Source organism: Triticum urartu, chromosome 3A (assembly GCF_056163025.1).
Source record: "Triticum urartu cultivar PI428250 chromosome 3A, HENAU_Tu73, whole genome shotgun sequence".
NCBI classification, from domain to species: Eukaryota; Viridiplantae; Streptophyta; class Magnoliopsida; order Poales; family Poaceae; genus Triticum; species Triticum urartu.
In genome coordinates, this window is record NC_141875.1 from 325,480,129 (window position 1) to 325,552,217 (window position 72,089).

Genomic DNA, 72,089 nt, shown 5'->3' on the forward strand with positions numbered 1-72,089 from the left:
TGTAAATAAATAGAAGTGTGATGATCATCATTTTCTAGAGCATTGTCCCAAGTGAGGGAAAAAAATAAAAGAAGGAAAAGTCCATAAAAAAGAGAAGGCCATAAAAAATAAGAGAAAAAGAGAGAAGGGACAATGTTACTATCCTTTGCCACACTTGTGCTTCAAAGTAGCACCATAATCTTCATGATAGAGAGTCTCTTGTTTTGTCACTTTCATATACTAGTGGGAATTTTTCATTATAGAACTTGGCTTGTATATTCCAACAATGGGCCTCCTCAAGTGCCCTAGGTCTTTGTGAGCAAGCAAGTTGGATGCACACCCACTAGTTTCTTTTGTTGAGCTTTCATACATTTATAGCTCTAGTGCATCCGTTGCATGGCAATCCCTACACCTTGCATTAACATCAATCGGTGGGCATCTCCATAGCCCATTGATTAGCCTCGTTGATGTGAGACTATCTCCTTTTTTGTCTTCTCCACATAACCCCCCTCATTATATTCTATTCCACCCATAGTGCTATGTCCATGGCTCGCGCTCATATATTGCGTGAAAGTTTATAGGTTTGAGATTACTAACGTATGAAACAATTGCTTGGCTTGTCATCAGGGTTGTGCATGATGAGAGCATTCTTGTGTGATGAAAATGAAACATGACTAAACCATATGATTTTGTAGGGATGAACTTTCTTTGGCCAAGTTATTCTGAGAAGACATAATTGCTTTGTTAGTATGCTTGAAGTATTATTATTATTACTATTATTATTATTATGTCAATATGAACTTTTGTCTTGAATCTTTCGGATCTGAATATTCATACCACAATTAAGAAGAATTATATTAAAATTATGCCAAGTAGCACTCCGCATCAAAAATTCTGTTTTTATCATTTACCTACTCGAGGATGAGCAGGAATTAAGCTTGGGGATGCTTGATACGTCTCCAATGTATCTATAATTTTTGATTGCTCCATGCTATATTATCTACTGTTTTGGACATTATTGGGCTTTATTATCCACTTTTATATTATTTTTGGGACTAACCTATTAACCAGAGGCCCAACCCAGAATTGCTGCTTTTTTTGCCTGTTTTTTAGGGTTTTGAAGAAAAGGAATATCAAACGGACTCCAAATGGAATGAAACCTTCGGGAACGTGATTTTCTCATCAGATAAGACCCGGGAGACTTGGACCCTACGCCAAGGCATGTAACAGGAGGCCACGAGGTAGGGGGCGCGCCCTACCCTACCAGGCGTGCCCCCCACCCTCGTGGGCCCCCTATTGCTCCACTGATGTACTTCTTCCTCCTATATATATCCACGTACCCCCAAACGATCAGAGCAGGAGCCAAAACCCTAATTCCACCGCCGTAACTTTCTGTATCCACGAGATCCTATCTTGGGGCCTGTTCCGGAGCTCCGCCGGAGGGGGCATCGATCACGAAGGGCTTCTACATCAACACCATAGCCCCTCCGATGAAGTGTGAGTAGTTTACCTCAGACCTACGGGTCCATAGTTAGTAGGTAGATGGCTTCTTCTCTCTTTTTGGATCTCAATACAATGTTCTCCCCCTCTCTTGTGGAGATCTATTCGATGTAATCTTCTTTTTGCGGTGTGTTTGTTGAGACCGATGAATTGTGGATTTATGATCAAGTCTATCTATGAACAATATTTGAATCTTCTTTGAATTCTTTGATGTATGATTGCTTATCTTTGCAAGTCTCTTTGAATTATCAGTTTGGTTTAGCCTATTAGATTGATCTTTCTTGCAATGGGAGAAGTGCTTAGCTTTGGGTTCAGTCTTGCGGTGTCCTTTCCCAGTGACAGTAAGGGCAGCAAGGCACGTATTGTATTGTTGCCATCGAGGATAACAAGATGGGGTTTTCTTCATATTTCATGAGTCTATCCCTCTACATCATGTCATCTTGCTTAAGGCGTTACTCTGTTTTTAACTTAATACTATAGATGCATGCTGGATAGCGGTAGATGAGTGGAGTAATAGTAGTAGATGCAGGCAGGAGTCCGTCTACTTGTCTCAGACGTGATGCCTATATACATGATCATGCCTAGATATTCTCATAATTATGCTCAATTTTGTCAATTGCTCAACAGTAATTTGCTCACCCACCGTAGAATACTTATGCTCTCGAGAGGAGCCACTAGTGAAACCTATGGCCCCCGAGTCTATCTTTATCATATTGTTCTCCTACTACTTTGCTACTTACTTTGCCTTTATTTTACTTTGCATCTTTATCACAAAAATACCAAAAATATTATCTTTATCATATCTATCAGATCTCACTCTCGTAAGTGGCCTTATAGGGATTAACAACCCCTATTTGCGTTGGTTGCGAGGATTTATTTGTTTTGTGCAGGTACAAGGGACTCACGCGTAGCCTCCTACTGGATTGATACCTTGGTTCTCAAAAACTGAGGGAAATACTTAGGCTACTTTGCTGCATCATCCCATCCTCTTCGGGGAAAACCAACGCAGTGCTCAAGAGGTAGCAGATGTCCGGGCTGGAGCGGCTGGCTTTGTTGCTCTCGGATTCGGAGGGGTCCAGATTTCCGGGTTGGAGGCCGGATATCCTGGAGCTCGGGAAGGGCCGGATGTCTGGGTTGGTGGTGTCAGATGTCCGGGGCCTTTAGATGCTTGGTGGCTGTGCAGCTAGTGATGGACGACGCTCTAGGGGCCGGACGTCCGGGGTCGTGGCCGGATGTCCGGGGCCTGGAAGATGTTCTTGTCTCCTTCTGTTGGTTCTCTTCTTTCGTGGACTTGCGGACTTGTCCATCTTCACGTGCATCTTTGGGAGGGTCCTGTTGGTACCTAATCATGCACAACGTCTCGGACTTAGGTAGTAGCCATGTCTTGAGAGGATCATATGTAATATCACTAAGGAGAGAAGTCACCTCGGTCTCGAGGGCTCTTGCTCTAGCTCGAGTCATGGGTCCTCTTGGCTCTTGTTGAGGCGATGGTAGGTCCATGGGGATGACCGTAGGATGCTCCACATCAAACATACTCTACGTGATGCAACCAAAAACGTGCAAGAACGCAACTGCCAAGTACATCTACAAGAAGAGGCCTTGAAACGTGAGTGATACGTCACCAACGTGTCTATAATATTTGATTGTTCCATGCTATTATAATATCAATCTTGGATGTTTTATATGTCATTATATGCAATTATATATTTTTTTGGGAGTAACCTGTTAACTTAGTGCCCAATGCTAGTTGCTGTTTTTTGCCCGTTTTTGGCTTTTCAGGAAACCAATATCAAACGAAGTCCAAACGGAGAAAAAACTTTGGATTAATCTTTTTTTGACTAGAAGAGACCCTAGAAGGGTCGGGAGAAGGCCAGACGAGCCACGAGGGAGCGACAAGCCCAGAGGGCGCACCCCAGGGAGTTGGGCGCCCCCAAGCTTGTGGACCCCTCATGGCATCTCCAACCCTAATTCCACCTCTATAAATTCTCAAATATTCCCGTGACATCAGAGATCCACCGGCAATACTTTTTGCGCCGCCGCAAGTTCTAGAACCACGAGATCCCATCTGGAGGCCTTTCCCGGTACTCTGCCGGAGGGGGATTGATCATGAATGGGATCTACATCAACCTTGCTGCCCTTCTGATGATGCGTGAGTAGTTTACCACAGACCTATGGGTCCATAGCTAGTAGCTAGATGTCTTCTTCTCTCTCTTTGATCTTCAATACAATGTTCTCCTGGATGTTCTTGGAGATTTATTTGACGTAATGACTTTTTGCGGTGTGTTTGTCGGGATCTGATGTATTATGAGTTTATGATCAGACCTATCCATGAATATTATTTGAGTTTTCTCTGAACTCTTTTATGCATCATTGTTATAGCTTCCTATTTCTCATCGATCTATTGATTTGGTTTGGCCAACTACATTGATTTATCTTGCAATGGGAGATGTGCTTTGTAATGGGTTCGATCTTGTGGTGCTCAATCCCAGTGACAGAAAGGGACATGACACATATTTCATAGTTGCTATTAAGGGTAAAAATATGGGGTTTATTCATACCAGAGTTTACTTTGTCTACATCATGTCATCTTGCTTAAGGCGCTACTCCGTTCTTTATGAACTTAATAGTCTAGATGCATGCTGGATAGAGTTTTTTTTACTATAAACTGTAGGGAAAGCCCCCTACAACATTTCAACTTTGTTGCCAAGAGAAGGTTACAAGTTACATGGATTACAAGTGGTAATCAGACTACCAAAAAGGAAAAAGGAAGAAACTAGCTAACCACATGACATGACCTCAAGGAGGTAGAAAAGAAATCCATCTCAGTAACTCATCTCTAAAAATATGTTTGACTCTATGCTACATGAGAGTGATATCATGGATGAAGGCATTTCTCCATTTATTAAAGCTATGCCTTTTGATGCAAAGCATCCTACGGTCATCCCCATGGACCTACCTACATCTCCCATGACACCACTGGGACCAATGACAAGAGATCGAGCAAAGGCTATCGAAGATAAGGTGAACTCGCTCCTCTCCGAACTACCACTTTCTACATGTGAGACATGGCTACTACCTCAAGCAGAAACACTATGTGTGATCAGGTACCTAGAAGATATCCATGGAGAAACTACACCCAACAGCCAAGACGGCGAGGACACCATGTACAAGGAACGAGAGGAGGAGCTGCCAGAAAATCTCCAGCCACCGGACGACCGAGACATGTCGGACATCCGATGCCTGAAGCTCCAGCCAGCCCAAGTCTGAGCCGGCGAAGCCTACAATGGCTAGACGTCCGATGCTCATCGGATGATCGACGACCTACAGCGACCGGACGTCCGACCCCCACAGGAAATCCGATACCTACGGGTCAAAGCCAAAACGTCAGAAGTCCGAGCTCGTCCGGACGACCAGCGCCCCGAACGTCCAACCCCGACCAGAAATCTGATGCCCCTTGATCAGATCCCAAACGCCGGACATCTGACACACACCGGATGACCGGACCCTCGCGAGCCACTGGACGTCCGGTAACTGTCGGACGTCCGACATCTATGCGTGCATTGCTTGTTGTGCCGAGGCCCATCTATCCTTTCATCCACTTAGACTATATATATACTCCTCCTCCTCCCTCTTTCCAGGGTTAGCAAAGGATTAGCTCATTTGAGAGATAGAGCTTTGCTCATCCACTTAATACCTTCTCCATCGGAGACCACGACCTCTAAGGAGAAGATCCCCCAAGTGGATTCAAGACCCCTCACGGGAAGACCCCTCAAGACCTGCTCACGGAGAAGAACTACCGCCTCTTGTATCGTTCGTTGTTGCATTTGGATCTTGTATCACCCTTTATGTTCATGGATCTCGCATATGTGTGATTGTTCTCGTTGATTTGAGTGTCTTTCCCCTCGTGTTTCCCCTCGTGTTCTTCGTAGGATCCTCTCCATTTCGTGAAAGATCGTCCCTAGGGTATCGACCGTACATCATCTTGGTATCACGAGCCTTGGTTGATCATGAATTTGGAGCCCCTGGCCTTGTTTTGTTGATATTTGTCCCAATTTAAAAAAATTGCACACCAGAAATAGCCCCAATTTTTTTGTGATTTATTGGTGTGATGAAGTTTTGTTGGATTTGATCCATGGATTTTGTCTGTAGCTGGTAGATCTAGTATTCCCCCATCATTTGCCCCCTTTCCATCCACAAATTCATCCAATTTTGCACAAAATTTTCCCCTACACCACGAACCCTAGAAGTTCATTCCGTGCCCGAAATCACCCAGGCATAGGACGTCGGACAGTCTACGGACGTCCGTCAACCACCGGTCGTCCGACCACCACCGAATGTCCGACGAACCCTGACAAAACTAAATTTCGTTTAGTCCCACCGGCCCATTTCCTCTTCTGCATACGCAACCCCGATTCCACTACCACTTCCGCATATGCACTTGCATACCACCACCGCTTTCCGCAACCACCATCGCTCACCCTCTACCAACTCCAAAAATTTTGACTCGTTTTGTATTGAGAATTTTAGTTGCGGTTACCGCTTCCTATTGCGTTTCGGCTACATAGGGACTGTTTGACATCACCATCACTGCCACTCATCTTCGCCATGGACTCGTCATCAACAACAACCACTCCACCATTTTGACACCTTCAACCATAAGCAAGGACGGTAACTTCGACAACACATTTGTGTACTCCCTTGACATTGCATTGATAACCCCATAGCCCATTTTTGTGTAACTTTCCTATTGAGACTAGCCATTGAGTATTGCCAACAATGTTACTTGTGCACATTAGTGATCATAGCTCCTATTGCATACATACCATATCATCTTGGTACATATCTTGTGTCACAAGGTTGTCATCGCATATACACAATTGCTATCTCGGTTCGTGAAGTTTTGCATAAGAGGCCAAAGAAAGAGCTCAAAAGAGAAAGAGCCAAACAAGCTTTTAAGCAAAAGGAAAAGATAAGAAAAGAGCTTTTAAGCAAGAACCATAGCATCATACTACATTAAGATTTTCATACTCGATCATCATGGATCATATCATTGGAACACCATACATATAGCATGCTTGGGATAGAAGTCGTTGCATTTTGCTTAGTAGGTTGTGCACAAGTCTCGTATCCACCTATTGTGCAATCAAGATAGCATCTCTCTAGCATTGTGCAACAAGAGCATTTTCATGGACTCCACATTTTGGCTCATTCCTTGGTTGCGCGACCCCATCTATCTATTCGTGTGCCATATCTTGCTATTGGTCTACTTGTTGCATTTGTAAATTTGCGAATCTTTTCCAACATTATTGATTCTTGCTAACATTCGCACAAAATTTTATGCCACCATCCTAACCAAGCTCCTCCAAAGGCTTTATTTGTGTACGTGTGAGAGATTGACGAGATACAGTACCAATAGTGCTATTTCCTTTTTACATCATTGAGTGATCTTTGATCCATTCTCAACATTGGTCAAGGTACATTTGGTATTGTTCTTCGTTTCTTCCACTCTCACATTTGCTTGAATGAGGGATAGGCCAACTACCTCTACCGACCTAGTCTTCATCAAGCAAGACGAGGACCCGAACACCTATGTCACCAAGAACCACCTCTTTGGTGCACAAAGAGCATTGCATCAAAAACAACAAGCATTGAGCGACCGCATCGACAATCTCGCCACCGACTTGCGACACTCCGAGCAATGTACAAGGGACTACTTCGACAACAAGCTCGATGAACAAAAACAAGAGAACAATGCAAGAATGGACGAGATTCGTGCATTGTTGGTCAACCGCTCTTCTACCAATTTGTCATATTCAAGACAGAGCCACTCAATTTGAAATTCCGATGACACCATCTCTGGCTCAAGTACACCGACATCGAACACTCTACATCGAGCCGTGCACCACGACCGTCAAGCATGTCGTAATCCTCTTGACGACACCGATCCTCAAGAGCAACTTCTTGCACAAGAACATTGGCGTCGCCAAAATCAAGCTACCTTTGCGCAAGCAGAAGAACGACAACACCAACGCCAAAAAGAGGAAGAGCGAGCACGCCAACACCAAGACGAGCAAGATGCCAAAGCTCTCCGCCAACAACAACGGCGTGAAGCTCTAGAACTTGAGTTTCAATGTGCCCTCCGAGACACAAGTCATGCCATCGCCGCAAACAACCGGCATACTCGTGAGCAAGAAGAAGCAGCTTGCGGCGAAGTTCAAGAGAGGAACTATCAAGCATGATTGCACCGACAAGTTCCACAAGCTCCTCCACAAGATCGATAAGAACCACAAGTTCGCCAAGAGCAACAAGACAATCGGAATCCTCCACGCCAAGAGCAAGTTAAGGGCGACAATCCTCCTCGTCAAGGACATCATCAACCTCGGCCCCAGCACAATGAAGAGAAATGCTATGGCAAACTCAAGTTCACCATGCCCAAGTTCACCGGAAGCAATGATCCCAAAGAGTACCTTTTATGGGCATTGAAGGTTTACAAGATCTTCCGTTTGCACAACTATGAGGAAGAGAAGAAGATTGCTATGGCATCCCTTGAGTTCCAAGACCATGTCCTCATTTGGTGGGAGCAAGTCATCGAGCGCCGAGAAGCAAGAGGTGAAGCACCAATCACAACTTGAGATCAAATGAAGGATGTCATGCGAGCGCGTTTTGTGCCAACATACTATAACCATGACCTCTTCAAGTGACTACAACTGCTCAAGCAGGGAACAAAGAGAGTTGAAGAACGCTACAAGGAAATGGAGATCGCCATGATACGAGCTAATGTCACGAAAGATGATGAGCAAACTATGGCACGCTTCTTGAATGGACTCAATCACCCGATCAAGAAGATCGCCGACTTCCAACCGTACTCAAACCTCATCAAGCTAGTGCATCAAGCCACCAAGGGGGAGCGACAAGTGCAAGATGACTTCAAGTATGCCAAGTACTCTTCCAAGACATATGGTTCATACAATCAAGCTTCAACGACTCCAACACCTTCTACCTCGACCAAACGTTCTACAAGCAATGGCAACAAGTCAAGTTACAAGAAAACTTCGACAACCTCAAGTCGTCCTCCTAATACAAGCAACTTCAAATCGAGAGCTTCATCATGTACAACTCCACCGGATGAGGCCACAAGTGCTTCGAGTGTACCAAAAAGCGTACCATGATTCTCAACAACGACGGTACATAAGACTCCATGAGTGAAGGAGAAATGGAAGCCCTTGAACATGTGGCTATGCACCGGCAAGCAAATGAAAATGAAGATGGCCAATTCTTTTGTGACGAAGATTCAAGCCCCGCTCTCGTTGTCTCCAAGGTCTTGACTCTTCAACATCAACAAGGCGAAGACCAAAGATGCCATATATTCCACACTAAGGCAGGCATCAATGGAAGATCCGTCAAGGTCATCATCGATGAAAGAAGTTGCCATAACTTGGCAAGTGAAGAACTATGCTCCAAGCTCCAATTGGTCAAGATGAAGCACCCTCATCTCTACAAGGTCTAATGTCTTAGCGACTCCGGCACAATTCAAGTGGACCACATGGTTCAAGTCTCCTTCAAGATCGGAGCATACGAAGACTCCTTAGAGTGTGATGTTGTTCCTATGTCCATTTGCCACCTCCTACTTGGACGACCATGGAAATTTGACCGCGGCGTCATCCACAATGGGAAAACAAACCACTATAGCTTCAAGATGAAAGGAAAGGAGTACGTGCTATGACCTATGTCTGCAAGCCAAGTGATCGCCGACAAGCAAGCTACCAACCATCATGGAGAAAATAGTGAGAGAGCGAACCACCAAAGAGAGAATGAGTGCCACAAGCCCAAATTGAGTGCCTCCATGATGAGTGACAAGAAAAACCTTGTGCTATTCACTACCAAAAGTGTGATGAGAGAAATGTGTGAGAACCCATCAAGTGTTATGCACTATGTCCTATTGTGCAAGGACGAGGCACCTAAAACTAACACCTCTCACCATTTACCTCTAGTGTTGTCTTCTCTATTGCAGGAATTCCAAGATGTATTCCCTAATGAGCTACCCTCGGGACTACCTCCACTACGAGGCATTGAACACCGAATCGACCTCATCCCCGGAGTACCTCTTCCTAACAAGGACCGCTTCCGCATCAACCCCAAGGAAACCAAGGAGATCCAATAGCAAGTACAACAACTCATCGAGAATGGCCATGTACGAGAAATGTGTCGTACCGGTAATCCTTGTTCCCAAGAAAGATGGTACATATCTCATGTGTTCTGATTGTCCTCCCATCAATGCTTTCACCGTTCGTTATCGCTACGTCATTCCACGCCTTGATGATATGCTAGATGAGGTCAGCGGAGCCACCATTTTCTATAAAATTGATCTTAAAAGTGGCTACTATTAAATACGTATCCAAGAATGTGATGCATGGAAAATCGCTTTCAGAACCTAGTTTGGCTTGTATGAATGGTTGGTCATGCCAATGGGTTTATCCGAAGCACCCGTAACCTTTATGCATGTGATGCACTTTGTTCTTCGCCCATACATTGGAGTATTTGTTGTGGTCTATTTTGATGATACTCTTGTGTTTAGCAAATCTCCAAAAGATCATGTCACCCATCATAGAACCGTGTTGAAAACTCTTAGAAAAGACCTCCTTTATGCTAAAATGGACAAATGCCTTTTTGGTATTGATAAGCTTGATTTCTTCGGTTTCATTGTGTCTTCAAAGGGTGTTCATGTAGATGAATCTAAGATCAATGCTATTAAAACTTCCCCACAGCTAACTAACTTGCAATAAGTGCGACGTTTCCTTGGCCTAGCCAGCTTCTATCATAGATTCATTAAGGACTTTAGCACTATTGCATCCCCTTTGCATTCTTTGAGTAAGAAAAATGCACCATTTGTTTGGGGACCATCCCAAGATACCGCATTCAATGAGCTTAAGAATTTCCTTACACATGCTCCTTTGCTTGCATTACCCAACTTTGATAAGCCATTTGAAATACATTGCAATGCTAGAAGTTATGGAATAGGAGGTGTGTTGATGCAAGAGAAGCGCCCCATAGCCTACTTTAGTGAAAAACTTTCCGGAGCGCAACTTAACTACCCCATCTATGACAAAGAGCTATATGCTTTAGTGGGAGTCTTGCATGTTTGGGAGCATTATGTCCGCCCTCATGAGTTCATTCTTCACACAGATCATGAAACACTTAAATATGTTAAGGGTCAAACTAATTTGAACAAGTGTCATGCTAAGTGGAGTGAATTAATTGAGTCTTTTCCTTATGTCATCAAGAACATTAAAGGTAAGGAAAACATTATGGCGGATGCTCTTTCCCGTAGATTCATGCTTGTTTCCCAACTTTAATTGAATGTCATTGGCTTTGAGCACATAAAAGACTTGTATGCGTATGATCCTACTTTTTCTATTCCTTATGCCAAATGTTTGATGCATATGTGTTGGGAACGCTATTACATCAAAGATGATTATCTTATGAGAGTTAGCAAACTACGTATCCTCGAGTTTTCTCTTTGTTTGATACTTTTCCAAGACTCTCATGGAGGAGGACTTATGGGACACTTTGGACATGACAAGACATTTGCTACGCTCTCCAAGAACTACTTTTAGCACAAGATGTTCCGTGATGTCTCACGCTTCACCAACCGATGCTTTACATGTCACAAAGTTAAGTCTAAAGCTCAATCCCATCGTCTGTATATGCCACTTCCTATTCCTTATCACCCATGGGAAGATATTAGTATGGAGTTTGTGCTTGGTTTGCCTAGAACCCGAAATGGCAAAGATTCCGTGTTTGTTGTTGTGGACCAATTCTCTAAGATGGCTCATTTCATCCCATGCAACAAGATAGACGATGCTTCACATGTTGCAAATCTTTTTTGTAGGAAATCTTGCACCTACATGGAGTGCCAAAGAGGATTGTCTCGGACCGCGACGTCAAGTTCCTAAGCTACTTTTGGAAGACTCTATGCACCAAGCTTGGAATCAAGCTTTTGTTCTCTTCGGCATACCATCCTCAAACCATCGACCAAATAGAGGTCACGAACTAGACGCTATCTACCCTCCTATGCGTGTTGATCAAGAAGAACAACAAGGACTGGGAAGAGTGTTTACCCATCGCTGAGTATGCCTACAATCGAGCACGACACTCTACTACCGGCAAGTCCCCCTTCGAGGTCGTCTACGTCTTCAACCCGTTGTCCCCATTGGAAATTCTACTTCTTCCACTACAAGAGTGCATCAACATGGATGCAAATCCACAAGTGAGCTACCTCAAGAAGATGCATGAATATACAAGGCACACCATCGAGCGCCAAGTACAACGACTCGCGACCAAGCTCAACATCAACAAGCGACCCATGATATTCAACATTTGAGATATTGTATGGCTACACCTTCGCGAGGATTGCTTCCCCAACGGACGCAAGTCCAAGCTTCGACCGCGAGCCAACGGACCCTTCAAGGTGCTCGAGCGCTACAACAACAATGCGCACAAGTTTGACTTACCACGCGACAAGTACTCTGTGAGCGATATCTTCAATGCCCAAGATCTCTCACGCTACCATGGAAATGAGGATTTCGATCCAAGGTCGGATCATTCCCAAGGGTGGGGGGAGATGATGCGGAGCATCCTACGGTCATCCCATGGACCTACCTACGTCTCCCGCGACACTACTTGGACCAATGACAAGAGCTCGAGTAAAGGCTATCGAAGATAAGGTGAACTAGCTCCTGTCCAAACTACCACTTTCTACATGTGATACATGGGTACTACCTCAAGTGGAAACACTATGTGTGATCAGGTACCTAGAGGATAGCCACGGAGCAACTACACCCAACAGCCAAGACGGTGAGGACACCAAGTACAAGGAACAACAAGAAGAGCTTCCATAAAATCTCTAGCCACCGGACGACCGAGACATGTCAGACGTCCGACGCATGAAGCTCCAGCCAACCCAAGTCCCAGCCAGTGAAGTCTACAGCGGCCAGATGCCCAACACTCACCGGACGATCAACGACCTACAACAACCGGACGTCCGACTGCCACCGGAAATCCGACACATCAAGGTCAAAGCCAAAATGTCAGAACTCCGAGCTTGTCCAGACGACCAACGCCCCGGACGTCCGACCCCGATCGGAAATCCGATGCCCCTTGATCAGAGCCAAAACACCGGACGTCTGACACACACCGGACAACCGGACCCTCGCGAGCCACCAGACGTCTGGTATCTGTCGGACGTCCGACACCTGTGCGTGCATCGCGTGTTGAGCCGAGGCCCATGTACCCTTTCGTCCACTTAGACTATATATATACTCCTCCTCCTCCCTCTTTCTAGGGTTAGCAATGGATTAGCTCATTTGAGAGATAGAGCTTTGCTCATCCACTTGATACCTTCTCCACCAGAGACCACAACCTCTACAGAGAAGATCCCCCAAGTGGATTCAAGACCCTTCACGGGAAGACCCCTCAAGACCTCCTCATGCAGAAGAAGTACCGCCTCTTGTATCGTCCTTTGTTGCATTTGGATCTTTTATCACCCTTTATGTTCATGGATCTAGCACATGTGTGATTGTTCTCATTGATTTGAGTGTCTTTCCCCTCATGTTTTCCCCTCATGTTCTTCGTATTCTACGTAGGATCCTCTCCATTTCATGAAATATCGGCCCTAGGGTATCCACCCTACATCACCTTTCATGCCTAACTTTTGCATTTCTGACTATCCAAATGTTCCAGCAGGTAACGAAAACCACTTCAGTGAAGAACGGTTTTGCAAAATCTCATTAAGCTTGCATCATAATGTTGCTCATATCATCTCCTTGAGGCCAGTAAATTTGATGATAATTCCAAACTCTCATACTGAAGTTACAGTGGAAGAATAGATGATCCATGGTCTCCTTTGTCAACAGAGGATGGAGAACACGATTCGCCCCATCATCCAAATGCCAATGCCTTCTATCAACCATATCTTTAGTGTTGAGCCTGTCCATGATCAACATCCAGGCAAACACTTTAATTTTCATTGCGCAGGATGATTTCCAGACCCGTAGTAGCAGTGGATAAAAAGACAAGGTGGAATGCATGAAGGAATAGAATAGTTTGAGTTTAAAAGCATTGCATGTCCCTTGACAATAGCAGATATGTTTTGCATCCAACTCTCTGCTGTGAGTGGTCATGAATGTCTAAATTGTCATATATTCATGATATGCCTATTCCGACAAAGGCAGGTGGAACATCTTAGAAATATTCTATGCTTGAAAAGCCTCAGACACTGTTATCCAGGGATCTCTCACCTATGAAAATAACCTTGTAAACCTTGATTGCAAGGTGGCCACAGAATCACCAATCTTCCATCTGTTAGACCAAAACAGAGCTAAATCTCCAGAGTTAACTTGCACCCATGTTGTGTTCCTGAAATGATCTAGCAGTTTTCATATATGATGTAGGGTGGAAACCCTCGGGCTGATCTTTCATGAAATGGAGTGGATCCTATGAAGAACACGGAGAACACGAGGGGAAAACATGAGAGAAAGGCACTCAAATCAATGAGAACAATCACACATGTGCTAGATCCATGAACATAAAGAGTGATACAAGATCCAAACGCAACAAAGGACGATACAAGAGGTGGCAGTTCTTCTCCGTGAGGAGGTTTGAGGGGTCTTCCCATGAGGGGTCTTGAATCCACTTGGGGGATCTTCTCCATAGAGGTTGTGAACTCCGATAGAGAAGGTATCAAGTGGATGAGCAAAGTTGTATATCTCAAATGAGCTAATCCTTTGCTAACCCTAGAAAGAGAGAGGAGGACGAGTATATATAGTCTAAGTGGGAGAATGGGTACATGGGCCTTGGCCTTTCACTGTGCATAGATAGGAGAGCTAGACGCCTGAGCCTTCACGAAGTGCCGGATGTCCGAGCGGGCGCTGGATGTTCGAGCGGTCGGGGCCGGTCTCGGTGCTCTCTGGATAGGTGGGGTCCGGATTTCCGGGCTGAAGGCTGGATGTCTGGCGGCTCAAGACGGGCTGGATTTCCGGGTCCTGGGACAGATTTCCGGGATGACTTGGCCGATTTGGTTGCTCTCTAGATAGGAGGAGCCAGAGTTCCGGGTGTCGGGCCGGATGTCCGGGCCGGGCTGAATGTCCGGGATTGGGCCAGATGTCTGGGCCATGTAGCCTTGGCTGGAGGGCGGCGGCTGTGGATGATGCTCCAGGGGCCGGATGTCCGGGCTTGTGGCTGGATGTCTTGGTCCTGGGGACTTCTTCGGTTCCTTCCGTCGTTCGTCTTCATCCTTGTACTTGGGGACTTGTTTGTCTTCACATGCATGTTTGAGGGGGCCTTCTTGGTACCTGATCATGCACAACATTCCAGACTTAGGTAGTAACCATGTCTTGAGTGGATCATATGGAATATTACTTAGGAAAGATGTCACCTCGATCTAGAGGGCTCTAGCTAGTGCTCATGTCATTGGTCCTCTTGGCACTTGATGAGACGATGGTAGGTCCATGGGGATGACCATAGGATGCTCCACATTATCTCCCCCCTTGGGGAAGATACGACCTCGGGATCCAAATCCTCATCACCATGGTAGGGAGAGAGATCTTTGATGTTGAAGATATCGTTCACAGAGTACTTGTCACGTGGTAAGTCGATCTTGTACGCATTGTTGTTGTAGTGCTCGAGCACCTTGAAGGGTCTGTCGGCTCTCTGGTCATAGCTTGGATTTGCGTTTGTTGGGGAGGCGTTCCTTGCGAAGGTGTAGCCATATAAGATCTCCAATGTTGAATATCATGGGTTGATTGTTGATGTTGAGCTTGGTCGCAAGTCATTGTACTTGGCGCTCGATGGTGTGCCTTGTATCTTCATGCATCTTCTGGAGGTAGTTCACTCGTGCACTCGCATCCATGTGATGCACTCTTGTAGTGGTAGAGGAAGAATGTCCAATGGGAACAACAGTTGAACCGTAGATGACCTCGAAGGGGGACTTGCCGGTAGTCGAATGTCTTGCACGGTTGTAGGTGTACTCAGCAATTGGTAGACACTCCCCCCACTCGTTGATGCTATTCTTGATCAATACGCATAGTAGAGTGGAGAGCGTCTAGTTCGTGACCTTCATTTGGCCGTTGGTTTGAGGATGGTATGCTGAAGAGAACAAGAGCTTGATTCCGAGCTTGGCGCATAGAGTCTTCCAAAAGTAGCTTAGGAACTTGAAATCGCGGTCCGAGACAATCGTCTTTGGCACTCCATGGAGGCGCAAGATTTCCCTACAAAAAAGATTTGCAACATGTGAATCATTGTCTATCTTGTTGCATGGGATGAAATGAGTCATCTTAGAGAATCGGTCCACAACAACAAACACAAAATCTTTACCATCTTTTGTTCTAGGCAAACCAAGCACAAAGTCCATACTAATATCTTCGCATGGGTGATAGAGACCATGGGATTGAACTTTAGACTTAGCTCTGCGACATGTAGAGCATCGGTTGGTGAAACATGAGACGTCGCAGAACATCTTGGGCCAAAAGTAGTTCTTGGAGAGTGTGGAGAATGTCTTGTCATGTCCAAAGTGTCCCATAAGTTCTCCATGAGATTCTTGCAAAAGTAACAAACGAAGAGAAGACTCGGGAATACATAGTTTGTTAGCTCTCATAAGATAATCATCTTTGGTGTAATAGAGTTCCCAAGACGCGTGCGTCAAAATTTGGCATAAGGAATAACAAAAGTAGGATCATGCGCATACTAGTCTTTTATGTTATCAAAGCCAATGACATTCAATTCAAGTTGGGTAACAAGCATGCATCTACGGGAAAGCACATCTGGCACAACATTTTCCTTACAGTTGATGTATTTGATGACATAAGGAAATGACTCAATAAATTCACTCCACTTAGCATGACGCTTGTTCAACTTAGTTTGACCCTTCGGATTCTTAAGTGTTTCATGATCGCTGTGGAGAATGAACTCATGAGGACGGAGATAATGCTCCCAAACATGCAAGACTCTCACTAAAGCATATAAATCTTTGTCATATATGGGGTAATTGAGTTGCGCTCCGGATTTTTTTCCACTAAAGTAAGCTATGGTACGCTTCTCTTGCATTAACACACCTCCTATGCGATAACCTCTAGCATTGCAATGTATCTCAAATGGTTTATCAAAGTTGGGTAATGCAAGCAAAGGGGCATGTGTAAGCAAATTCTTAAGCTCATTGAATGCAGTATCTTGGGATGGTCCCAAAACAAATGGTGCATTTTCTTACTCAAAGCATGTAAAGGTAAAGCAATGGTGCTAACATCCTTCACTAATCTACGATAGAAACCGACTAAGCCAAGGAAACTTCGCACTTGTTGCAAGTTTGTTGGTTGGGGCCAAGTTTTAATAGCATTGATCTTAGATTCATCTACATGAACACCCTTGGAAGACACAACAAAACCCAAGAAAACAAGCTTATCAACACCAAAAAGGCATATATCCATATTATCATAAAGGTGCTATTTTCTAAGGGTTTGCAAAATGGTTCGAAGATGGGTGACATGATCTTTGAGAGATTTGCTAAAAACAATAATATCATCAAAATAGACCACAACAAATACGCCAATGTATGGGCGAAGAACAAAATGCATGACTCGCATGAAAGTACCGGGTGGTTCGGATAAGCCCATTGGCATAACAAGCCATTCATATAAGCCAAATTTGGTCTTAAATGCGGTTTTGCATTCATCACCTTCTTGGATGCGTATTTCATAGTAGCCACTTTTAAGATCAATTTTTGAGAAATTGTGGCTCCACTAAGCTCATCTAGCATGTCATCTAAGTGTGGAATGGGGTAGCGATACCGTAATAGCATTTATACGATGACAATCGGAACACATGCGATATGTACCATCTTTCTTGGGAACAAGGATTACCGGCATGGCACATGGGCTCAAGCTTTCTCGTACATGGCCATTGTTAATGAGTTGTTTTACTTGCGGTTGGATCTCCTTGGTTTCCTCAGGGTTGACGCAGAAGGGAGTTTTGTTAGGAAGAGGTGGTCGATGCGGTGTTCAATGCCTCATAGTGGGGGTAGTCCCGGAGGTAGCTCGTCGGGAAATACATCTTGGATTTCTTGCAATAGAGAAGACAACACTAACGGTAGATTGTGAGAGGTGTTACGTTTTTGGTGTGTCGTCATTGCACAATAGGACATAGTGCATAGCACTTGATGGGTTCTCACACACTTCTCTCATCTCACTTTTGGCAGCGAATAGCACTAGGTTTTTCTTGTCGCTCATCGTGGAGACACTCAATTTTGGCTTGTGTCGCTCACTCTCTTTTTGGTGGTTCGCTCTCTCACTATTTTCTCCATGATGGTTGTTAGCTTGCTTGTCGGCAATCACTTGGCTTGGAGACATCGGTCGTATCACGTACTGCTTCCCTTTCATCTTGAAGCTATAGTGATTGGTTCACCCGTTGTGGATGACACCACGGTCAAATTGCCATGGTCGTCCAAGCAGGAGGTGGCAAACAGACATAGGAACAACATCACACTCCAAGGTGTCTTCGTATGCTGTGATCTTGAAGTAGACTTGGACCATGTGTTCCTCTTGAATTGTGCCGGAGTCGCTAAGCCATTGGACCTTCTAGGGATGCGGGTGCTTCATCTTGACCAATTGGAGCTTGGAGCATCGTTCTTCACTTGCCAAGTTATGGCAACTTCCTCCGTCGATGATGACCTTCATGGACCTTCCATTGCTGCCCACCTTGGTGTGGAAGATATGGCATCTTTGGTCTTCGTCTTGTTGATGTTGAAGAGTCAAGAGCTTGGAGACAACAAGAGTGGGGCTCGAATCTTCGTCGCAAAAGACTTGGTCATCTTCATCTTCACTGACTTGCCGGTGCATAGCCACATTCTCAAGGTCTTCCATTTCTCCTTCACTCATGGAGTCGTATGTACCGTCATTATTGAGGATCATGGTGTGCTTGTTGGTACACACGAAGGACTTGTGGCCTCGGCCGCCGCATGTGAAGCATTTGATGGAACTTGTCTTGATTGGCTCATCCGGTGGAGTTGTAGATGATGAAGCGCTCGGCTTGAAGTTGCTTGTGGTAGGATGACAACTTGAGGTTTCCGAAGTTTTCTTGCAACTTGACTAGTCGCCATTGCTTGTAGAAGGTTTGGGTGAGGTAGAAGGTGTTGTAGTCATTGAAGCTTGATTGTACGAGCCATATGTCTTGGAAGAGTACGTGGCATACTTAAAGTCATCTTGTACTTGTTGTTCCACTTTGGTATCTTGATGCACTAGCTCGATGTGGTTTGGGTATGGTTGGAAGTCGGCGATTTTCTTGATAGGATGATTGAGTCCATTCAAGAAGCGTGCCATTATTTGCTCATCATCTTCCGTGAAATTATCACGTATCATGGCAATTTCCATATCCTTGTAGTACTCTTCAATGCTCTTTGCTCCTTGCTTGAGGAGTTGTAATTTCTTGAAGAGGTCGCGGTTATAGTATGTTGGTACAAAGCGCGCTCTCATGAAATCCTTCATTTGCGCCCAAATTGTGATGGGTGGTTCACCTCTTGCCTCACGACGCTCAAGGACTTGTTCCCACCAAATGGGGACATAGTCTTGGAACTCAAGGGATGCCATGGCGATCTTCTTCTCTTCCTCATTGTTGTGCAAATGAAAGATCTTGTCGACCTTCAATCCCATGAAAGGTACTCTTCGGGATCATTGCTTCCAGAAAATTTGGGCATGGTGAACTTGAGTTTGCCATAGCATTGGTCTTCATTGTGTTGGGGTCGAGGGTGATGACGTCCTTGACATGGAGGATTGTTGCCCTCAACTTGCTCTTGCCGCGGAGGATTCTCATTGTCTTGTAGCTCTTGGCGAACTTGTTGTTCTTGTCTAGCTTGTGGAGGAGCTTGTGAAACTTGTCGGTGCAATCATGCTTGATAGTTCTTTTCTTGAACTTCGTCATGAAATGCTTATTCTTGCTCGCGAGTATGTCGGTTGCATGCGGTGATAGCACGACTTGTGTCTCAGAGGGCACGTTGCGCCTCAAATTCTTGAGCTTCACGCCATTCTTGTTGTTGATAGAGAGCTTCGACGTCTAGCTCGTCTTGGTGTTAGCATGCTCACTCTTCCTCTTGTTCGCATACGCATTGCCTTTCCTGTGGTTGCACAAAGGTAGCTTGATTTTGGCGATGTCGACGTTCTTGCGCTAGAAGTTGTTCTTGATGATCGGTGTCATGTAGAGGGTTGCGGTTTGCTTGACGGTCTTGGCGTGTGGCTCAGCGAAGAGTCTTCGATGTCGGTGTACTTGAGCCGGAGATGGTGTTGTCGGATTGTCTACTCGAGCGGCTCTGTCTTGAATATGACGAAGTGGTAGAAGAGTAGTTGACCAACAAGGCACAAATCTCGTCCATTCTTGCATTGTTCTCTTATTTTTGTTCGTCGAGCTTGTTGTCAAAGTAGTCTCTTGTACGTTGCTCGGAATGTCGCAAGTAGGTGGCGAGATTGTCGATGTGGTCGCTCAATGCTTGTTGTTCTTGATGCAATGCTCTTTGTGCACCGAAGAGGTGGTTCTCAGTGACGTAGGTGTTCGGGTCCTCGTCTTGCTCGATGAAGAGTTGGTTAGTAGAAGTAGTTGGATTATCGATCGTATCAAGTAAATGTATGAGTGGAAGAAAAGAAGAACAATACCAAATGTATCTTGACCGATGTTGAGAATGGGTCAAAGATCACTCAATGATGTAACAAGGAAATATCACAATTGTTGTCGTATCTCATCAATCTCTCACACCTACACAAAGAAAGCTTTTGGTGGAGCTCGGTTAGGATGGTGGCACCAAATTTCTGCAATTGTTAGTGAGAATCAATGATGTTGAAAAAGATACGCAAAATTGCAAATGCAACAAGTAGACTAATAGCAAGATAAGGTACACGAAGACACACACATGACTAGATAGATGGGGTTGTGCAACCAAGGAATGAGCCAAAATGTGGAATCCACAAAATGCTCTTGTTGCACAATGCTAGAGAGACGCTAGCTCGATTGCACAATAGGCGGATACGAGACTTGTGCAAAACCTACTAAGCAAAATGCAATGAATTCTATCCCAAGTATGGTATATGTATGGTGTTTCGATGATATGATCCAAGACGATCGAGTATGACAATCTTAATGTAGTATGATGCTATGGTTCTTGCTTACAAGCTCTTTGCTTATCTTTTCCTTTTGCTTAAAAGCTTGTTTAGCTCTTTCTTTGGCCACTTATGCTAAACTTCATGAACCAAGATAGCAATTGTGTATATGCGATGACAACCCTGGGACACAAAAGATGATATCAAGATATGTACCAAGATGATATGGTATGTATTCAATGGGAACTATGATCACTAATGTGCACAAGTAACGTTGCCCGCAATACTCAAAGGCTAGTCTAGATAGGAAAGGCACGCAAAATGGTCTATGGGGTTATCAATGCAATGGCAAGGAGTAGACAAAGATGCCCTCGAGGTTACCGTCCTTGCTTATGGTTGAGGGTGTCAAAATGGTGGAGCGGTTGTTGTCGATGAAGAGTTCGTGGCGAAGATGAGTGGCGGTGATGTTGTTGTCGAACCGTCCCTAAGTTGCCGAAACGCATTAGGAAACATAAACCACAACTCAAATTCTCAAAAAAAAATGTGTCAAAATTGTCAGAGTTTGGTAGCGTGTAAGAAGTGGTGGTTACGGAAAGCGGTGGTGGTATGCAGAAGTGATGGTGGTATGGCCGGTCAAAATTCGCGAGAGTTAGGCGGGAAACAGATAGGTAGATGGAAGTGGTGCTGCAGGAGGACCGATGTCCAGGCGGTCGGGCCGGATGTCCGGGGGCACGGGCCGGATGTCCGGGCCTCCAAATCCGAGATGAACTTGATGAACTCGCGAGGAAAATGGCAATTTTGGGGAAAAATTCAAGAGATTTCGTGGATGGAAATTGGGGAAAAGATGGGGAAAAGCTAGATCTACCTGCTACACACAAAAATCCACGGATCAAATCCAAGAAAACTTCATCACATCAACAAATAAAAATAATAATTTGGGAGGGCTATTTTTGTGGGGATTTTCGGTTTTGGGATAAAATCAACAAAACAATGCTAGAAAACAAGGGTAGGGGCTCCAAATTCGTGATCAACCAAGGCTCATGATACTAAGATGATATAGGGTGGAAACCCTTAGGAGATCTTTCACGAAATGGAGTCGGTCCTATGAAGAACATGAAAAACGCGAGGGGAAAACACGAGAGCAAGGGACTCAAATCAACGAGAACAATCACACATGTGCTTGATCCATGAACATAAAGAGTGATACAAGATCCAAAAGCAACAAAGAACGATACAAGAGGTGGTAATTCTTCTCTGTGAGGAGGTCTTGAGGGGTCTTTCCGTGAGGGGTCTTGAATCCACTTGGGGGGTCTTCTCTGTAGACATTGTGAACTCCAATGGAGAAGGTATCAAGAGGATGAGCAAAGCTATATCTCTCAAATGCGCTAATGCTTTGCTAACCCTAGAAAGAGGGAGGAGGAGGAGTATATATAGTCTAAGTGGGCAAATGGGTACATAGGCCTCGACCCTTTACTATGCACGGATAGGGGAGTCGGATGTCCGGGCCTTCACGAAGTGCTAGATGTACAGGCTGGCGTCGGATGTCCGGGCGATTGGGGCCGTTCTTGGTGCTTTGTGGATAGGCGTGGTCTGGATTCCCGGGTTGGAGGCTGGATGTCCGGCGGCTCGGGACGGGCCAGATGTCCGGCTCCTGGAACGAATGTCTAGGATGAATTGGCACATTTGGTTGCTCTCTGGATCGGAGGAGCCAGATTTTCGGGTGTCGGGCTGGATGTCCAGGCCCTGTAGCCTTGGCTGGAGGGCGGCGGCTATGGATGATGCTCCACGGGCCGGATGTCCGGGGCTTGTGGCCGGATGTCCGGGTCTTGGGGACTTCTTCGGTTCCTTCCGTTGTTCCTCTTCATCTTTGTACATGGGGACTTGTCCGTCACGTGCGTTTTCGAGGGGGCCTTCTTGGTACCTGATCATGCACAACATTTGGGACTTAGGTAGTAACCATGTCTCGAGTGGATCATATGGAATATCACTAAGGAAAGATGTCACCTTGATCTCGAGGGATCTAGCTCGTGCTCATGTCATTTGTCCTCTTGACACTTGATGAGACGATGATAGGTCCATGGGGATGACCATAGGATGCTCCACAACAATATATTTTTCCACCAAAAAGAGCCACAACTGGCTGTACCCTATGGTACCCTTCCATGATGCTCCCTCCATCCGGTGAAGAGTGTACATCTAGAGATTTTAGGAAAAATTAAGGAGTGAAGTAAAAATGCATTGGAAAAGTGGAAGCCACCATCTCTCTCCTCTTTAATTAACCAACCCCCAATGAGCTAAGTGCCTATAGAAATTAAGAAGACCATGTGTAGACTGTTATTGGTCTTGATTACCGTATGATGAGAGAGATCTATTTTTTCTACTTTAAAGTGCATGGAGAAGATATAAGCACACTCTTTTGTGGACAAATTTTGAAGCCAAACGTACACTCTTTACCGGACTGGGGGAGTAATATGTATTTCAAATAAGAGAGACCCATGGCAAATCCATCCTATTCAAAAACTTGTGCATATGTTTAAGCAACAAAGCAAAATTCTGAACACCCAAATTCAAAATGCCTAGCCCCCTTTGCTTTTAAGCCTACAGATTAGGTCCTATGCAGCTAGGGATGGAGAGGTCTCATCTCTATGCTTTCTCCATAAGCATTGTCTCTGGATTCTCTCCAGCTACTTTAAAATTCCAAGGGGAACTAACAAACTGCCAAGATAAAAAATGGACATAGAGGATAGAGCAGAGTTAAGGAACTGTATTCTTTCACCCTGATTGAGAAAGGAGGAACTTGCTGTCATTCTTCCCTCCATGCAATCAACCAATGACATGAAGTCAATCATTTTTGGCCTGGTTCTACCCACAAGCACTCCCAAGTATGTGAAGGGCATTTTTCCCACTTGACATCCAAAGGCAACAGCCAAACTAGTGGTTGTATCCTCATCAACATTAATAGGAACCATGGAAGATTTGTGATAGTTAACCACTAAACATGTGGAAGTGGAAAAAACCCGAAGCATATCTTTTAGGGCAAGCAATTGTGCCTTATTAGTTGGCAGAATTATCATGGTATCATCAGCATATTGCACTATTGGATAATCTTGGTCATGACATGGTATAGGCAGTTTCAGAATGCCCTTTATGAACATATCATTTACTATTGATTGCAATAAGTCAGTGGCAATAACAAAGAGCAAGGGGAGAGGCAACCTTCCTGCCGCACACCATTTTTGCAAAGAAATTGTGTACCTGGCACTCCATTCAAAAGAACTGAAGATGTTCTAGTAGAAAGCAACTACTTGAGCCAAGAAATCCATTTCTCATTAAAGCCTTTGTATTTCAAAATCTGCAAAATAGCCTCATGTTCAATGGAATCAAAAGCCTTCTCATAGTCCAATTTAAGAATACCAATTGGTGTTTTTGACTGATTACATTGATGCAAGTACTCAAGGGACCAACCAATACAGTGCTGGATTGTTCTGATTTTATAAATCCGTAGTGATTTTTATGAATACATTTCCTAATTATTCTTTGAAACCTATTAGCAGCCATCTTGGATAAAAACTTAAGTCCCATCCCAGTCAAACAAATTGGTCTATAGTCACCCACCACCTCAGGGCCAACTTCTTTGGTATGAGAGTGATATATGAGCCATTAATGTTTTATAGAGCTGTAGTACCATTATGAAAAGCCTCAGCAAGCTCGTAAAAATCCTCACTACAGGAGTCAAGCACTTTGCCATCTGCCATGGCTGACGGCAAAGGCATGCCTGACGGACGGCAAAGGCCTTTGCCGTCTGCCAGCAGATGGCAACAGGTCCTCCTGAATAGGCTATGGCGAAGGGCTCTTTGTCGTCTACTGGCGGACGACAAAGATGAAATGGTCTTTGTCGTCCTCCAGCAGACGGCAAAGAGCCTGGATGACACACGTGGCAGGTTAGGTCCGTTAGGGGGTTAATAGTGTGCTTTGCTGTCTGCTGGCTAACGACAAAGACCATTGCACCTTTGCCGTCTACTAGCGGACGGGAAAGTAACCAAATAGGCCAGCCCCCAGGTGCTGCCACGTGTCATGCTATGCCGTCCGCTGGCGGATGGCAAAGGTGCAACGGTCTTTGTCATCCGCCAGCAGACGGCAAAGTAACCAAATAGGCTAGCTAGTGCCTCCAGGTTGCACAGGTAGCTGCCACATGGTAGCTTTGCCATCTGCTAGCTGATGGCCAAGCTCTTTGCCGTCCGCCAGCTGACGGCAAAGAGCCTGTATAGCCCTTGTTTTTCTGTTTTTTTTCTTAAATTCATTCAGTTTCAACACACAAATTTCACAGCAGACATATGAGATATCGAACACACAAGTTTCATCATACATACATAACCAACACATTGTTCCATCCATACATATTACAATAGTTTCACATTGTTCATCCAACACCTATCCATCCATGCATATAACAAGTTCCACATTGTTCATCGATACGAAAGAAAAGCAGAAAGGGAAAAGAAGCACTCCATCCATGCAAGCTTCCGTGAAGTAAATGAAATCTGCAAAATGGGAAACAAGAAAGTTAGAAGAGGAAGACTAGAAGAAGGAGAAGAAGTAAGCAAACTTAGGTAAAATGGAGCTAACCTAGCTAATTATGCCATTCTGGAGTGAACTAAGCATATTATGCCATTTTTGATATAAAGTAGCTAAGTATAGGTCATTATTGAGCTAACCTAGGTAACTAAGCATATTAGAGCTAACTTAGGTCATTTTGGAGAAGAAGACTAGAAGAAGAAGAATAAGACTAGAAGAAGAAGAAGACTAGAATAAGAAGAAGAAGGTTTTTACCCCTTTCCTTCTCATTCTTCTTCTTCTATTCTTTCTTTTTCTTCTCTTTCTTCTTCTATACTTTCTTTTTCCCCCCTTCCTTGTTTTTCTTCTTATTCCTTATTAGTGTCATTTTAGAGCTTACATAGGTAATTATGCCATTTTAGCTAACTAAGATTATTATGTCAATTTGGAGGAAAATAAGGTAAGTATTGGTCATTTTTGTGCTAACATAAGTAATTATGCCATTTTTGAGTTAACCTAGCTAAAATGGATCATTTCGGAGTTAACCTAGGTAAACTTGGTCATTTTGGACCTAACCTAGGTAAAATGGATCATATTGGATCTAACGTACGTAAAATGGGTCATTTTGGAGCTAACTTAACTAATTATGCCATTTTTCAGTTAACTAAGCATATTATGCATCTTATGCCATTTTGATAGAAGTAAGCTAAGTATAAGTCTTTATTGAGCAAACCTAGGTAACTAAGCATATTAGAGATAACTTAGGATATTAGAGCTAACTTAGGTCATTTCAGAGGAAACAAAGCTAAGTATAGATCATTTTGGAGATCTGACATACCTAACATAGTTCACTCCTCCTTCTTCTCCTTCTCCTTCATCATCTGATGCGCTTAGAGCGGCGAGGAAATGGGATGTACTCTTCTACCACAATTGGCATGGTCATGTCGCCCGGTTGTGGGATCGTCGGTGCCACCACCATCGCGAGGTAATTGTCAGGAACCACCGCCATCGCGAGGCCATCTTCAGGCAACACCATCGCTAGGTCATCCTCAGCCATCGCCATCGCTTGCCCGTCGTCAGCCACCACCATCGCTTTGCCATCATTAGCCACCACCATCGCGAGGTCATCGTCAGACAGAATAGGCCGCACCTCCTCATCCCCACTCTGCTCCTCTTCTTCCCCACTCCATTTCGGATCATCCTCGCAGCTGCTTTCGCTGTAGCCAGACCCACTGCTGCTTTTACCGTAGCCAGAGTCGCTGCCACTGCTCCGATTGCCTAACCAAATGCAACAAAGTTTTTTTAACAATCAGTGTCCGACAAAACCAAATGGAGAGGAAGAAGAGGCAGGGCGTACCGGCATCGTCATCGTCCTGGTAGCGCATGCGGCACATAGTCGTGTTGAACACCTTCACGGTGAGCATGGCGTTGCCGTCGTACCTGAAGACAAGGAAGTACCCGTGCCTCAGGTCGTAGGCACGGAGGAACTACTCCCAGCCACGACACAGGTACATGTGGTCGTTCCTGATCACCACCTCCACATCCCAAAGCCTGCGAAGCCCATTGCCGGCCTGTCGCAGCTTCACATTCTTTGGCCGATGGCCGTCCATCATCTCCATAAAAGTGTCAGGCAGCCTCTGCAACATGGGTCAAGGAGTGATGTAGCAAACAGCAGATTTATGATAAAGAGATGGGTGAAGGGGAGATCTCTCCTTTTATATAACTGCCTCTCGGAGGAATTCTCAAGTATGATCATGAAGAACTCGAAACCTTCCAACCGATGTGGCAGAGCGTAGCCTGCGGTGGCGGACTCCCCCCATCTCTGATAAGCAGCAGAAGATAATCAACTACAATTAATTAATTTGGCAGGTTCGTTGGCAATAGTTGGAACAAAGCCAAGTTTTTAGACATGAAAGAAAATTGAGAAAAAAGCAATGCACTTGTGCTCAACAACATCAACAACAATTAATTAATTTCTTAGGTTAGTTGGAAATGGCAATTGGCACCCTTCAAAACTAGGGATTTTTTAGACATGAAAGAAAATTGAAAATGTTTAAAAATAGAGCATAGTAATCTAAAAAACATAGCATATTTTAGGTGGCTCTAGGTTGACATACTAGAGCTGAGCACAAGATTTATTGCCATTGCACTAAATTACAAGAAATTTTAATTGAAGTGATCGACAGAAAAAAACTTGATGCCAATAGCAAGCCGACATCGAGTTTCTCTTGGGTAAGATTGCATTTTGCATGGTTATGGTAAGATTGATAAAGGTTGGTGTCTACATTCGATAGGAGCAAATGCTGAAGAGGGGCTTCGCATGATATTCCAAATTTATGACAATTTATTTGAACTTAGGCAAGTACAAAATTTGCCCCCTCAAAACTCGAACTTGTATTTAATTAAGACAAGTGTTATATAACAGCTCCATTTCCAAACTTACAGGCTATCTAATGCCACCAGTGGCCAATTAAATTGTAACCGTATAGTTTATGGTTTAATTATACTTAAAATATGACTAACTGCATGTGCAGTGGAAGGAGGAAGCGAGAGCTGCGTGCCAAGGCCTTTAGCTGTCGTATAATCCTAAGAAGCCATGGGTATGGAAGCAAGACCACCCACGCAACGCCGAAAAACAAGATATTGTAGAGAAAATGCCTTGGAAGGCCCAACCTATATTGGAGGCTCAGGTAAAAACAATATCGTCCAGCACTCTGGTACCTAAACTAAAGTACCAAAAACAAACCCTAGACCTAATGTCTTTATATAATGTGATCTGTGAAACTCTATCAAGGATGATAAAGGAGGAGAATAATGCTGAGGAAAAAGCTAGGGAGTGCAAACGGGAACTGGATAGTGTTGTAGCTGAAAACTGTATGCTAAATGGTCACCTTTAGAAGTCGAATGAGGCACTTCGAAATGAGAAGAAGCATGTAAGCGCATCAAACAAAGGGCTATTTGGGTTGGCATGTCTATACTTATTGTTGGTATTGCAGTGTTGTGCAGCAAATAGAAAACAACTCCTACGAAGAATAGTGTTGCTCAGATAATCAGATGTATCATTATGTCAAGATTATGATTTAGTAACTGATAGATATGCCACGTAGATGAAAACAATGCAACCAAATCTTGTGGTAATAAGTGGTAACATAATTTATATGTACTTTTGTACCCTTTGTTATAACATCTGGGTTTATTAGAGCACATAATAGTTGAGAATTTATCACAGCGTGGTCTCAGCATCAGGGTGTTATAACAATTGCGTCTACTACAACAAACTTTAGCTAAGCTCTAACGCGCACTGCTGCGATAAATTCCCTTTCAAGTAATCTATCCATCCTGGAAACACAAGCTAAATGATTTGATTGATGAGATTATGAGCTCCTGCCAGCGGCAAACGACCTGTATTAATTCCTCTTTAATATTATCGAGCACACATTACTAGTTGGCTGCAGTTTGAGATTTAACAAGGAAACTGCAAAGGGACCCAACTAATGTTTTCTTCAGTTATTGATCATAATTGAGTATCTATATGTGCAGCTAAGGCTACATGAAACAGAAAGTAAACTTAAACTAACTTTGAAGTTTTCATCTTCTTCTTCTTCCTCCTATCGGCTAAACCTAAACAAGCAGAAAGTAAACCTAAACCTAAACAGAGAGAGAGAGAGAAGAGGAAGCAAAGAGGGAGCGGTGGCACACCTCAGTGTTGGGGATGGCCGGAGTCGGGGTCGGAGGCAACGGGGGTTGGGTATCCTTCTCGGGGGAGGGGCCGGGCCGGAGGGTTGACAGTGATGGTGTCGGGGTCTGGTGCGGCGTCGGAGGGGCCGGAGCTCGGGGCGGCGGTGGTCGACGACGGGACGACGACATCGCGATGAGGTGGCCGCGTTCGGCGATGGTGTCGGCGAGGCAAGGCAGAGGCCTCAGGCGGTGACGTGCCTGGGCGAAGGAGGGGCGAGGAGGCAACGGGTGAGGCAAGGAGGAGGTGAGGGCTTGGGTGGGGGCGACGGCGGGGGCGGCGGTGCGGGTGAGATGAGGGCTTGGAGAGAGAGAGAGAGAGGTGGGGCGTCGACACTTAGTAGGGTGGGGCTTTGGTGAAACAGCCAGTTTCTTTGCTGTCTGCTGGCTGACGACAAAGAATCTTTGCCGTCCTCTAGCAAACGGCAAAGAAACTGGCTGTTAGGTCATCCTTACTGTCCGCCACCCACCATCTTTGCTGCCCGCTAGCAGATGGCAAAGATTCTATGTCGTCAGCTAGTAGACGGCAAAGAGCAGGCTGACGGCAAACAACTTCTTTGCCGCCAGCTATATTTAAGCTCGTGGCAAAGACCTTCTTTGTCGTCAGCTAGCAGACGGCAAAGAGCTGGCTGACGGCAAAGATCCTGATTCCATTAGTGCCTGACAAATAATGGGCCAGCATTTTTTGAAGAACAAACCATTAAAACCATCTGGCCCAGAGCTTTATTAATTGGCATGTGTTTAACAGTGTCATCCATTTCTTCTTTACTGAAAGGTTTTGTTAGAAAATCTAAACCATCAATAGGTGTTAGCAAAGCACTTAGGTCAAAATCCATTATAGTTCCAGTAGAAACCCCCCTTCTATTCTTGAAGCAGTTCCATATGATACCCTCCATCTGTGAATGTTCTGAAAACATAGAACCATCCACCGTCTTCAGGCTAGCAATAGAGTTCCTCCAATGCCTCTTAGTGGCCATGGCATGAATTTTTTGTGTATTCTCCCCACCACTTTTATGTATCTGAATGTACATCTCTTTTTCAAGTATAAAAATTGAAGGCGCAACAGTTTTTCCACATGCAACTTAACATCCTTCCTGAAGTTAAATTCAGGTCTATACAATGGCCTGTGCTCCTCCAAACCATCTAGGTACAAGACCACCTAATTACATTTTGTGTGACAGCCTGGTTTTTGCCCCCTCTTCCTTTTCTGATTTTTTTGGTTTTGATTTGAATTTGGGGTTTTTGAATCTCTTTAGTTGGACTCAAACACTTGGGCACCACCTTGACTTTCACCCAAGTGACTCATTTCTCTCTCTATCTCTAGCCATCATTTATTCTCTGATCAACCTCAAATTAATATTATGAATATTTTCTTAAATGAAAAATATTCATTTTCCCCTCTAAAACCCTAACCAGCCACTTGTGCTCCAAAGCAACCCCAATTTTTCTTGCCCACAAAACTCTGAGAAAATTCCCAAATATTCTTTAAACCCTTGGGAACCTTCCTCAGCAAAAATATTGCATCACTTTTTGGAATATTTTTGCTACAGAAAATATTTTCTGTTCTGGACAGAAATGGTAGTTTCTACAGCAACTACCATTTTACTTGCTCGAATGCTGCTGAATTTTCTTGTGCATCACTACCTTCCTTGATGATTGCTAACCTCCAAAGCTCAGCTCCCAACTCTTAGTAAATTGACCACAGTTAACTCTCAAAGTTACTGTCCAGAAACTTACCTTGTAGTGGAACTCCAACTTACTGCACCTGAGCTCGACTCAAAGCCTTGGCTCAACCCAAAATACTAAGGACTACACGCCAGACATGAAATTGGGGCCAGCCGTGGCTCTATGCCGAAGTGCACGCGGTGACCAGGCGTGTGTATGGTGCCAACCCGCTAGTCGTCGCGCTTTCAGTGCCGCCGAGCGCTCTGTTCGGCACGTGCTCGCTTCCCTGCCTGCCGCACCTCGCCAAACCTTGCCACCATCCCTGTCTCTACTCCCTTAACTCCCTCCTGGCGCTCGCCGATGCCAGAGCCCGTCGCAGCGAGCATGAGCACTGTCCGACCAACCCAATTGTGCGCCACGCACTGTGTTCGTCGCCATGCCCCGCGTTCCTGTGCTCGTCTCCACCCGTTCACAGTGCCCACGTGAGCTGCGTCGCCTTCCCCTTGCTCACTGACCCCGTTCGTCGTCAGGCGCTGTGTCCAGGTGTCCTCCGGCGGAGCCCGAACCCCTCACCTCGCTCGTCTATAAATACAGCCCCCCCACTCTCTCGAGCATCACCAGCTCCTCTCACACACTCCACAAGCCAGTAGGAAGCCGTAGCTCGACCGGGAAGGCCTCGGGCCGCCGTCCCCGAGCTCGAGCTCGCCGGCGAACCCCTCGGATCCTCTCCACAGCTCCAGCCCCTCCCAAGTTCGGGCCACTCTTCTAGAGCCTCCGCCGTGCTTCAGTGGTGCCTTCCGACCCAGTTGGAGCCACTGGTGCAGCCTCTGGTCACCATCGTCCCCATCTCCGGCGATGTCCGCTCTCTTTCGCCGCTGTAGAGGCCCGTTCTGACGCCGTTCGACCACCCCTAGCTAATCTTCGAGTACGAGAAGGTGCGCCTCCATCTTCTCCTTCGATCTATCCCTCTAGCTTGGTCCAAGATGCCCTCCTCATCGGCGTGTGCTCCGGCGCAGCTCCGCCTTGCTCTGTTTCACTCTCCCCCTCCCTCTCACCTAACTAGCGGGGCCCGCTATCAGCCACTCTGGCCGCGCTCGAAGCGGTACGAGTGGAGGCACCCAGCGGGATTTACGCCTTCGACGTCACCCCCCATTTCTGTTTTATTTAAATCAAATTCAAATTATTCCAGAGAGCTTCAAATAGCCACAACTTTTTAACCATAAGTCCAAATGAATTGATTCTTTTTGCATTGTGTTCTTAATGAAAAGATCTAGAAGCTCACAAAAATGAGATTTTTCTCTGCTGTCTAGATTTTCTGGTGAATTTCAGAGTGGTTCTTGATGTTTTCTTTTTATGTTTATAATTGTTTTCAGAAGGTGAAGCTTGTCTTGAGGATCACCAGGAGGAGTGTGACCATCATCTGCACTAAGGCAAGCCACAGCATCATTTTCATGGGGTCATTCCAATATTTGTGATTTTTAACTTGAACAAATGATTTAATCCATGCATTTAAATCACTTAAATAAATATATGTATGCTGATGCATGCTTGTTTAAGTTGATATGTTTAGTTTACAGAAGTTTAAAACTAACTTAGTTAGTTTAAGTCATTAGAAGTAATATTTGATTATGAAGAAGTAATATGTTTATGAAAAAAGAATTAGTTGGCTTAATATTTTCTTGAGTGAGAAAAGAATTATGCTAAGATATTGTCATGGTTAATTTGCTAAATAAACATAACCAGAGAGGTGTTGTGAGTTATTGAGATCTATGCTTAGTATTTGATGAAGTTGACCCAGTTATTTCCGATGATATGTGGTGCATATATATTAGTGTTGCATTTTCATGGCATATCATGACACCGGTTACTTTCACTTTAGGTTGAACCTGATAATAATTCAACTTGAATATATCAGTGATCGGGTCATGGTGCCACTGAATCGAGATTTCCCCCAGTGCAACCACATTTGCCTTTGTGGGAAGGCCTTTATTCGGTCTGTTGTCATGCCTCTGGTCGGAGCCTCCAATGAGGGAAGGTTATGGGCGTGCGTTACCCTGGCTCGGTAAGCAGACATAACCTTGTGTGCCCGTTGTTGTTATGGTACCTTGTCCCCATATGGGACCATTTATGTTTTGCCACGACAGTGGCCGCTGGTGTCTTTGGTAGGCACGGGGCCACCCATGACTTAGCCCGGTGGGGAGTGAGTCGGAGTGGACTGGAGAGTGTCATGGCAATGGAGGGGTTCTGTCGAAATGCCGTTGGTCCACCCGAATGGGAGTGCGAGGCCATGGGTTCCATGGTGTGGGTGCAGTGCGCTACCTCTGCAGAGTGTATTAAATCTATCGATAGGTGAGTCCACGGTTACGGACAAGCTTAAAAGTAGGTCACACCATGGATCAATGTTTAAATAATTTTGCACACTAAGATAATAACTTTGCACTGTTGGAGAGAGGATGGTTGAGAAATCATCTTGATGCTGGAGGCCAAGTTGTTGGTCAGTTTGTGATCCAAGTAAGATCACCGTTTGGTTACGAGGTAACCAGATTAAAGACCAAGATGCTGGTCTCTTTGTGATCCCAGAGCGATCACCGTTTGGTAAGCAAGTCCGAGGGACTTAAGTCACGAGATCATGATCACTGCATTCCTAATATGATTCTGCATTAATGATTCAATTGGTTAATTATCATGATATTGTTGTGAGCTTGCAAGTACATTCAATGTACTGACCTGGCATGTCATGCCAGCTTTCATGAAAGTCTCATTGGAAAGGAGTGCTATCCAAGTCTAGACCGTGTCCACATCGGTGTCCCTGTGCTATGGTGTCCCACTTCGTCATCGTTCCGCTGCAGCGTAGTTGTCATGATCGAAGCCCCTTTATGTTCACTAAACAATGTACATATTGTTCACCCGCATCGTGTGTGCCGCTTGGCCTCGCAACTCGTTGTAATATGAACCATGATCCGCTAGTATCAATAAAGCAGTTGTATTATGTACCAAGATGTTGTGTGTTGCCAGAAGACATGGTCTCTGGGCTGGCAATACAAGGTAAACCGGTTGCTCTGAGCCGGGTTGCCACATTTAGTGATCAAGGCCTTTAGCTTTGAAACATTTTCCATCTTTAAAGCCACTCTCAAAGCCGTAAACTTGTGTGCAACTATAGCAGTATTGTGGGACTTTCTAGATGGTTGTTGCCATGACTGTTTAACACAATCCATAAAACCATCAAGCTCCACCTAGTAATTTTCAAATCTGAAAAGGTTTGAATTGGGGATGGATGTTTTAATAGTCAACACACAGGGTACATGATCAGAGGTAGTCCTTGCTAAAGGAAGGACTTCAGTTATGGGATAGTATGATATCCAATGAGCAAATGTAAAAAATCAATCAAGTTGCTTCAAAAGAGGATTATCTTGCATGTTGGACCAAGTATATTCCCTCCCCTTTCTGAGGCAATTCAAGCAGACCAAGGTGTGCAATAACTTCATTGAAAATAAAGATATCATTCAAATCCCCACCAGGCAGGTTTCTATACCAGTTGATCTGATGAAATTAAAGTCCCCAACAACAAGCCAGTTCTCACCCATAGGGATTTGTAAATTACATAACCAACTGACAAAAATGTCTCTGCTTCACCTTGATAGGGCCCATAAATAGAAACTAAGGTCCCTTGCTCATTATTTTGCTTGGATATGAACTGCACCATCACAACATGATGATGAACTTCAAATAGGCTGCACCAAAAAATAGATGAATTCCATACAATTAAAATGCCTCCAGAAGCACCCACAAAAGGAGAATAAGAAAAACTATCAAATCATTTGGGGCAAAAAGACTTGATAGATCTGAAATCAAAAGAGGAGCATTTTGTCTCTTGAAAACATGCTATAGCACACCGACTCTCATGCAGTTTCTGCCTGACTGCTCTCCGCCTCGCATCAGATTTCCAGCCCCTCACATACCAACATAACACATTCCAGTTCTTATAGACACTACTCATTATAAGAATTATGAGTAAAGAACATAATATGATGACACATAGTGTCCCATAAAACATAAAGACCAAAGTTGTTCACATGGGTTACATCTAGATTATTACAGGGTAAAATGAAAGACATATTGAATAACGCTGTCTTAAATAAAGCAAAAGATAAAGCTTGCCACACCCAATAAGCCAGCTGACACTAATCATCAGAAGTGGTGTTGGCAGTAGCAAGGTGATTAGCGATAAGCTTTTCCACATATAGTAGACTCTCATCAATTCCTAGTTCCTGCCCAATCTGCTGAAGCTTCTTAATAGGTGTTGGAGGAGGCAAGTCAATTACAGGTACATCCTCATACAAGTCCTCAGACATTACAACATAAAAAGGTTTTGCCTTCAGTTTCTTCCTCTTTGATTGCATAGGTAGCTCATGGAAAGATGATTTGAAACCATCCCTCTATTGAGAACCACGAGTACACCTCCTAACCAAACTGATGATTCTGCTGCTCCACGAAATCAGACTTCTTAGGCTGATCAATGACCATAGATTCCTGTTCAAGCACCTGCTCTTCATGGTGATCATGAGCAGCTTCCCAAACCGCATTGCCCCAATTGTTCTCACCGATGTCCGGCTGATCAGCAGGTGGAGGTGGCGGCGAAGGGATGTCATTCCAGCCTAGGGCGGGATATGGAGGCAGTATGAACCGAGGGAGCTTTGGAAAAGGCACATTGGGCAAAGGGTGAGGATTTCCGCTGATAGGCATCCAATCTTCATCATGGGGCATCTGCTCGACGAAATTGGCCCCTAATATGTAAATAGGTGCAGTCCAGGAGACTCGGGCCCTACCCCAAGTAGCATACTCTGGAAAAAAACATCTCTGGGAACCAGAACATCCTCAGGAAAAGATGCAAAGACAAGTGATCTGACCAAATACGGATCTTCACTATTCCAATGATGAAATTTGCCAAAAGTGTTAACTGCAGCCCTTATGTTTTCAGTATTATGCAGGTCCAAAGGGATGCCCAAGAACATTAGTAAGCCTTGGCGAAAACCCTGAGCCCCAAGAAAACCCTCGCCCTCATCATGTTCAATAAAACCAACGAAACGATCATTCCCAAGAGCTTGGGGAGGGAGCTAGAGCAATGAGAAACGAACTGCTGGATCTCTGACTCGAAATAACCCAACATCATTAGTCCAAGGCTGCACAGAAATCAACCACTTCTTCTCTAGCCGCTCCCATCTTATTCAAAGGCGGCACATGCATCACTTCAGCAAGCATGTACTCTTCATGGTGGTGCACTATGGGTACGTGCGGCATCAGAAATGTTCGCGACCACCGTGCATCCCCTCCATTAATGATGTGATGTCTAGCAGGGACATATTGCATTGGGTCCAGGGGAAAGTTTGCCATGCCCGGCGAGGAAGGATCGGAAGGTGGTGGCGGAGTCACCGGTGGGGTGTTGGGAGGTGTCTTGGGGCCAAGGTTGATGGAACTGGGCGAGGTGGGTGGTGTTTTCAAAATCGAGGAGTCCAAGTTTGGTAAAAGACCCGTCAGAGAGATATTCTCGCTCCCTGCTGCTCAAACCTTGGAAGTTGCATCGTTAGTGGGTTTTGGTTTCTAAAACAAGCCCAATATTTTAGCAAAATGGGTACAGTCTGTCCTCCTATGACCAGCACGAGACCCAAGCACTTTAAACTTAATGTGCAAGAAGAAGAAAAATGATCCTTTTTGAAGCATAATTGGCACATAACAATTTCATCCACCATTTTATCAAAAGAAGATGTGGCCTCTCGTGTGCTCGGGACCATCAAAATAGATGGCCCAGATACGATTGGGCCGAGGCCCATAGGGGTTGCATTTGAAGATCCTGAAATCCCACCCGAAGGAGATGGTACATGATCCGAAGATTGGTAACAGAATCAAGGCGTTGTTGGATCATAGACGAGCTCAACGTATCGAAGACGATCGGAGGAGAGGCCATGGTCCATTGAAGATCAGTGGGTGGAGGTGGATGAATGATGACACACTCATTTTCTGGAATATCATATCCAACAATCTCTATGGTAGCAATGCAATCGGCCGTAGCATGACATCGATAACCTTTGCAAACATTATAATTTGGAAATGTAGCAAAAGATAACTTCTTATGAATAGAAGAGCCAGACTTAATAGAAAATTTTGCCAGGGGATTATGCATTGCTAAGAGTCCCAAAGCTGCTCTACGCTTGGAAGGGCTAACCAAAATCCACTCTGCATCACATTCTTTCTTCCAAATTTTGAACTCCCAAATCCAAGTAGGTCCCCCATTACCCCACAAATGAAAGTAACATTTGAATTGAGGACAAGAGAAAGACCGAAGATCCATAATTTAAAAACCCACATCCTTGCATGAAACATTAAAGCTGAATACCTTATCACCAATGGCGGAGACCATGAGATTAATGGCGGAACCTCCCAACGCAGATTCAAGTGCTGCCACAATAGAATCCTCCGTTAGCCTAAAATCATGCCTGCTGAATGAGACCACTAGAGTGAATGATCCCATATTCTCCATAGGATGGACGGTAAGGCAGAAAGCATTATAGATCTCATCAGCAAAAACTCTACCTTGGAGAAATCCGAGCCAAGAGTAGATCCAGATGATGACCCCATCACAATGGGTATGTGAGTGGTGGTGAAAGGATGCCTAAGAAGATGATCGGAACAAATCACAAAGTTACTAGGAGTGTGTGGAGATCACCAGTGTGCTAGGGTTTAGGGGTGGGTGGGAGCGCCATTGTAGTTTTTTTTAGAGATCATACAGTGGGAGAGGCTCCCACTGTGTTTGTATTACTCAAAAATATAGTACAATGTACACATCATAATTACAAGATACTCATCCTCCACTTTGGGAGGGAGTGACAGCTACTTTATGCTGGAGAGTCTAATGAGGTGGTAAGTTTTGTACAAAAGAGAGAATAAAGTCTCTCTTATTAGTCCTAGTTCTATGTTGGAGGAGGCTAAAGTCATGTTTAAATTGTACAAGCCAAGAGTGGTAAGTGGGGGCGATGCTTCTGAAGTGCTTGTTATTTCTCTCTTTCCAGATACTCCATGCAGCTTGTAAAAATATTTCCATGAACATGGGCTTGCTCCAATTAGTGGATGCGCGTCTTATCCATTGAAGTCTGGATCCTGTGTCTTCTCATGTGATCCCTAGGTTGGACCAGCAGTGCTTACTGAAGGAGCATTGGAAGATCATATGTTCGACATCCTCTTCTATTTGTTGATCACATAGGAGGCAGTTGAAATCATCCCCAATGTTGTAGTGTCTCCTCTTGAGCATGTTGCGTGTGTTTAGGCTGTCAGAGAGCAGGAGCCACCAAAACACTTTGATTTTCAATGTCACCTTCGATTTCCAAAGCCATTGATATGATTGGTGGGCCTACGCATCTCTAAAATAGAATTTGTAGTATATATTGGCCTTGTATTCCTTGGATCTCCAGCAGTATGACCATGTGTCATGGAGGTTTGGGTCCGCAGTGTTGCCTACATGGATCACTTTTTGTTGCAGCTCTCTAACTTCTTCAAGTGCTTGGATTGAGAGGGGAAGATGAAAAGTTCCATGCAGTGATGTTGATCCTAGGAAAGCTTGGACTGGTATATCCTCATTTATTGCATAGGAGAAGGCTCTCGGGTATATTTCATCCAGTGTGTTGTCCAACCAAATATCTTTCCACATAAGCACCATGGCACCAGTGTGTTCATTTGCTTTGGATATACCTCTGTATATTGGGGTGAGTTTCAACACATCCCTCCACTAGAATGATCCGCATGGCTCCGTGGAGTGAGGGATCTTGCTAGTGTAGTAAGATGACCAGATGAGCTCCACCCATGGCAGATCATGTCTGGTGTAAAATTTATGTAGATATTTTAGGAGCAAGGCCTCACTTTGGATACGAAGATTCATTATTCCAAGTCCACCACTTTGTTTTGGTTGACAAACCATGCTCCAGGCCGCCAGTGAGTTACATTTGTCCCCTTGCTCTGTCATTTTTGTCCAAAGGAATTTCCTTCTTATTTTGTCCAGGAGTTCTAGTATCTTTGGCGGCATTTTGGGAGTGCAGAGAGCAAAGATGGTGAGGGACGTGATCATTGTATTGAGGAGAGAAAGTTTGGCCCCATAAGACATCAAGGCTAGTGTGCTTGTCATTCTTCTTTCCATTGTACAAACAAGAGGCATGAGGTCTTGAACCGTAGGCTTGGTTGTCCCGAGGGGCAGTCCTAAGTAAGTAAAGGGCATGGCTCCAACATTACAGCCAAATATAGTTGAGATCTCATTGTAGCAACTGGCATCACAATTGAGTGGGATGAGTGTGGACTTGTGGAAGTTTATCTTTAGCCCAATGGAGACTGCATAGTCAGAAAAATGTCCTTGATTGTTCGGGCTTGGTGGGGACAGGCGGGTAGAGTAATGATCGTATCATCGGCATACTAAATCACCGGGTAATCATGTTGGTTCTGTCTTCGGAACGGTAGATGGATTCTTCCTTGCCTAAAAGCATCATTGATGGTAGCTTGAAGGAGGTCAGCCGTGAGTACAAAGATAAGGGGGGAAATGGATCACCTTGGCGAACCCCACATTTGCAGATGAATTGCCTACCCGGAACACCATTTAAGAGCACCGCGGATTTGCCCGAGGAGAAGATACATTTAATCCAGTCAAGCCACTTATCATTAAAACCCATGTTTTCCATAATTGTAATCATTGCATCATGTTCAATCGTGTCAAACCCTTTGGCAAAATCCAGTTTCAGAAGGATAGCGGTTGATGTGTTGAGTAATAGTAGTAGATGTAGAATCGTTTCAGGCTACTTGTCTTGGACGTGATACCTATATACATGATCATTGACTTGGATATCATCATAATTATTTGCTTTTCTATCAATTGCCCAACAGTAGTAATTTGTTTACCCACCGTATGCTTTTTTAAGAGAGAATCCTCTAGTGAAAACTATGGCCCCCGGGTCTACTTTTTATCTCATATTAAAACCAAAAATACATTTCTGCACTTTTTCTGTATTCATTTTATTTTGTATTTTTGTTCTATCTATCTATCTATCTATCTATCTATCTATCTATCACCATATAATTTAATCTTGCAAGTAACCGTCAAGGGATTGACAACCCCTTGTTCGCGTTGGGTGCAAGGATTCGTTATCTTGTGTGTAGGTACTACTAATGAGGTGTTGCGTGGTTCTCCTACTGGATTGACAACCTTGGTTCTTAACTGAAGGAAATACTTATCTCTACTGTACAGGATCGTCCTCTCCTCTTCGAGGAAATCCCAACGCAACTCACAAGTACTAGGAAGAATTTCTGGCACCGTTGCCGTCGAGGATTCATGTTAAGACTGTCTCCCGTCAACTTGCCAATTTCTGGCGCCGTTGCCAGGGAGACATCATCGACATATATGAAGAAACCTTTGGGTAGAATAAATGGTGTTCTTATTCTTGCAAATAGTAATTATGTACCCGTTGATTTCATTGTGCTTGATATTGATTGCAATTTTTCTTATCCCATAATACTTGGTAGGCTATTCTTAAGAACTACAGGCATCATTATTGATATGAAAGAAGGGAATCCAAAATTTCAGTTCCCGTTGAAAAAGGGTATGGGACACTTCCCTACAAAGAAAATTAGGTCACCATATGAATCTATTACGAGGGCTACCTATGGAATTAATCCTAAAGATGACAACACTTGAACCTATGAATTATGCCTAGCTAGGGGCGTAAAACAATAGCGCTAGTTGGGAGGCAACCCAATAGTTATCTTATTTTTTCTTGTTTTATTTTTCTATTTTCCCGAGTGTACACAATTATGCTACTTTTATGATTGTGTTGTTTGTGTTTTAATTAGTGTCTGTACCAAGTAAAGCCTTGGGATGATTTGGATGGTAGTTGCTTTGATTATGTGCAAAAACAGAAACTTTTGCGTCAAGTAGCAGAATTGTTGAGATTTGCTGGAGCGTGATAAATTTCAGATTTTTTACACATGATTGATATAAAAATTTCCCACGCTATCATATAGAAATTTTGGAGTTACAGAAGTATGGTTAATGTTTAGATTGCTACAGTATGTTCTTTTTTTTTGACATATTCTATTTTTGGTACATTGTTTTGACAGAACTATGGCTTGTATCGAGGGTATAAGCCATCGAGAAGTTAGAATACATTAGGTATAATGCAAAGAGCTAAATATGAATGGGTTTGCAATAGTACCTAAGGTAGTGATTCGCTTTGTTGTACTAATAGATCTCATGAGGTTTTGTTGAGTTTTGTGTGACTGAGGTTATCAAGTTTTGGGTGAGATCACGACGGATGAAGAAATAAGGAGTAGCAAGAGCCTAAGCTTGGGGATGCCCGAGGCACCCCAAGGTAATATTCAAGGACTCCCAAGCAACTAAGCTTGGGGATGCCCGGAAAGGCATCCCCTCTCTCTTCTAGGAACTATCGATAATTTTAGTTGGAGCTATATTTTTATTCGTCAAATGATATGAGTTTTGCTTGGAGTGTTGTGTATTATATGAGTCTTTGCTTTGTTTGCTTTTTAGTTTTTCACAGTCATCTTTGCTGGGACACACCCTTTTGAGAGGGACACGCATTTTTTCATGATTTGTTAGAATACTCTATGTGCTTCACTTATATCTTTTGAGCTAGGCAGTTGCTCTAGTGCTTCACTTATATCTTTTTGAGCAGGGCGGTGATTATATTTTGAAGACATAGATGCACTCTCATAGTGCACTTATATCTTTTTGAGAGTTGATAGTAGTAATGGTAATTTGTAGAGGATTTGAATTTGGTCCCAAAGTGATGAACGTTCATCACTTTGAAGGATATAATAAAAACTTTCATATAGATAATTGGATGTGATAAGTTTGATTCCTTGCAATAGTTTTGCAATATGGAGATGATAATATGTGAGTTATGCTAGTGAGTAATTGTGCTTGAGTAAGAATATTGGTGTTAAGGTTTGTGATTCCCTATGCATGCACATAAAGTCAATAGTTATGCAACAAAGTTTGTTGGAGTCTGGGATTTGTGTCCAAGAAACTTCTTCAAGAACTAGGGTTCAAACTCTGGGGGGCTTTGCTTGGCGACCTAAGACACGACGATGACTACGGCTGGACTACGACGGGCATGCTGGCTCTCACCGGACATGAAGGGGATGCGCGAGCTACCTAGGTTCGGGTCACCGTGTTGGTGTAATACCCTACTCTTGCCTGTGTTGGATTGCTCCATAAAGGAGAGCTTGTGGCTCAAGGTGCTGGAGAGGTGGGGAAGAGTGGCTCGATCCCCTTACATGGAGGCGGCGCTGCCCCTTTTGTAGTGTCTTGCCCCTCTTCCCCAAAAATATGAGCAGGAAAAGGTGGCCACAGGGCGACAATTCAAAGGGGGATATGCGCCCAAGCTTATCATGACTAAAGGTGGTCTCCGCCTGGTAAAATAGTCTTCATGACACGTTGGTGGGCTCGGCGATGACCTCCGCCCTCGCGTGCCGATCCATCCTGATCATCTTTCACCAAAGAGAAAATGCTTTGGGACCTACTTTGGGGGAGACAGATGCCACTGCTCCCTTATCACCAGAATGGAAACTAGGCTTGGTCATGCCCCGCCGTCCTTATCCTGACAGCGGGACATCATCCATGTGATGGGCGCGGAGCCCCGCTACCGACGTCGTACGACCTGCCTCGTGAGGCGGCCTCGCGAGGCAACTTGGTGCTTGGCGGCCTCGACAAGACTCTTCCTGGTACCAAGGGGCCTCGCGAGGCTCACCCCTCGTGAGGTGACTCCTTGCGGAGTGGTCGGGCAAGGCCACCTGTCATGGGCCAGCCCAGGTGCCCTCCTTTGGGCTAGAGGCAGACAGGCCATGGTACCCTGGTTCCACTAGGCCGACAGTAGCCCTCGGGCCCGTGGCGTGCATGTTCGCCTATTAGGGGCGAAACGACACAGGGCCCATCAAGCTACCGGGCCTAGAGGATGACGTGTGGCAGCTTTTACGGGGCAGGACGCCCCCACTCCCCATGATGCCTTGGTAACCGCCCACTCGGGGATAAAGCCTGCCCGCGCATGGCACAACCACATCATTGCCCTTCGTCTCCATCTCGCTCTTTGTCTCACACGCGAGCACCTTCATTGTTCCTCTTCCTCCAGCCACCAATCCTGTTGGGGATATAACTATTGAGTATAAACGGCCCAGGAGGGGCTGGATTATACTCATAGTAAGTTGTTCCTATCGAAGCCCACGAGGACAAGGAGTACGGCGCTTTACGAAGGAGAGTTAACAAGAAGGCCCAAAGGCGTATTACGGCCCGCAGATGTAAGCCGCCATAAGATGTATAACTTGTGTTGTAAGATAAGAAAGGGTAGAAACCGAGCTGGACATGTTTATGAGCCGGCCGGGACTCTATAAACCGCCGGGCATCAACCTGTGTATATAAAGGGACGACCCGGCGATGGTTTAGGGACAAGAAAGAAGAGACTTAGAGCCAGGTCAAGCGTATTCGCTCCCCGTTCATCGAAACCGTAGCAATATCAATTACAAACTGGACTAGGCTTTTATGTAACGCCCTCGATGCGGCTATATCTCCCACATGTCGAAGCACGACTTAGAGGCATAACCGCATTGAAAGCAATGTCGCAAGTGAGGTAATCTTCACACAACCCATGTAATACATAAGGGAAAGAGATACATAGTTGGCTTACAATCGCCACTTCACACAATTACATGAATAAACATTACATCAATCAAATACACTCATGGTCCGACTACGGAACCAAAATAAAAGAAGAAACCCAAATGCGACAAAGGTCCCCGATCGACCCCAACTGGGCTCCACTACTGATCAACTAGAACAAAACAACACAAAGGACAAGATCTTCATCGAGCTCCTCCTGAGCTTGGTTGCGTCATCTACACGGACTCATCGGTACTTGCAAGCTGGTTTTGGAAGTATCTGTGAGCCACAGGGACTCAGCAATCTTGCACCCTCGCGATCAAGACTATTTAAGCTTATGGGTAGGGTAAAAGGTATGAGGTGGAACTGCAGCAAGCAACTAGCATATATGGTGGCTAACATACGCAAAAGAGAGCGAGAAGAGAAGGCAAAGCACGGTCGTTAAAAGTATGATCAAGAAGTGATCCTGGACTACCTACGTCAAGCATAACTCCAACAACCGTGTTCACTTCCCGGACCCCGCAGGAAAGAGACCATCACGGTTACACACGCGGTTGATTCATTTTAATTAAGGTCGACTTCAGGTTTTGTACAACCGGACGTTAACAAATTCCCATCTGCCCATAACCGCGGGCACGGCTTTCGAAAGTTCAAATCCCTCCAGGGGTGTCCCAACTTAGCCCATGACAAGCTCTCACGGTCAACGAAGGAATAGACCTCCTCCCGAGACGTTCCGATCAGACTCGGTATCCCGGTACTCCAAGACATCCTCGACAATGGTAAAACAAGTCCAGCAAGACCGCCCGATGCGCCGACATCTTGATAGGAGCTGCACATATCTCGTTCTCAGGGCAACACTGGATGAACACTACGTACAGCTAAAACCAGCCCTCAAGTTTCCTCGAGGTGGCGCCGCAAGTGGCTCTGTTTCGGACCAACACTTAGACAAGCACTGGCCCAGGGGGGGTTTAAAATAAAGATGACCCTTGGGCTGGCCTAACCCAAGGGAAAAAGGCTAGGTGGCAAATGGTAAAACAAAGGTTGGGCCTTGCTGGAGGAGTTTTATTCAAAGCGAACTGCCAAGGGGTTCGCATATACCCAACTGCGTAAGGGACGCAAAATCCGGGAACGTAACACCGATATAACGGAAACTAGGGCGGCAAGAGTGGAACAAAACACTAGGCATAAGGCCGAGCCTTCCACCCTTTACCAAGTATATAGATGCATTAATTAAATAAGATATATTGTGATATCCCAACAAGTAAATAAATGTTCCAACAAGGAACGGCTCCAATCTTCACCTGCAACTAACAACGCTATAAGAAGGGCTGAGCAAAGTGGTAACATAGCCAATCAATGGTTTGCTAGGACACGGTGGGTTAGAGGTTTAACATGGCAATTTGGGAGGCTGACAAGCAAAAGGTAGGCATCGTAGCATTCGCATAGCAGGAGCGAGCAAACTAGCATAGCAAAGATAGTAGTGATTTCGAGGGTATGATCATCTTGCCTGAAATCCCGCAAGGAAGAAGAGCGAGTCCATGAAGAAGACAAACGGACGTAGTCGAACGGGTCCTCACAAACGCGACATTAACGGAACCAACCCGAAGAAGCAAACACCGGAAAGAAGAACACAACATAGTAAACAACCAACACATAAACATGGCATGATGCAGAACCAAGTATGATGCATGTCCGGTTTAAATATGCATGGCATGGCAAAGTGCACAAACAATACTACAAATTAAGTGGATCTCAATATGCAACGAGTTGCATATTGACGGAACACCACAAGACTTATTTAGTTCTCTCTCGGTTAGGTACTCAACAATATTAAATGTTGGTTAACATGGCAAGAGGTGAGGCATAACAAAACTACACCATCTAAACACTTTAAATGGGGCCGGATATAACAAATAACGAATCCGGTAAATCCCCATATGCATTTAGAAAATTAATTGCAAACAAAAAATTAAACATTTTAATTGTTGTTATCATGATGCGGATGACATGAACAAGTTTTATGCAATTATTATTAAAAGTTGACATGAGCATTATGAAGCATTTGTCACCGTGGCGGAAATGAAAAGGGAGCCTCGGCAACGATAACGAAACGTTCCGGTTCCGGTAACTCGTGGAGATACCGGCGCAAAAGGAAAAGTGACGGGAGCGTGACATGCGATAGAAGGTGGGGTGATCCCGGATACTGGGTTCTCACAAGATGGTGGCAAGGCAAAAGAGGGGCAACGTGCACCGAACAACTCCGACACGGAGCAAACACGAGCATTTCATATATCACACATGCATTCGTTCACGGCGGTCGTCTCGGGGTTATACCTTCGAAGCGTGCGTTATCGGAGCGCTTCGGGTCAAGCGGGGTAGAGGAAGTAGTGGAAGTATACGTTCTCGGGCGTCGAGGGAAGTAGTGGTTCACGCGACGGTAGTCGAAGTAGTCGTTCTCGCACGCTCTAGGGTCGACGGTAGAGGTTCTCGCGATCTCGGTGACGGTAATGGGACTTGGTGAAACCGAGTTCTTCGGAGGTCGTCATGGAACTTGTTCACGTTGTAGTCGTACAGTGTTTTCGTAGAGGTTCGGGATCACGAGACGGAGCTTGACGTCCACGAGGTCTTCGAGGGACGACGGTAGTGGTACTCGTGACGGTAGTGGAACTTGACGCTCCGAAGGGGTACTTGGCGGGCAACGGTCGTCTCATGACTTGTCGGTCCATGAAATCGTTCTCCCGCGTCTTGTCGTACACGTATCAGAGAAGAACTTGGTGTATCCATGTACTTGGCGTTTCCTGGATCGGTACTCGTTCGGGCATCCGTGTGGTCTTGACGGTGGTGTACTTGGTGAACTTCCACGGAGACGGTCTTGGCAAGCAACGAGCAGCGACACGGTGCACTGACGCCGCAACACAGGCGGGTGCTCGAGCAGGACTTGCCGCCGGTCGTCGTCCTCACGTCCTCGCACAACAAAAAAAACAGGGCCAAAAGGAAAGGCACGGGCAGGAGGACGGTGAAGGATGAAGGGGCCGACATCGGCCTTGGCACGAAGCAGGGGAGGCCATGGCGTCGGGCAGGGGTTCCCGAGGTGGTGCAGGTGGCCCAAGGCGAGGTGCAGTGGGACAGAGCTCGACGGAGCAAGGTGGTGGAGGGAGTCGACGCGGGCCGACTCAAACTGGCCGGATCTGGCGACTGGGGGTCGGGGATGAGGCCGGAGACGCGAGGATGAGGCGGGTCGACAGAGCGGCGCTGCTTGCCCTAGCAGAGGAGATCGAGGTAGGTGCAACATAGCAGGGGCTCGCCGGTAGCAGCCATGGAGGACGGCGGCGCTGAGGCGCAACCGCGTCGGAGAAGGGGCCCAGCTCGGTCGTGGCGCAGGCGGAGGGAGGAGCTGGCGAACGGGGAGGACGAGGGGATCGACACTGGTGGAGGGAGTCGAGCGAGAGGAAGGTGGGGATCGAGATGCGTGCGCGTGCAACGTTCTCCTGGCGGCGCTATGAAGCACGAAGGAGGAGGAGGGGATCGGGCCTAGGTGGCTCGGGTGCCTAGGGTTGGAGGAGATAGATGGGCCTTGCTGGAGTTTGTGAGGCCCAGGTGGGCAGCGGGGAGAGGTGGGCCTGGTGGAGAGGGAGGGCCGCGCCTGCGGAGACCGGCGGCTGGGCCTTAGGCCAATTTGGCGGGCTGCGGGCCTGCTGGTTTACTCTCCCTCTCTCTCTTTCTCTAAAATCTCTTTTTTCCATTTAACAACAAAATAGAAAAAGAGAAAGAAAAGAAAGAGAAGTTAGGGATGGAATCTGGGAATGGGGATAATTTTCACGGACTCGCAAAAATACGCATGTTCCAAGAAAAATGGAGTGGGCATTTTTGAGCGTTCAAATTCAAACTCATTTGATTTAAAATCGAATGGTTTGAATAGGAAGTGAGGGTTAGGAAGGTCCAAAAATGATCGGATTTTTGGTTGAGCTCCGGAAAATGACGAAAGAATTTATGGGCAAAGTTTGGAGACCAAGAATTGAGATAACAAAGGCATTGGGATATTTGCAAGTGTGTTATGGTTAATTCCAAATAAATGGAATAATTACTATAGCTCTGTAAATATCGAGAGGATAAGTTGTAAAGAGAATCACCATGTGAAATCCCTCGATTTAAATGGATCAAAGATCCATACCATTTGTTTAGTTGAGTTTTTTTAAAACGGGTTGCATGATGACATGATGCAATGCACATGATGCAAAGATGAAATGCAGCGGACCAAACAAAACACACGATGAAAAACCCGGAAACCCTGGAAGGCATCTGAAGCTCCGGTCTTGGGGCGTTACAACACTCCACCACTACGAGAGGATCTCGTCCCGAGATCTAGAATGGCACCGGAGGGAAAACTGAAGAGAAAGAGAAGAGGTAAAACTAAGTTGCTTCTTCGACAAACGAGTGAAAACCAAAGAACCTTGAAAAGGTTACACAAATTGAAAGAAAGAAAGAAACGGCGATGAACGAAGTTGAAAGCACTTCGTTAAGAAAGAGGAAAACAAAGAACCGATTCGGGTGGCACTCCGGTTGAAAAGAGATGAAAGACTTGATAAAATGAAAGAGCTTGAGCAAAGGGGCACAATGCTCCGGTTGAAGAGAGCAACATCACAAAGCCTTCGAAAGAAATGAAAGAATGGAATGGAATGGACGGAGGGGAACAAGATCTTGGGAGAGCATGCTTACAAAAAATGCTGGAATGGATTTGTTGGATTAACAACAACAAAAGAACAAGGTTGTAGTGGGCTTCAGTTCTCCGGACATGCGAATCGGTGTCGTCGATGATGATGTAGTTGTCCGGACATGTGACGTACATGTCTTCCTTCCTGGATGCTAGCTCCTTCTTGAGTTCTTCAATCTCCTGCTTAAGATCTCCATTGTGTCTTGCTAGAGCGACGATCTCCTCCATGTAGTCCTTGCGTGTAGCCTTCAGTTCTCCTTCTAACTCGATGATCCTTGCCTTCGCATTCTTCAACTCTATCATATCATTGCACATCTGGTTCTCGTGGCGTCGAATGTGCTGGTTTAACTCCTGGATGAAAGCTGCAATGGATCTATCCTTCTTGGTTGTGACTAACTCCCATTGTTCATCTCGGCGTCCGCAAATCTGGTAGATAGTGTCCTTGAGATCTTCTTGGTAAACTTCTCCAATGCGTCCTATGGTGATATGAGCTGCCATGCTCTTTCCCAGACTCCAGGTTGGTGCATTGAAAACACTATCTAGGGGCTTCGTGATTGGCGCGAATGTCCTTCCCGGAACGTGAGCTTGAATCTTCCAGCGCTCCTCTTCAGGCAGAGTGGCGTTGAAGGTCCCGGTGAAGCTTGGTAGTCCAATGTTCAGGTACTTAGTGACTTCCTTCAAATGAAATCCAAAAGGTGTGCCTTCATCCGGTTGGGCGTACTTAATCTTCGCGTGCATCATCCTAAAAGAGTAGAAAAGATGAGGAGTTAGAAAATGAGAAGAGAATGGTGATCTATGGCTTTAACTTAGTGGTCGTGTCATATAGTCAGCGTGTGCTCTGATACCATCTCTGTAGCGACCCGACCTGAATGGATCAAGTCCACTGTGCTCCGGTGTCATCCCTGGATCAGTAATGCTGACACCACACAGTACATCGACGGATTTATAACAGAGTGGCAATCACACACTTATTACATCGTTGTCTCAAAGAGAACTTATTACAATAATATGGCTTAAGGCCATCTAGTGTCGATAACAGCGGAAGACTTGGAAGATAAATGGGTCCATCAACTCCAACGGCATCACTGAGTATAGAACCACGACCTAACACACCTTACTTGTCGTCTAAAAAGTCTGCAACATGAAAGTTGCAGCCCGAAAACGGGTCAGCACATGGAATATGCTGGCAAGGTAACACATAGAGAGTAATGTACAATAATGGCTATACTATATGCAAGTATGGCTGGTGGAAAGCTCTATGGTTACAGTTTTGCGTAAAGCCAGTTTTTCCCTACTGCAAAGGAATAAATTTATTTAACTATCATGGTAGTTGTTAAACATCGAGAATGGTTGACAGCATTCCGATCCCAATTAAGTGAACAATTAAAACCCAACAATATTAATTAGAAGTAACATGATGAGATTCACATGATATTCAAGTACTAGATACTCAAGTTGTCCATAACCGGGGACACGGCTAATCATGATTAGTTTGTTACACTCTGCAGAGGTTTGCGCACTTTTCCCCACAAGACTCGATCGCCTCCGTTGGGTTTCTCGCACTACATGGTGTTTGAGAAGATGGATGACCGAGACACAGTCTTTCAGAAGCGCTAGCACCTTACGATGGATAGACCGGTACACCTACTTTCCCCTACATCTGCTAGTCTACCCTGTAAGAGTTCGCACTACTTAGTCAACTATGCCAGAGCCCATAATGGCTTGTGGCTGCACACGGAAGTTTCTAGCATGAAAAATCTTATGATCCCTTTGAGCCTGGGTGGCGGTCCAAACTAAAACAGGCAAGTCCTGATAGACATCAGGTGCCTCAATCCACCCAGATGTGTGTTTAAGTTGCCACCTTAGATAAACCATTAATATTATCAAACTCACATCTGTCATGGATATCACTCACCCAATCCACGTCTACTAGCATAGCATGGCATAATAAGCAAACGTAGAAGTAACTCCCAAAGGTTTCATAATGATACAGGTAATAGGTACTACCTCATCTACTTCCCATCCCACAATTTAATTAGATCCTAATCATGCAATGTGTGAGGATTGATCTAATGCAATAAAACATGGGTTGTAGAAAAGGTATGATCAAAGTGTTACTTGCCTTGCTGATGATCCGCGAGTCCTAGGGTTTCGAAGTAACAGGCGGCGCAATCCGGGTAATCTATCGCAGACAAACAACAAGCACACAATAAGTACTCAACTAATGCATAGGTAAAACTCGAACAAGAGAACGAACCAGAAAGTTCAACTTAAGAACTCCGGTTGCAAAGAAAGAACGAACCGAACAAAGAAACGGAAAACAAACGGCGGAAGAAAACAACTCGGTTCTAGCAAGTTGAATCTAGGTCAAATTTTACCGTAGCAAAAACTTGTTTAAGATGATTAAACGGAACGGCGGTTTCGAAACGAAACTCCAGGCGCTTGAATCACCTGATTCCGATAAACGAGCGAGAAGAAAGACTAGAACGAAGATCGGATCTGAGATCGCGATCGCGGAATAAATCCGAAGAGAAAGAAAACGAAGAACGGTTAAACGAACGGATGTTCGTTAACCTGGAATAAACGGTGATCACGTTCATTAAGACGAACGGTCCGAAAGAAGAACGAAAACCGATCTAGGGTTTCGGAAGAAAACCAAAATGAAAAACCGGAGAGAAAAAGAAAAGAACCGGAACGGTTTCTAGAAGAAAAACCGAACCGAGGAAAAGAAAAAGAGGCGCGGCGTGGGGCTACCTCCGGCGAGGCGGGGCTCCGGCGGCGGCGGCTAACCGGCGGCGGCGGCGGCAGCAGCTAGGGGCGGCGCGCGGCTAGGGGCGGCGGCGGGCTTGGGGCTTGGGGAGGAGAGAGGGGGGGTCCTTGGGTATTTATATAGGAGGGGGGGGAGAAAACTTGGGGAAGGGGGCAAAGGGGGCCGGCGGCGGCCTGGAGTCCCGCTGGGACTCGGCTTGGGCGGCGGCCTGGTGGCGCGCGCGCTGGGAGGCTGGGGGCGGCGGCTGGCTTGGGCCTTGGCCCGGCTGGCCTGCGGGAGTCCTCTTTTTTTTTCGGTTATGCGCGCAGAAAAACAAAAGAAAGAAAACTAAACGAACTCCGAAAAATCTAAAGTAAATTTTCCCCGACTCCTAAAAATGAGTCGAACAAAAATGAACTTTTCTCCGGGCCTAAAATGCAATTTTTGAAAACGCGCATTTTTCCCTATCCAAATAAAATGCAAATAAACCCCGGAAAACAAAATTTGATTTATTCATTAAATCTTCATTTTTCCTAAATTGGGAAAGTCATATTATTCCCTCTCATATTTTGGCATCGGAAAAATAATTGAAGATGAAATAAATAAATCAAATGATCCTCTTTTCAAAATTTGAGAAGACTCAAATATGAAAATGACGAAATCTCCAACTCTCTCCGAGGGTCCTTGAGTTGCGTGAAATTTCAAGGATCGACCAAAATGCAAGAAAATATGCTATGCATGATGATCTATTGTATAACATTCCAAATTGAAAATTTGGGATGTTACATGGATCTCCATGATAATTAGAGCTTGGAACTCCGGGAAAAGAAAGATGAGCACTCGAAACCAAGAATTTAATCATCGTGAACAAACTCCAGAAGAAAAGATTAACATATGGATGAAACAAGAATAAGAATTACATTATGCTTATCCTTCACCAATTAAATTGATGACGATCAAACGGATTTGGCACACTACTTATTCTCTTTGAAAAGGATTAAGATAGATATAGCGTCAACTTGAGAAAGTCTTCAACGAACCACCGGTTGGATTGAAACAACGAATAAATTAATACAATAACAAAGGAAGAGAAATCTTGAACGAGCCACCGGTAAGAATTGCAAAACGATTGAAGAAAATGTAAAGAAACACCGGGAAGAATTATGAAATGCACGAAGGTGCTTGAGGGAAATTAGATCCACGAGAACGAAGAGATCACGATCTGATTAGAGAAAACTTGAATCATGCACCGGTAAAATTGGAGAATGACAACTGAAAACTGAGAATGAATAAACCTGAATTGATGGACTCCAGATAGGTGAAAGGAATTCTCACAATCGAAAACAATTATGAGAGGATGGAAACAAGCTAGAATCATGAATCTTTGATAGAACGAAGCAAGATTCAAGGGAAAACTCTTCTTCGGTCTTCAAAAGCAGAGAATGACGACGAGAAACACCACCATGAATTGTTGAGACACTCCGGAATAAAGAAGAATAGAAAAGTTGAACCAATGATGAAAACAATTTGGAAGATCTTGGAGAAAGACATTTGACTAATGATAAATCATTCTTACGTCAAACTTCGAAAAGAAATTTGAGGATAGCTCCGGGAAAATAAGAAGAGTCATGTAAGATCCTGGGAAAAGACCTGTGGGTTAGGGCCCACTCAAAAGAAATGCCGTAGAACGATTACTTGAGAAAGGAGATTGCACCGGTTGAATTAAATGGCTTGAATACGATAACAACCTCGAAAGATATAGAATGAATGCAGAGTGAAAAACACGAATCTTCGAGATATCTTGAGCACTTCGAAATAACAAATAGCGAGAAGTAGAATGATAATGAGGTGCACCGGCATGAGAAAGCATTGAAACGAGGAAAAGGATATGACCAACAAGGCTTGTATTGGTTCCACCGGAGAAGAAAAACGAGTGATGAACTTGAAACTCCGTAAGCATCTTCATGACAATCACCGGATACGAACATGAAGGAAAAGAATGGAGAGACTTCCATCGATAACATGGATACTTGATTAAGAAATCTGAATCGTCGAAGAAAAAAGGGTGGGTGGGCGGGAAAACAAAGACAACTTGGAACGGATGAAACAAACACCGTTGAGAAGAACTGATACTTGATCTTGCGGATGTTGAAATGATCAGATCCACTTGAAGAGAAGCACACTGGTGAAAAGGATTGACATGACAAACTTGATGATCGAGAAGGATTAGTATTCACATAGAAGTATGAGAACACCATTTGGGGAAGGTATGGAATCAACACTTGACTTTGAAGCAACTCGAATACCACAACTCAAAACAAAAACAAAGGATTGACTTCCAGAATAAGCCCGAACAAACATATGATAGAGATTTCGTCTGAAGTTTTCGTGGTGGGGCCTACACGGGCTCGATCGTACAGCACCATCATGTACAAGGCAGTGCACATGACATACGAAGCGTCCCCGAGTCGGCATAGCCAAGGACTCTTTAAGACACAACGAGACCACTGTAAAACCGACCGTGAATAGGCGGACCACTAGACGTCAAACCCCAATTTCATATCATACATCTGTTGGAAAGGATATCCTAAGAGCTACTTGAATTCCCACCTATGAAACTCCCGAAATTTTCTGGTTATGCAATCAGGTGTTGGGGATACAGGGGAAGCATAATATCTCACTCAAAACTAGCAAATCCTACATCCAGCTGTATCCATCCTTCAACACATAACCAAGAAACCTTCGGAAATCATCTACCTCAACCTTCGAAAAGCATCCGTTATACAAGTTATGGCGATACTCCCGAACTCCCGCCCCAGTACTTGGTGGCGTCGAGGTTATCTCACCAACGAACTGCATAAAATAGATTTTCGATGTCAGCGTACTAAACTCAGGTATTCCAGAACTGTAACGATAAAATTATAACGACAACACCTCAGAGCTCAACTCCCCGGGACTCTTCCACAAAACCCCTGACAGGAGGCACCAAGACAATGTTCTCATCATAAAACCATCGGAACGATTCCAAGATACCCGCGTGATCCTAAATTTTTTTTAGTGAAATTTGAGAAGAGAAGAGTCAAAACTCTACGTCAGGATGCCTTACCAGAGCGATGAGGGGACTGGGGAGTAAAAAGAATTCTTAAGCTCTCCGATATATAATTCCTAAATGACTCAAAACATTTTTCTAGACACAACTCGGCCACTAAAACGATCAAGCAGTGGGGGCTCCTAAGGTCAGGGAAGGCTCTGATACCAACTTGTAACGCCCTCGATGCGGCTATATCTCCCACGTGTCGAAGCACGACTTAGAGGCATAACCGCATTGAAAGCAATGTCGCAAGTGAGGTAATCTTCACACAACCCATGTAATACATAAGGGAAAGAGATACATAGTTGGCTTACAATCGCCACTTCACACAATTACATGAATAAACATTACATCAATCAAATACACTCATGGTCTGACTACGGAACCAAAATAAAAGAAGAAACCCAAATGCGACAAAGGTCCCCGATCGACCCCAACTGGGCTCCACTACTGATCAACTAGAACAAAACAACACAAAGGTCAAGATCTTCATCGAGCTCCTCCTGAGCTTGGTTGCGTCATCTGCACGGACTCATCGGCACCTGCAAGCTGGTTTTGGAAGTATCTGTGAGCCACAGGGACTCAGCAATCTTGCACCCTCGCGATCAAGACTATTTAAGCTTATGGGTAGGGTAAAAGGTATGAGGTGGAACTGCAGCAAGCAACTAGCATATATGGTGGCTAACATACGCAAAAGAGAGCGAGAAGAGAAGGCAAAGCACGGTCGATAAAAGTATGATCAAGAAGTGATCCTGGACTACCTACATCAAGCATAACTCCAACAACCGTGTTCACTTCCCGGACCCCGCCGGAAAGAGACCATCACGGTTACACACGCGGTTGATTCATTTTAATTAAGGTCGACTTCAGGTTTTGTACAACCGGACGTTAACAAACTCCCATCTGCCCATAACCGCGGGCACGGCTTTAGAAAGTTCAAATCCCTGCAGGGGTGTCCCAACTTAGCCCATGACAAGCTCTCACGGTCAACGAAGGAATAGACCACCTCCCGAGACGTTCCGGTCAGACTCGGTATCCCGGTACTCCAAGACATCCTCGACAATGGTAAAACAAGTCCAACAAGACAGCGCGATGCGCCGACATCCTGATAGGAGCTGCACATATCTCGTTCTCAGGGCAACACCGGATGAACACAACGTACAGCTAAAACCAGCCCTCAAGTTTCCCCGAGGTGGCGCCGCAAGTGGCTCTGTTTCGGACCAACACTTAGACAAGCACTGGCCCGGGGGGTTTAAAATAAAGATGACCCTTGGGCTGGCCTAACCCAAGGGAAAAAGGCTAGGTGGCAAATGGTAAAACCATGGTTGGGCCTTGCTGGAGGAGTTTTATTCAAAGCGAACTGCCAAGGGGTTCCCATATACCCAACCGCGTAAGGGACGCAAAATCCGGGAACATAACACCGATATAACGGAAACTAGGGCGGCAAGAGTGGAACAAAACACCAGGCATAAGGCCGAGCCTTCCACCCTTTACCAAGTATATAGATGCATTAATTAAATAAGATATATTGTGATATCCCAACAAGTAAATAAATGTTCCAACAAGGAACGGCTCCAATCTTCACATGCAACTAGCAACGCTATAAGAAGGGCTGAGCAAAGCGGTAACATAGCCAATCAACGGTTTGCTAGGACACGGTGGGTTAGAGGTTTAACATGCCAATTTGGGAGGCTGACAAGCAAAAGGTAGGCATTGTAGCATTGGCATAGCAAGAGCGAGCAAACTAGCATAGCAAAGATAGTAGTGATTTCGAGGGTATGATCATCTTGCCTGAAATCCCGCAAGGAAGAAGAACGAGTCCATGAAGAAGACAAACGGACATAGTCGAACGGGTCCTCACAAACGCGACATTAACGGAACCAACCCGAAGAAGCAAACACCGGAAAGAAGCACACAACATAGTAAACAACCAACACATAAACATGGCATGATGCAGAACCAAGTATGATGCATGTCTGCTTTAAATATGCATGGCATGGCAAAGTGCACAAACAATACTACAAATTAAGGGGATCTCAATATGCAACGAGTTGCATATTGACGGAACACCACATGACTTATTTAGTTCTCTCTCGGTTAGGTACTCAACAATATTAAATGTTGGTTAACATGGCAAGAGGTGAGGCATAACAAAACTACACCATCTAAACACTTTAAATGGGGCCAGATATAACAAATAATGAATCCGGTAAATCCCCATATGCATTTAGCAAATTAATTGCAAACAACAAATTAAACATTTTAATTGTTGTTATCGTGATGCGGATGACATGAACAAGTTTTATGCAATTATTAGTATTATGAAGCATTTGTCACCGTGGCGGAAATGAAAAGGGGAGCCTCGGCAACGATAACGAAACGGTGCCACGGCAACGTTCCGGTTCCGGTAACTCGCGGAGATACCGGCGCAAAAGGAAAAGTGACGGGAGCGTGACATGCGATAGAAGGTGGGGTGATCCCAGATACCGGGTTCCCACAAGATGGTGGCAAGGCAAAAGAGGGGCAACGTGCACCGAACAACTCCGACACGGAGCAAACACAAGCATTTCATACATCACACATGCATTCGTTCACGGCGGTCGTCTCGGGGTTATACCTTCGAAGCGTGCGTTATCGGAGCGCTTCGGGTCAAGCGGGGTAGAGGAAGTAGTGGAAGTAGACGTTCTCGGGCGTCGAGGGAAGTAGTGGTTCACGCGACGGTAGTCGAAGTAGTCGTTCTCGCACGCTCTAGGGTCGACGGAAGAGATTCTCGCGATCTCGGTGACGGTAGTGGGACTTGGTGAAACCGAGTTCTTCGGAGGTCGTCATGGAACTTGTTCACGTTGTAGTCGTACAACGTTTTCATAGAGGTTCGGGATCACGAGACGGAGCTTGATGTCCACGGGGTCTTCAAGGGACGACGGTAGTGGTACTCGTCGATAGCAGCCATGGAGGACGGCGGCGCTGAGGCGCAACCACGTCGGAGAAGGGGCCCAGCTCGGTCGTGGCGCAGGCGGAGGGAGGAGCTGGCGAATGGGGAGGACCAGGGGATCGACACTGGTGGAGGGAGTCGAGCGAGAGGAAGGTGGGGATCGAGATGCGTGCTCGTGCAACGTTCTCCTGGCGGCGCTATGAAGCACGAAGGAGGAGGAGGGGATCGGGCCTAGGTGGCTCGGGCGCCTAGGGTTGGAGGAGATAGATGGGCCTTGCTGGAGTTTGTGAGGCCCAGGTGGGCAGCGGGGAGAGGTGGGCCTGGTGGAGAGGGAGGGCCGCGCCTGCGAAGACCGGCGGCTGGGCCTTAGGCCAATTTGGCGGGCTGCGGGCCTGCTGGTTTACTCTCCCTCTCTCACTTTCTCTAAAATCTCTTTTTTTCCATTCAACAACAAAACAGAAAAAGAGAAAGAAAAGAAAGAGAAGTTAGGGATGGAATCTGGGCATGGGGATAATTTCACGGACTCGCAAAAATACGCATGTTCCAAGAAAAATGGAGTGGGCATTTTTGAGCATTCAAATTCAAACTCATTTGATTTAAAATTGAATGGTTTGAATAGGAAGTGAGGGTTAGGAAGGTCCAAAAATGATCGAATTTTTGGTGGAGCTCCGGAAAATGACGAAAGAATTTATGGGCAAAGTTTGGAGACCAAGAATTGAGATAACAAAGGCATTGGGATATTTGCAAGTGTGTTATGGTTAATTCCAAATAAATGGAATAATTACTATAGCTCTCTAAATATCGAGAGGATAAGTTGTAAAGAGAATCACCATGTGAAATCCCTCGATTTAAATGGATCAAAGATCCATACCATTTGTTTAGTTGAGTTTTTTTAAAACGGGTTGCATGATGACATGATGCAATGAACATGATGCAAAGATGAAATGCAGCGGACCAAACAAAACACACGACGAAAAACCCGGAAACCCTAGAAGGCATCTGAAGCTCCGCTCTTGGGGCGTTACATTTTACCTTCATCGTAAGAGGCCGAGCCAGTATAAACTCCCGTGTCCTTTGTCCTGTTTAACCCCTTTAAGCTAACCCCAATGCGATGGCTCCACGACTAAGTCCTCACACTAGGACATCTGCCGTGACGTTTCCACGACAGTTGGCGCCCATCGTGGGGCCATCGCACGATGGTTTCGAGTTCTTAAAGGGCAGCTTTGAAGGGATCAAGGGATACGCCGTGGGCCGGATGACCAAAACTCACCGCGGTAAGCTCTACATCAATGACGTAGGCTGGGGCCCTGAGACCGGCTCCATTGAGTACGGGTATCGGGTCCCCTTCGGTGGAATTCACGTCTTCATCAGCAAGATTGGCGAACCGGGCCCTGAGCCGGACATCTGCACTGACATCATCGAGACAGCTCAGCGTGCGAGACCCGCCCGGGTTCAGCCTACCATGAAGCGTGCCTTCGTGGGAGTCATCCACGGGGCAGAATCCGAGGATAGATCGGTGTCTGGTGGTGAAACCGCCGTTTACTCCGATGGCGAATCATCTACTGGGGAAACCGAGTCATTATACCAGCTGCAAGACGGCCCGCTTGGGGGCTATTCCGATGGTGACAGTATTCCGGATCCACATGAACCACCGAACTGAGTTGCAATTTTCATGGCCATTACACAGCCAGGGCTGAATTCTTCAACTGTGGCGGCGTTAATTTCCGGTTCAGCAGCGGCAACGGTTAAAGGGGTTAAACAGGACAAAGGACACGGGAGTCGTGGCCATAACCAGGCAGGCGGTGGTGCCGATGCTCAGAACATGGTGGACCAAGGAAGAGCACATCGAGAGGCCGAGTTAGCGGTGCAGTATGCGGCCAGTCAACCTTCTCTGGTTCATCCGACGGCTTAGGTCGAGACATGAGTAACTTTCAGGTCTTTGGGTGTGCCATGTTTGACTCCGGCTTTGCGTAACGTACGGTTGCCCAAGGATTTCAAAGGTCCCCGTAAGGTGCCCAACTAAACGGTCGATTTACCTCCTGAAGTGTGGATTGAGAGTTATGAGATGGCGATGGAACTGTTGGATGTTGATGAGACTGCATGTGCTAAGTATTTCACCATGATGTTAGAAGGAACAACTCGTACTTGGTTGAAGGGGTGACTGGCTAACTCCGTTGGGTCATGGGCTGAGCTGAAAGCCCAGTTTATCCAAAATTTCAAGGACACGTGCAAGCAGCCCATGTCAATTGTGGATTTGGCCTCCTGTGTCCAGGAAGTAGGTGAATCAACAACCCATTGGGTGCGCCGGGTTTCAACGATACTACACTCGTCGGACCGGATCAATGCCGATTCAGCAGTCTTGACGTTGGAGAAAAATTGCCGTTTTACGCCCCTCAAGCAGAAATTAGGGCGGCTCAAACGTCACTATAATGACATGGGACACTTATGGCTGCACTGGTTAAGTACGTTGACTCTGATAGTACCAAGGACCCCGAGTCTGATGATGACAAACCGGGAAAGGGAAAGAAGAGAAGCAGCACCAGAGTGCAGCAGCATAACCCAGGGGCTAATCAAGGAGGTAATGGTAAGCGCAAGGCTGATAACAACCTGGACTTTGTGGCAAATACCAATGCACAGAATAATGTCCAGGGACGTAAGGGCACACCACCCCTGTAGACCAGAGGATCAGGCGTTAATCTTGAGCATATGTTGAATCAGCCCTGCCCGAAGCATGGTACACGTCAAAGACCGTCTACTCATCTTTGGAAAGATTGTTAGATCATGAAGGAGTTCAAGAATTCAAATATTTTTCAAGGCAACCATGGACCGGGAGGCGGTCCAGGATCCGGCTCACAGGGTCCGGGTTACGGTGGTGGTGGTTCAGGCTCTGGGTTCCACGGTCATCAAAGATCATCAAGGTCATCAAGGCAATTAGGGCGGTTACCATCAACAGTCTAGTTAGGGAAATCACTTGGGGGCTTGGTCGTATTCGAACCATAGCTACACCTCTTGATAGGCATAAGGCCACTAGGGAAATCACTTGGGGGCTTGGTCGTATTCGAACCATAGCTACACCTATTGATAGGCATAAGGCCACCAGGGAAATCACTCAGGGGCTTGGTCGTATTCGAACCATAGCTACACCTCTTGATGGGCATAAGTCCACCAGGGAAATCATTTGGGGGCTTTGGTCGTATCCGAACCATAGCTTAAACCCTCTTGATCAGTGCAACACCACAATTATGACTGTTTAAATCTCTCTTGATTTTTTTGGTTTATAATGCTTTATGAGTATAATTTATCTATGCTTATTAACCTGGTCTGGCCTTTGACTATAAGTCACCAGCAAGCGGAAAACTACTGTCCAGTATTTATTGATCCAGCCTGGGCCCGTTCATAAACTGGCAAACAGATGATGATTACCAGTATTCAAGTTATGGGTTATCACGCTTATTATACCGGCTTGCTAAACCAGCAGTGTGATAAAATATCACAGGTATGGTATATCTTACATTGTATATGGTTATTTTTATGCTTAGCCATGGTTATAAACTATGTTATTGGGCAAGATAATCCGTCTAGCGGTACACCGCTAGGACATTTTTTATTTTATTAATTGTGGGAGCAGATTCCATGGTGCTAAAGTATCATAAGCATACATAGCATATATTAACATGGAGGATTAACAGTGTCACACAAAGTAAATATGCATGATGGCATAGCAGACCAAGCGTTTAAACTAGCCTATTACAAGTCGGTTTGATGCCCACAAGAACAATTGTTTCAAACAAGTCTTGCAGAGGGAAGAAGCTAAACCTGCTACTGGTTTATGAATCTTGATCAGGCTGGCTTGAAGGTTGTGGGTTATCCTGCGCTGGTTCACCCTCCTCTTCTCTACCTAGTTGCTAGAAGTCATTGGTTGACCAATCGATCCCAGTTAAGGCTCTGAATACAGCTTCATCGCTTATAAGTGAGGAGGGGTCAACATCAGGAGCACAAGTATGCTTACGGATTGGCGGAATAAGATCCGGAGCGTTGCAACTTGGCGAGTTAACCTTATTGTTGTTGGCATCATAAATCGCCTAATAAGGTGACAGATCAGTTTCTTCAGCCAATTTGCTAGCCAGTGGACGCATCTCCCTTGTCAAAGCTCTGAGGTCATCATTATCAAAATCTGACCCGTCTTCTTTTATGCTTGGATAGTCGTTTCCAAGATCGGCCGGGTCAAGATCAGAGATCCAGGCTTTGGCTCGAGTCAATGCGGTAAGAGCACCCGCCCTGGCAGCTGATCTCTTCAGCTCCTCAATCCGAGCAGGCATCACAACTAGCCTTACCAACGTATCCTTGATCAAGGTTCGGGGCGGTTTATTATGAGAGGTTGTGCAGATGACCCGTTGTACGCTAGTATATAGTTGTTCTATAAATGTATATGCAGCTTTCAGGCTTTGACGCATGTCTGAGCCAAGATGAGCAACACGACTCCCTGCGTTGACAAAAATATTGGTAAACCGACAGTCTACTTGATAATACATGTTTACGGTTTGTGAAGATGATTACTTACCAAAGACAGCAGTAGTCATGGCATTTATTTGCTGCTTCAAGCCAGTTAATTCCTCCATGACCGGATTAAGGGCCGCTTCAGCATCCTCAGCCTTCTTCAGCAAAGTGGTTTTCTTTGTATCCCAGCTTGCCCGTTCATTCTTAAAGCTCTCCTTCAGCTTTTCCATGGCTGCTAAAGTGTTGGTCAGTTCTTCTTTGGCCCTGGAAGTCTCAGCTTGTTGTGTTTTGATATTCTCTTGAAGGTTGGCGACTTGGGTTTCCTTTTTGCTAAGCTCAGCCTGCAAGAGGTATGCAATTTGTCAATTGGCAGCATACATTTGAAGTCCCAAGCACATGACAAGTCATACACTTGGCACTTGGGGGTTAATGGCTATTGCTTCTTCTCCAAAATTATTACAAAGTCCCAAGCACATGACAAGTCATATACTTGGCACTTGGGGACTAATGCATATTTTCTCAAGTTAAAGACTATGGATTTTGCTGCCATCAATCAGCTTGGTGGTTCATCAGTTTACACAGATTTGTACATGAATGTTGAGTTTGATAGCAAAAAGACCCGGTTCATCTTGAAAAGATAAACCGGTCTTTAGGGGCTACACAGGGAAAGTTGAAGTATTTTCTACAAAGTCCAGGTTCATATCAGTACTATAAACCGGCCCTTGGGGACTACTGGAGTTAGTAGCACTAACCCGGTTATAAGGGAAGAGTAGTTATACAGAAATCAGCAGTGCTTACCTCATATCGCTCCTTCATCATGTTCAATAACCCAGCTTCATAATCATGGCTGGTGTACAGCCGGTTTAAAAATCCAGAGTGGATATCTTGGGCACTGAGATGGGCATAACTTTCTAGATCCACCTTCCACTTGCCCTTGTCTATAGCAGAAAATTCTTCTTTGGCGCTGTGTTTCGACAGAGCAGTGGGGTTGCCGGGGGCCGTATAGCTGACGCCGGTAACAACAACATCGTCCATTTTATCATCAGCAGCTTTGGTTGAGTTTGGTGGATTATTGTCATGATCCATCGGATCAATTTCCACTTGCTCAACAAAGGTGTCATGATCTTGTGCTGGCGGATCATCAAGGATAGCATCAGTATTTGGTTCAGACGGTTCTAGAGTTTTTTCCGAGTCAGCTGTCATGTCATCATCAGCCGGTTTATTCAACTTGGCCTTTTTGCTGGGTCTGGCTTTGGCTCTGAAATGAATGGAACTAAAGGTTAGTATATTAAGCAGGCACAAGGTATAAAGGGTTAGTTTAATATGCTTACCCAGGAACAGTTTTAAGGGGTGGAAGCTATGTCCCTGTTGACTTGCTAGAAGATGAATGCGATGTTCCCTGATAGTTTGAATCAATGGATTAAGAGGTTGTCGAAAATAACCTACCTTGGGATAAGATGGGTCAGGAATAGGTGAAACCTCTGGGCGGTGTTTACGAACTGGCGTGTTCGGTAAACCGGATGAGGTAACCACCTGGCCACTATGCCGGGTTGTGCGGCGAGCTCCGTGTTGGTGTTTCTTCAAAATAAAATTTGGATCCAGATAAGCATGAGGGTGTGAAAATCTTACTTTCCGGTTTGCTTGACGGGTCTTTTGTGTTGGCAGAGGGTCTGAACCGGAGGAAAGAATAATTACCTCTACATCATCTGCTCGGCTAGCCTCAGCGTCATCCTGATAATGGCCATTGTCAATGAGGTGTATGAAAAATGAACCAAGAGGATCAAGTTCTACCTCTGATTCCGGGTTATCAGGATCATCATCGATGTTCAGCTTGGCGGACTCGGCGGTTTTCTTCTTAGCAGACCTTTTGACGACCTTGGTCTTGGGCAAGGCGTCTTGGCCAGTTTATCCTGCGGTTTTTTCTTCCAGAACAGATCATCACCCTGACGAAGATTGACAAAAATTATAAGGAAATATAAAAAAGGGGGCGGATTAAAACAGGAGTTATGCGATTCTTACTGCTGGCGATTTATTGGAAAGCAGAAAGGACTAAGCCCTGTTTTACTACAGACAGCCACCGGTTAATCTAGTATCTTCTTGACAGCTTCAGTGATTTCAGCGTCAGTTAGCTGAATGTCAGTGTGCCCTTGAGGGTCTTTCAAATCCCCTGTGTACTCACACATTAAACCGGGGCGACGGCTTAAAGGTAAAATGCTCCAAGATATCCAGTAGCGAACGAAATCAATACCTATTAAACCATTAGCCACAAAGGATCTGAGATCTGAAGGCCGTGGTGAATATTTGGCCGTTCTTTCGTAGTCAGCCTTTGGGGAAAATGGATGTGTATTGGTAAGCCAATGAGCACGATAACCCGGTAGAGAATTCTCATCATCTGGAGACGTATCTCGGCAATAGAACCAAGTCTGATTCCAGTCTTTGGGGTGACTATGATGCTTGGTGTGAGGGAAGCTGGCATCTTTCCTTTTCTGAATTGAAACCCCGCCAAGTTCAGTATTGGGCCCATCGGTAAATTCAGTACGGTGGTTTAAATAGAAGAAGTCTCTGAATAGTTCAATAGTCGGCTCTTCTTGCAGATAAGCCTCGCAAAACACTTGAAAATTACAAATATTGGACACAGAGTTAGGTCCAATGTCTTGAGGATGGAGTTGGAAGCTAGCAAGCACATCATGATTTTTTTAACTGGGAGGTTTAAAACTGCGGCTCAGATGGTCAACAAACACGACTACTTCGCCATCCTTGGGCTTAGGAGGATTTTCTGGACCAGGGGTTCTCCAATGGATTTCACTCTGTTTGGGTAAAGCGTCAGTTGCAACACATCCATTTAGATCTTCTTCCGTAATCCGGGACGGAACCCAGTTGCAAGCATAAAAAGACTTCGCCATTTCTTTGACAACCCGAAGGAAGGTTTGTGCTAGTTTAAGATTCATGGTTGACAAGCATAAAGTATTGCAGGTTAAGAGATGGATAGTGTTAAAGCATGCAAAAATTTTAAACCAGATATTGGCGTTGTCAGAAGTACAATGATAAGCGATTGGCGGTTTAAGAGGGGACCAATGGTACCTCACGGGTTATCATTTTCTAAAGTTAAACCGCCTACATTGATATTGAAGGTACAGATCTGAAATAACTAGGTGATGGAAAAACAAGTTTCACAAGTTGGCACAATAATTTTGGATCTACCACGGGTCAGAAAATGAAAGTATATTCAGACTTAAATATCGATACCAAAGCAGTTGATAAAGGTTCAGATTGGAGTTTCTGCTTAAACAAGATGCATTGATGAAAAAAGAAGGACTATAGCCATCACTATACAGGTTGAATATTGAGGTCTGAATCAAAGAGCCACATTGCAGTGACGAACACCGATGAACACTGATGAAAGCTCAAACCCTAAAGAAAGATCTACAGGGGAATAAAGGGAAGCTTACTGATGCCAAGGAAACAGCGAAGAGGTGCCGCGATTCTCTGGTGCGTTTAGGGTGATGCAGCGGCCAAGCTCGAGGCAGGGGTGAAGTCCGACGGCGGCGGAGGAGTTCGAAGCACTGGTACGATGCGAGGAAGACGGTAATACGAAGAGGCATGAGGGGAAAAATGAAAATGACCCCCGGCTCTATTTATAAGGTGAATGGATAAGTGGCAGGCGCAGGAATCGAGGAGGTCGAAAAACGGATCTGTAGATATGCAGACGACTCGATTTTTGGAGATTCATTAAAGGAGATACATTAAAAGATTTGGGTCTTGTAGAAAGTTAATGGCAGATGACGTCACGGCGGACTTTCATGATATTGAAGATGACGTCACGGCGAGTTTCAAGGTTTTTGTGAAGATGTTGAAGAAGGAATTTTCTTAAGTACTTAAGATTGACATGAACGAGTTCAAAATCAATGTGGGGCCTAATGTTGGGAATATAACTATTGAGTATAAACCGCCCAGAGGGGCCGGATTATACTCATAGTAAGTTGTTCCTATCAAAGCCCACGAGGACAAGGAGTACGGCGCTCTACAAAGGTGAGTTAACAAGAAGGCCCAAGGCCCAAAGGCGGATTACAGCCCGTTGATGTAAACCGCCATAAGATGTATAACTTGTGTTGTAAGATAAGAAAAGGTAGAAACCGAGCCGGACACATTTATGAGCCAGCCGGGACTCTGTAAACCGCCGGGTATCAACCTGTCTATATAAAGGGACGACCCAGCGGCGGTTTAGGGACAAGAAAGAAGAGATCGAAAGCCGGGTCAAGCGTATTCGCTCCCTGTTCATCGAAACCTTAGCAATACCAATTACAAACTAGACTAGGCTTTTACCTTCATCGTAAGAGGTCAAACCAGTATAAACTCCCATTTCCTTTGTCCTGTTTAACCCCTTTAAGCTAACCCCAACGCGATGGCTCCACGACTAAGTCCTCACACTAGGACATCTGCTGTGACGTTTCCACGACAAATCATGTCCGCCAGCATGGCCCTGGGCAAGAAGTTGAAGAAGAGAGCCACCGAGCCCAGCCGTCGGCTTTGCCGGGGCCGGGGCCCATGCTGCTGAAGCCCGTGATCCTCAACGAGGAGGGCCTTGACAAGGAGCGGCCAATTACAGTCGGTGTCCACAATGGGAATGGGGCGACGAAGACCTGGACGGCATCGCGCTCCTCGGCTCAGGAGGAGGCACGACCTTCCCATTCTTCCTCCACTCCATCTTCACTGGGTTGGTGCGTCCCTTCTCCGACTTCCTCGACGATGTGCTTAGCCACTATTAGGTCCATGCGCTGCACCTGCACCTGAGCTCAGTCCTGCTACTCTCCGCCTTCACGTAACTCTACGAGGCCTTTCTGGGGGTGATGCCATCAGCAACCTTCCGCGAAAAATTCTTCCACCTCCGACTGACCGCGGGGAACTAGTGCTCGGGCTGTGTGTCATTCCAGATGGCCGCGGGCATGCGCACACACCTCATCGACATGCGGATTCCTGAGGAGGTGGAAGGCTTCACGGAGTGTTGGGTCTACATGGACGCGCGCTAGTACAACCCCCTTCTCGAAATCTCGGAGGCGCCAGCGGTACAGAGCTCCCGGTGGGAGCACGCCGAGCTGACCGACACCATGCTGGAGCCAGTTATGGCGAGGATGCGGGTGCTGCAAGCCGACCGGATCACAACAAGCATGGTCGTCAAGGAGTTCATGCGTAAGTGCATTGCTTCCCTACAGAGGCGCGCACGCCCAGTATGGACCCACTCGGGCCTAGGCAACCCCATGAGGCTGAGCGCCAATCGCCTTACCCCGGAGGTGGTGGAGGGGCTAGCGAGAGTTCTCCTCGCGACGAGGACGCTGTTCCCTTCTCTAGAGGCGGCCCCAGTCTACTGCTTCGAAAACTGGGAGAACATGAGGGTCGGCTTGCCATGGCTCGATTAGTGGAGACTGGTGCCCGCGGGTCATGAGGGACCCCATGACAATCTGGTCCAAGTGCTGCCGCTTCCCGACAGTAATGACGTCGCCGGCGTAGTGGCCATGACAGACACCCAGGGCGAGGCGGCAAAACTCTCGCCGACGCCAGGAGCCTCCAGCGGCAGTGGTTGCGATGCTGGGGGGCTTCCTGGTCAAGCCCCTGTGGTTTATGCCTTAGGAGGAGGAGGAGTGTTGTAGGGTGAAACCCTAAGATGGATCATTTCACACTTGGAGGGGGAAAAGGGGTGAACACCAAGAAACACAAAGAGGAATTCACTTCAACAACACCCAATTACACATCCACTAGATTAGCAACACAAGATCCACAAGTTGACAAACAAAATCAAAGGAAAGATATAATGGTAGAGTTCTTCCCACTCCTAGGAGATGAGGTCTTGAGGATGGTAGTCATCTCCAAGATGGAGGTCTTGAAATCCACAAGTGGGTCCTCTCCAAAGAGGCCTTGATCTCCAATGGAGGTGGTAGAATGAGAAAAGCTGTCAAATTCTCATCTATGTCTTTGCTAACCCTATCATATGGTCTGGGTATGAATTATATAGGCTTGGGGAGGTAGGAGATGAAGTGGATGCGAAGTGGAGGACAAATAGCAATCTCAGCCGCTCATCCTATAGGGTCCGTGCGCATGGGGTAATTGGGGCCGTTCGCACGGTACACACCCGTGCGCATGGGGTGCTACAGCCGTAGCTCCCTGTGTAGTTCGTTGGCACGGGGTCTCAGGGGCCCGTGCGCACGGGGTCTCCTGGGACCTTCTACCCAAATTCTTGGGGACTCCTTCCTCCTTGGCAACTTGGGGTGCTTCTCCCTAGACTTGGTGATGCTCCTTAGCTGCTTGGTGGTGTTCCTCTTCATACCTAATGAGGCATAGCGTATCTTGATGAGTTAGCAACCAAGTTCCGTTTGTGTCCATATGTATATCAAGTAGGAAGGAGTTCACGTCGGTTTCCATTGCACGTGCTCTAGCTCTTTTCATGGGTCCACGTGGTGTGTGATGTGTTGGTGTAGAGTCCATGGCGTTGATGGAAGGATTTTCGGCATCATCTCCCCTCCCTTGGGAGAGATCCGTCCACGTATCGTGATCTTCATCACCATGGTACTTGGCCAAGTATTTGATGTTGAAGATATCTCTTATGTTGTACTTGTCGCGTGGGATGTCAATCTTGTAAGCATTGTCGTTGTAGCATGCTAGCACCTTGACAGGCCCGTTGGCTCATGGTAGTAGCTTTGACTTGCGCTTGTTGGGGAAGTGGTCCTTGTGAAGATGAAGCCATACGAGATCGCCCGGTTGGAACACCATTGGTGTCTTGTTGATGTTGAGCTTGGTGGCGATGCGATGTCCTTGACGCTTGATTGTTGCCCTTGTATCTTCATGCATCTTCTTGAGAAAACTTACCCTTGCACTTGCATCCATGTTTACGCATTCTTGGAGTGGAAGAGGTAGAATGTCCAATGGGGACAATGGGTTGAAGTCGTAGACAACCTCGAAAGGTGACTTGCTGGTAGTAGTGTGCCGAGCTCGATTGTAGGCGTACTCGGCGATGGGTAAGCACTCCTCCCACTCCTTGATGTTCTTCTTGATCAACATGCGTAGGAGAGTAGATAGCCTCCGGTAGTTGACTTCCATTTGGCCATTGGTTTGGGGATGACATGCCGTTGAGAATAGAAGCTTGATACTCCATGCAACCTCAAGATTTCCCTACAAAAAAGATTAGCAACATGTGAAGCATCATCTATCTTATTGCACGGTATGAAATGTGCCATTTTTGAGAATCGATCCACAACAACAAAGACAGAATCCTTTACATTTCGAGTCTAGGTAAACCAAGCATGAAATCCATACTAATATCCTCCCATGGTTGATATGGAATTGGAAGTGGCATATGTAAACCATGAGATTGGGCTTTGGACTTAGATGTGAGGCATGTAGAGCATTTGTTAGTGAAGCGAGCCATGTCACGGAACATCTTTGGCCAAAAGTACTTGAAGGAGAGTGTGGCAAAGGTCTTGTCGCATCCAAAATGTTCCATGAGTCCACCTCCGTGAGCCTCTTACAAAAGCAACAAACGAAGAGAAGACTCGGGTATACAAAGTTTTTTAGCACACATAAGGTAGCCATCTTTGAGATAAAACTTCTCCCAACAAGTGTGAGTAAGACATTTAGCATAAGGAAGTGCAAAAGAAGTATCATTCACATAAAGATCTTTAATATGCTCAAAGCCAATCACATTTAACTCAAGTATAGTAACAAGCATGCATATGCAGGAAAGAGCATCCGCCACAACATTTTCTTTTGCCTTTGATGTACTTGATCACATAAGGAAAAGACTCAATAGATTCACTCCATTTAGCATGCCTTTATTCAACTTAGTTTGACCTTTAAGGTACTTTAGAGTCTCATGATAGGTATGTATGGAAAATTCATGTGGGCACCGGAAACATGCAATACTTGCATTAAAGCATACAATTATTTGTCATATATAGGATAGTTAAGTTGAGCACCGAAAAAGTTTTTCACTAAAATATGCAATGGGTCGCTTTTCTTGCATCAATACTCCACCAATTCCATGACTGCTAGCATCACAATGAACCTCAAAATTTTTGGTGAAATCGGGTAATGCAAGAGTTGGGGCATGTGTACGCAAAGATTTGAGCTCGTCAAATGCGGTAGATTGAGATGGTCCCCCAAAAAAGGTGCACTTTTCCTACTCAAAGCATGCAACGATGCGGCAATAGTGGTAAAGTCATTCACAAAGCGACAATAAAAACCCACTAGACCAAGGAAACTACGCACTTGTTGCAAATTAGTAGGTTGGGGCCCATCTTTAATTTCTTTGATTTTGGACTCATCAACATGCACACCCTTGGAAGACACAACAAAGCTCAAGAAAACAATCTTGTCAACACCAAAAGTGCATTTCTCCATATTAGCATAGACACGTTCTTTTCTAAGCGTTTGCAAAATGGCCCTAAGATGATCTACATGCTCTTTCAGGGATTTGCTAAACATAAGAATGTCGTCAAAGTAGACCACCACAAACACACCAATGTAAGGACGAAGCACATAATTCATAACACACATGAAAGTACCGGGTGCTTCCGATAAACCCATAGGCATAACTAACCACTCATATGAAACAAACTTTGTTTTGAAAGCAGTTTTCCATTCATCACCCTCTTGTATGCGGATTTGATAGTAACCACTTTTAAAATCAATTTTTTGAGAAAATAGTGGCACCGGTAAGCTCATCTAGCATATCATCAAGGCGTGGAATGGGATGCCTATAGTGAATGGTGATAGCATTGATGGGTTTACAATCGGAACACATGCGAAAGCTACCGTCTCTTTTTGGTACAAGAATGACCGATACAGCATGAGGACTCGAACTTTCGTCCACATGTCCATGGTCTATGAGAAGTTAGACTTGCCTTTGTATTTCTTTGGTTTTTTCGGGGTTGATGTTGTATGGTGCCCTGTTAGGAAGGGGTGCGCCGGGGATGAGGTCGATCCGATGTTCGATGCCATGTAGAGGAGGAAGACTGGGAGGTAGTTCACCGGGAAAGACATCCGCGAATTCTTGCAACAAGTTAGACAACACTAGAGTAAGATGATTAGGAGTGTTAGTCTTCGCCACCTCATCTTTGCACACTAGAACATAGTGGATGCCACTTGATGGGTTCTCACACACTTCTATCATCTCTCTTGTTGTGGCTAGGAGGATTAAGTTTTTCTCTCTTGGCGAAGAGTCGCTCAATTTTGGCTTGTGGCGCGCACTCTCTTTGTTGTGGTTCACTTTCCCACTAGTCTCTCCATGATGTGTGGATGCCTGCTTGTCGGTGATCACTTGGCTTGGAGTCATAGGTCATAGCACGTACTCTGTTCCCTTCATCTCAAAGCTATAGTGGTTTGTTCTCCCATTGTGGATGATGCCGTGGTCGAATTGCCAAGGTCTTCCCAAGAGAAGATGGCACACGGACATAGGAACCATGTCACATTCAATGGTGTCTTTGTAGGCGTTGATCTTGAAAGAAACGTGCACGGTGTGCTCCACTTGAATTGGGCCAGAGTCGCTTAGCCATTGGACCTTGTAGGGGCGAGGATGCTTCTTCTTGACAGATTGGAGCTTGCAAGATAGCTCTTCACTTTCCAAGTAATGGCAACTCCCTCCGTCGATGATGACTTTCACAAAGCGCCTGTTAATGCCAGCCTTGGTGTGGAAGGTTTGACACCTTTGGTCTTTGTCTTGTTGGTGTTGAAGCGTTAAGACCTTGGAGACGGCGAGAGCGGGACTTGTATCATTGTCACAATAAAATTGAGCATCTTCTTTTTAGTTCACTTGATGGTGCATGGCGACGTACTCGATAGCTTCCATCTCATCTTCACTCATCGAGTCGTACATGCCATCATCATTGGTGGTCATGATTCGCTTGTTGATGCATTGGAACGACTTGTGTCCACGGCCACCACATGTGAAGCACTTGATAGAACTTGTCTTGACGGGATCGTCCAGTGGTGCCAAAGAAGAAGTCTTGTTCTTTTAGTTGCTTACCGGAGGACGAGACGAGGAAGGTGCCGCTTGCTTGAAACTTGACTTGTCGCCGATACTTGGAGATGCTCTAGTCGAGGTAGTAGGTGTCGAAGTCAAAGTACGGGTAGCTTGAGTGTATGAGCCAGAGGTCTTGTATGAGTGCTTGGTGTACTTGAAGTCTTCTTGTACTTTTCATTCCGCCTTGGTCGCTTGGTGAACTAGCTCAAGAAGGTTGGAGTAGGGTTGGAAATCAGCAATCTTCCATATTGGGTGGTTGAGGCCGTTCAAGAAACGTGCCATTGTTTGCTCATCATCTTCTTTGACATTGGCTCATATCATGGCAATCTCCATTTCTTGATAGTATTCTTCCACCGTATTCATGCCTTGCTTGAGGATTTGCAACTTCTTGAAGAGGTCACATGTGTAGTATATAGGCACGAAGCAAGCTCGCATGACATCCTTCATTTGTGTCCAAGTCGTGATGGGTGGCTCATCCTTCTGGCGATGTCGCTCTATCACTTGTTCCCACCAAATGAGGACATAGTCTTGAAACTTGAGGGATGCCATGGCGATCTTGTTTTCCTCATCATAGTTGTGAAGACGAAATATCTTGTCGATTTTCAATGCCCATGATAGGTACTCCTCGGGGTCATTGCTTCCAGAGAACTTGGGCATGGTGAACTTGAGCTTGCCGTAGTGCATTTCTTCATCATAATGACGATATTGATGTCGCTCTTGTCTAGGAGGAGGGTCTTCACTCACTTTCTCCACTTGGTGTTGCTCTTGGCGTGGAGGAAGATCATTGACGTGGTTGCACTCTTGGCGTAGAGGAGGGCGAGGAATGTGTTCCCAGTTTCGCCG

The 72,089-nt window shown here is 45.4% G+C and overlaps 1 protein-coding gene across 1 annotated transcript; it reads right to left on the reverse strand.

Annotated features, from left to right (window-relative positions):
- Positions 1 to 26,037: 26,037 nt before the first annotated feature.
- Positions 26,038 to 26,584, reverse strand: LOC147979594 (uncharacterized). Its single transcript, XM_087515276.1, has 2 exons — positions 26,518 to 26,584; positions 26,038 to 26,438 (listed from the first exon to the last, which is right to left on the reverse strand). The coding sequence occupies exons 1-2, from the start codon at positions 26,582 to 26,584 to the stop codon at positions 26,038 to 26,040; spliced, it is 468 nt and encodes a 155-aa protein (XP_087371402.1).
- Positions 26,585 to 72,089: the final 45,505 nt, after the last annotated feature.

What these genes read in the sequence shown, in the direction of transcription:
- LOC147979594 (XM_087515276.1), bottom strand. Translation starts at nt 26,584, where the DNA reads ATGCTCACCGTGAAGGTGTTCAACACGACTATGTGCCGCATGCGCTAC. An exon ending in CCAGGACGATGACGATGCCG is followed by an intron (nt 26,439 to 26,517) that starts GTACGCCCTGCC and finishes GCATTTGGTTAG; the next exon opens with GCAATCGGAGCAGTGGCAGC.